This window comes from Narcine bancroftii, chromosome 5, assembly GCF_036971445.1.
Source record: "Narcine bancroftii isolate sNarBan1 chromosome 5, sNarBan1.hap1, whole genome shotgun sequence".
Taxonomy (NCBI): Eukaryota; Metazoa; Chordata; class Chondrichthyes; order Torpediniformes; family Narcinidae; genus Narcine; species Narcine bancroftii.
The window spans coordinates 245,867,286-245,924,606 of record NC_091473.1 but is presented as its reverse complement, the minus strand read 5'-3'; the positions used below and the strand labels follow the sequence as shown (position 1 = coordinate 245,924,606).

At 43.8% G+C, this 57,321-nt stretch overlaps 1 protein-coding gene across 6 annotated transcripts; it reads left to right on the top strand.

The window, feature by feature from the left end:
• Positions 1 to 12,266: 12,266 nt before the first annotated feature.
• Positions 12,267 to 35,540, top strand: inka2 (inka box actin regulator 2). 6 transcript variants are annotated; one of them, XM_069941958.1, is made up of 3 exons: positions 12,469 to 12,560; positions 14,722 to 15,561; positions 34,980 to 35,540. In XM_069941958.1, exons 1-3 carry the CDS (start codon positions 12,507 to 12,509, stop codon positions 35,007 to 35,009), a joined length of 924 nt encoding a protein of 307 aa, XP_069798059.1. In that variant the 5' UTR covers positions 12,469 to 12,506; the 3' UTR covers positions 35,010 to 35,540. The 6 variants fall into 6 exon arrangements, with proteins under 6 accessions (XP_069798055.1, XP_069798054.1, XP_069798059.1 ...); XM_069941956.1 differs by having other exon boundaries at positions 14,722 to 15,576; XM_069941954.1 differs by lacking the exons at positions 12,469 to 12,560; positions 34,980 to 35,540 and adding an exon at positions 12,267 to 12,457 and having other exon boundaries at positions 14,725 to 17,270.
• Positions 35,541 to 57,321: the final 21,781 nt, after the last annotated feature.

Genomic DNA, 57,321 nt, shown 5'->3' with positions numbered 1-57,321 from the left:
GTCGGCTTGGACTCCTCCCCTGGCCAGTCTTGTCTTTATTCTTTGCTTATTCCTTGAAGAAGGGCTCAGAACTGAAACATCGCTATGTTCGCTGCAAGACCAGCTGAGTTCCTCCAGCATTTCTGTGTGTTTTTCCTACAATCCCAGCATCTGTATGGCCTGAGCCCTCCTTCTAGGTATTTTCAGGCAGAAGAGTCAGTAAACTATCTTTACCTCCGAAGAATTCTGCGAGACGCACTGAGTTTCTCCAGCATTTCAATGAAATTTCCACACCACGCCCATCGTCTCTGTCATCATTGATTTCTTCCTTTTATAAAATCATCTCCCCACCTCCTTTCCCTTCTTATCCATCCTTCCCAACTACTGAATACCTCAGGACATTCAGTTCCCATCTTTGGCCAAACTCCATCAAAGCAACAATATTACAAATAGATATACAATATCCTGTTATGTGGATTGCAAGCAATTGTCAAAAAATTCGATGAAGATAAATAGGTAAAAAATACGGATGCTTATTTGGCATGTCTCAATGTTAGTTCGCCAAACATGCAACATGCTATCTCAAGCAACCAAAAAATACACTTATTCGGCATCTTCCAATCCTCACAGGTGCAAGATACCTTGGGTGTTACTGTATCTATTGACACTGTTAATTCTACCATAACGCTTCTGCTCTGAATTAAAACTCAATGCCTTCAGGCATCTTTCTAAAAATACTGGAGGAACTTAGCAAATCACATAAGCATCCATATATTTAACAAAAATATACATAGCCATCTTTTCGGGCCTAAGCACTTCCTCTAACATTATCAGCCTTCATTCCTTTTTTTGCACCATGGCCTTATTTGCCACTAATAATTACTTTCTCTGATATTTTTGCTTCTACCTTTTCTGCTCTTCATTTCTCTCCTTGTCCCCACCCTGTGCCCCCTGCTCAAGTTCTTCTCCCTGTGCTGTAGCAGTTTAAACCCCCTGATGCACCATCAATAACGCCAAAAGAATGGAAGTTGTGTAAAACTGATAGACTTTTATTCGCAATAAAATGGAGGTCCGTCCATGCTGGTCGACAGTCCTGGACTGGGGAGGGGGCTGTGGAACAGCCACCTTTATTCAGGAGTCTGTGGGAGAAGCCACGGGTACAATCAGCTAGTGGGTGTGCCCCGACAAAAATGGTTTACGACATCCTCTAGGAGAGTACCCCTCCCATCAACAATCCGTTTCCCAGCCCCATCCCAAGGACACTGGTCCTACCCTACCCAGAGGGAATTTCATATAGGCCCAATTTCTCAGGAAGCATAGTCCATCCCCTGCACCATCTCTCCAGAAACATATCCATCCAAAAAGACCCTCTATTTTACCCCTGTCTCGCACATGGCACTGAGAGTAATCGAGGATATCACCAACATTTTAATTGACTTCCTAACTCCCTCTATTCAGCTTCTTGGACCTCATCCCTTTTTTATCTAAGTTCTTGGCACCATTATGTACCACGACAGCTGGCTGTTCACCGTTGCCTTCAGAATACCCCTGAGACAATTTTGTCCCTCAGGAAGAAACATCCCATCCTGGACTCTCATTTGTGTCCAGCTTACAATTATATCTCTTATCACTTCTTTACCTCCCCTCCTGTTGCCTTCTGATAAGAAGTGATCTCCTCTTTCAGAGGTTGAAATAGCTGAAGGGTGGTTGTGGGGACAAGCTTCCCCACTGCATAAATACTCATCACAACGTGCATCTCAAACAGCCTCTGACAACAAAGTCCAACTCCTGGCCTTCACGTGTGGCATAGTTCTTATGCCCGGCAGAGCTGTTCTCACTGACGGGAGAAGGGGCAAAGATGGGCCACTGGCACCTTGAAACCAGTTGCTCTGGGCAGTTGGGGCTCGTCAGCTATGCATGGGCAACAGATGGATCTCCATATCAACTCTGCCCTTGCTTGTGCCCTGGAGAAGCCACTCCAGCTACTACCAGAGGCGCACTATCACCAGGCCACTTCTCCCTGAGAACCGCCCTGGTCCCAATGCACCAAAGAAGTCGTCTGTGTCCTACCTCAATGACAAATGTCCTGTCACACTCACGTCCATTATCATGAAGTGCTTCGAGAGGTTCGTCATGAGGCACATCAAGCTCCTGCTGCCCCTATCACTAGACCCTCTGCAGTTCACAGCTGGTCTATGGATGATGCCCTCAACCAACTGGAAAATAAGGACATATGTTCGAATGCTGTTTATTGACTTCAGCTCCGCATTCAACACATTCATCCCTCAGGACCTAATAAGGGAGTTAAGCCTGCTGGGTCTAAACACCTCCCACTGCTATTAGATTCTTGACTTCCTGTCGGGGGAGACCTCAGGCAATCCAGATCGGCAATTGCACCTCCAAGGCCATCACACTGAGCACAGGAGCCAGCCAGGGTTGCGTGCTTAGTCCACGACTGTTCACTCTACTAACCCACGACTGTGCAGCTAAACACAGCTCAAACCACATCATCAGGTTTGCTGACAACACGACCATGGTGGGCCTTATTAGTAAGAATGGGGAGTCAGTGTACAGATAAGAGATGCAGTTACTAACAGACTGGTGCACACCAACAACCTGTACCTGACTGGTAAATAAAAACTCAGGATCACTGTAGTGATCCACCACTAGCCGACTGCAGGGGGCGACCTGTGTACCTGCAGGAAGATCTCCGGAGGACAGACCACACCTGGCCGGCTGTCAATTAGCTGACCTGAATGGACCAAGCCCCACCCGGTCGGCTGCCAATCATCCCCCCTCCACTTTAAGTGGAATAAAGCCTGTTGCTATATTTAAATTTAAGAGTACGCCCTGAAATTGGTTGCCACCATACATTTTGCATCACTTCACAAGGCAGAGGAGCTTTGGACAAGGTTATGGGAATGGGCTCATGTTAGCTCTATCCATTGAGGGGATGATGGGAGGAATGGCCTTCTTGCTGTGGTAGGATTCTATTCGATGTCAAAGACATAGATTTTGCACAGCGAAGTATAGGGACGGCATCAAAGTTGGCATTGTAAACATATTAAGTACAAGGCAAGAAGTACTTATTGTAAACCCTTGGTTTACTGTATACTACGGTATATATAGTTGTCTTTTGTCACTTAAACAGTCTTTAAGTCTTGTGTCTACCTTCTCTATGACAGCGCACCACAATTATATTGAATGGTGGGATAAACGAGAGGCCTGATGGCCTGATCCTCCTACTCTTTCTTGTCCTCCCAGTCCTGCTCTCTCTCTCTCGTACATACTCCCTTCTTTGCCACCTTCTTCACTCTATCCCACCCGCCTCTGAATGACGCAAAGAACTGAAGTGTTAAACACACCAAAACATTGGGATTCCAGGCAGTTCATTTTGTCTCACACTCTCATGTGCTCAGCATAGATTATGATGCAGGTCAGAGGTCAATGAGAGGTGATGAGTGAAATAACAGGGTGCTTAAGCGATGCTACAATATCCATTATCTCATGATTAGGATGATTTATTGTACAATTTTCCGGTTCACGTAACTTCAACTTTAAACAAAGGATTCATCCGTGAGCTGTTAACTTGGTCTGTTATTATGTAAACAGAACAATCAATAGCCACCCAATCTGACATGAAATTCATTACCAAACCTAGCCTTTCTATAGCAGAAGATATGCTCTAATTTATTAATCATGGAATTAGATGACATATTAATCAAGTAAATACAGAGTCAAGGCTTACTGTGTCTTTTTGAGGAATCACATTATGCTTTGTTATCATCTGGGATTGGCTGAGTTTCTACTGTTTCTCTACAACAAACAAATCTTCAGGGCTTTAAATCTCAACTTTATGTCTGAGAATCACTCTATGTCATTTTCATCTCTGTGGCACACATTTCGGAGTTCCAGTGCCACTTCAGGATTTAGCTGTAACTCCAACACTTCCACCTCATCTGAAGAGTAAGAGCTGCTGCTAGACCATCTCCTTGTCAAGTCGATAACCAGGAGCTTGTCATACTGTATTGAAGAAGGACAGAGAAATTCCCCAATAAAACCCTGGTATCCAGATTCAAGCAGCTAGCAGCCTCAAGCAACCGGCAAAAAAAAATCAAGGAAAATAAATATTAAAAATTTAAATAAATAAGAATAAAATAATAGGTTAAAAAAATGTAAGTTTCAAACTGTAAAAGTAATGTGCTCTGAAGTAACAAATAAACCTTGGTCGTGCTTTGCTTGTAGCAGCTCTTTGAATAAAGTTGTGTGGAACAGCAATGGGTTCACCCAGGATGAAGAGCTGATCGATGCCACTCGCCGTTGGGGTGACTCGAGTCAAATCAAGTTTATTGTCATCTTATTGTACAACTACAATCTGACGAAACAGTGTTCTCCCATCCTCAGGGAGACACACAACCAGACATTACACACATTCAAACAACAACAGACAATACATATGCTAAAGGTTCTATCATTATCATTTAGAATGTAACGTACATGAAATTCTTTAACTTTGTCAGCGAGGAACGAACTCGCAACCCTTGGTTTAGAAGACCAGCGCTCTAACCACTGAGCTATTGGAGCCTATCTATACATATAAATAAATAAATATTGTTTTGTTACACATGTGTCTCAGTTGGTTAGAGTGAGCAGTTCCTTTGGTCGTTCAGCCTTTTCACTGCCCCCTGGAAGAAGCTGCTCCTCAGCCTAGTGGTGTTGGCTCTGATACTCCTGTCAGGAAGAGCTGAAAGAGGGTGGAAGGAGTCCTCAATGATTTTGTGCATCTTGTTCAGACAACAATCCCAGTACATCACATTGATGAGGGTGATCACCCTCTTAAAATGTCTCCTTATCCCTGCTTAGTAAGAGTCACACCAGTCGAAGGCTTTATCTGTAAACTTGGGGGAGGGAACTGGGAGTTAATTATCTATAATGTTATTGTTTGTCTTTCAGGTCTCTCCATGGAGGGGGGAGGAACCTGCAGATGCAGCGGTGGTTAAATGTTTTCAAAACATGTGACTGAAAATAAAGTAAAATGCTTGAAGGTCCATACATTTATGCAAGTAAAGTTTCAGTGCCAACTACAGTATATATTTGTTGTCTTTTGTCACTTCACCTGTTTATTCTTAATGCATGTTATTGTAGTTATTGTTCAATCCCTCTGTACTTTGTGAATTCCTGCCTTGTGTAACTATGCAACCATGCAGTGACTGGACTTCATTTTGAGATGGTTTTAGATTGTTAAATATATTACGGAAATAAGTACTTCTTGCCTTGTACTTAATTATGTTTACAATACCAACTTTGATGCTGTTCCTATACTTCGCTGTGCAAAATCTGTCTTTGACATCGAATAGAATCATACCACAGCAAGAAGGCCATTCCTCCCATCATCCCCTCAATGGATAGAGCTAACATGAGCCCATTCCCATAACCTTGTCCAATGCTCCTCTGCCTTGTGAAGTGATGCAAAATGTTTGGTGGCAACCAATTTCAGGCGTACTCTTAAATTTAAATTCAGAGACAAGTGAGAACTGTTATGTGGATAGTTTAAGCCAGCTGGAGTTTTTTTTGTATAATTGCAGCAAATCTAAGAAGAGATTTAATGGCAATGTTCAAAATCGTGAAAGGTTTATGAAAGGGATATCTGAGAGGTTAATAATCACAGATTTAAAATGACTAACAAAGGAATCACGTGCAAAGCAGGGGAAAAATATTTTATTCAATGAATGGCTAGAATTTGTAAGACGCTGGCTGAGAGAGCAGTGGCTACATTGTCAATAGAACAAGTACCTATAGATTAAATAGTTGGAGGAGCATGAAATAAGGGGGGAGGGAAAATGGGACTTACTGTATTAACATTAAAGGAGCTGGAACTGGCTGGAGTCAAATGTCCTCCCTCTGGCAATACTATTATAAAAATCTACATACAGATTGCTATTAGAATCTTTTTTTTTAATTCTAAAAAGTATTTAGCGTCATTTACCAGCTGTGATACATTGTTTTCCAGGAAAGAGGTTTTTTTTAATGTCGCTCAGAATTTGCTGCTCTTCCAGTGGGATTCACATCTCAGCCAGATACGATGTGGTCACTACCTCCTTGAATCTGGCAATGTTCACCTGTGGCCCTGCTCCACAAGAGCCACGTGTCTATTCGCCATGGGGACCTTCGCAGCTGTGCTGACAACAGGGTTGCTGAGTCAGCTGAATTTCAGGAGGACTCGGTACCTGGCCTCGTACTCCACCCATCAGTCTACTCTCTCACCTCTACGGGCACACGGCCATCCTCAAGGAACTTTGTATTCCTGCACTTCTTACACAAAAACTTTTAAAAATAGAAGCTGGAGTCAACCATTTGGCCCTTCGAACCTGATCCACTATTCAATAAAATCATGGCTTTGGATTCAGCTCTTTTAATTCCCCTACTATGCAAAAATCTATTGAACTGAGTCTTAAATATATTTATTGAGGCATCCTCCTTGCTCAGAGAATTCCACAGACTCACTATTATCTGGGAAAACTAGTCCCTCCTCATCTCTGTCCCAAATCTATTCCCCCAAATCTTGAGGCCACGTCCCCTAGTTCTAGACTCACCGACCAGGGGAAACACTTTTCTGCCTCTATTTGATCTATTCATTTCATAATTTTATGACTGTATTCTGCCTGGAGGTCAGTAACTGGTGGAGTTCCACTGGGACTCCTGCTCTTTGTGAATTTTATAAATGAACTGGACAAATAAGTAGAGGGATTCAGTTTGCAGTTGGCATGAAGGTTGGAGGTGTTGTGGATAGTGTAGAAGGTTGGCATAATTTGCAACAGGATGCAGAGTTGGTCAGTAAAGAGGCAGATGGAATTCAATCCACAAAAATATGGTGATGCATTTTGGAAGGTCAAATGAGGGTTGAGTACAGGGTTCACAGCAGGATTATTAATAGTGGAAACACAAAGGGGCCTTGCAGTCCAAATCCATAGATCTCTCAAGGTTTCTGCACAGCTTGATAGAGTAGTTAAGAAGGCTTATGGTATACTGACCTTTATTTGTTGGGGGATTGAGTTCAAGAGTCGAGAGGTAATGTTGCAGCTCTATAAAACTCTGGTTAGAACATTCTTGGAACAATGAGTTCAGTTCTGGTCATCTCATTATAGAAAGGATGTGGAGAGGGTTCAGAGGAGATTTACTAGGATGTTGCCTGGACTGGAAAACATGTCTTATGAGGCAAGGTTAACAGCTGGGATTTTTCTCTTTGGAGCAAAGAAGAATAAGAGGTGATTTAATAAAGGTCTGCAAGATTATGAGAGGCATAGATAGGGTGGACTGCCAACATCCTTCTCCCAGGATAACAGTAGCAAATACCAGAAGATATTTGTATAAGGTGAGGGGAGAAAGTTCAGGGAAGATGTCAGGGGTAATTTTTTTTACATAAAGAGTAGTGTTTGACTGGAATGCACTGCTAGGGATGGTGGTGGAGATTGATACAATCGGAACATTTAAAAGGCTTTTACACCGGCACATGGATGCAAGAAAAAATGGAGGGCTATGGGGTGAGGTAGGGAAGATTTAGATTGTTAAGTAGGGTTATATAGGTCAGCGCAGCATCAAGGGCTAAAGGGCCTGTACTGTGCTGAAATGTTCTATGTATATGTTTTTTTCTAAAATGGAAATGGTCTGACAGATAGTCATGTAGAAGTCTACAAGTACAAGGCATGTGCAATGAGACCAACTTTGTGTGTGGGTGCATCAGGCTGTTCATGGTACCAAAGTACGAGGTCACCAAGTGCCATTATGTGCTGAGGACCTCCTTGCCTCAGGTGTTACAAAGGATGGCCCTGGCTCTATTACCACACAACATTGCAGATAGTTGGATAATGCCACACTACCTATCCTTCATGGAGAAGCTTTTCCAGACAAACACATTTGACAATGTCCATCAGGCAGTGGTCATCATGGAATGTCCTGCAGATGCTGAGAGACAAGGACTTGATGGATACTGTGGGGTCTTTCCCTGAGTGGACTGTCCAGATTATCTGGCAGAGTGCCTCATTGCTAGAACTCTCAAACAAGCACCTGGCCTAGCTGGCAATGAGAGGTCCCATCCCGGACAGATCCTTCTGGTACAACTGGAATGTTGCACACAATATATGTTGCCCTCAAGATGATAGCAATGGGGTGGATTGGCTAAGAGTGTGTGATAAAGGGTGCAAGGATCCTTGTCATCGTTCATCTCAAGCAGTAGCTTGACAGAGAACTCATTGATTTACAGGCTGTTCCCAGGGATGCATGAAGTGTTGCTGGAATATCAACAACTCCATGAAAGACACTCTTTGGTTTGCCCAAATTTGTTGGTCTTCCTGCACAGTGAGATGCCAATGAGGGAATTCTTCCAGGCTGCAGGAGTATGTGCTGAGGGAAGCACTGGATTGTCCAAATAGCAGAAGAGATTAAGTGAAGATTCGTTTGAATTGATTAAAATTTATTTAGGATGAAATTATTCCCACTACCAGGCCAATAATGAAAGGTTGCAAATGTCAATACAATTGACATAAAAAAGACATGCTGAATTATTTCTGTGGAAAATATTGTTATCATTTGGCTGAAGCAGTGGAAGCAGATTAAATGGTTCCTTTCATAAAAAGATTGATAAATGAATGCAGCAGAAAACATTTTTTGTACGGTTGTGGGAATGTGGGAGGGACCGGCTGGAACTCTTTTCAACAGCTAACACAGAAATAATGAGCCAAATGGCCTCTTTCTTTGCTGCGTGATTCTTCATTTATTGTAAAAACGAACAAAATGATATCCATTTTCAAGGCCATTTTCTTTCTCATAGGTTCTCTGCTGAAGTTTATTTTTTTTAATCCTGGAGACTCAAGGGCGAACGCAGGGAGATGGAAACTTATCAACACACACAGGCAGAGTTTTGACTAGAGAGTGCTGGACCAAGATTAATACTTTAGTCCTAGACAATTCAGTGTCATTCTCAAAGAGCTGATAGCAGCCCAAAGTAAAACCGCATAATAAAAGTAAAAAACCAGACGTAAAGTGCGGCAAAAATTAACATTTTCTCATTGGAATTGTTAACTCGTTTCCAGTTTATGCACAATCTGCTTCTGACTTGTCAGGCAACATTTAGCAAAAGTATGAAGATAGAAATGTAAACAGAAATATAAATTAATGCTGCCTTTGCCTGGAGGGCAGATTGTTTTAACTTATTACTCAAGTTAAAAATCTTAACCCTTCGAGAACTAGACTGAGAAGTATAAAAATGAATACCTCTACTGTGCCTTTCTCAATCTCCCTGATGAAGAGGAAAATTGAGAACGGATTTTGGCTCTGTGAAAGGAGGCAGAGGGAAAAGGGAAGAGAGAGAGAGAGCATGAACTGGGGAAAGGCAACAGGGGGAAGAAGAAGGGGAGGAGTGATTTAAGGGAAACTGGAGAAGTCGATGGTTAATGCCACCCAGATGGAGGGTGCCCAGGTGGTATATGAAGTGTTGCTCCTCCACTTTGCAGGTGGTCTCAGTCTGGAAGCACATGAGACCAGGTCTCAAAATGTTACACTATGATCAATTGTAAATATTTATTATGATTTATAAATTTCCTTCTTTTCAGCTTCTTGTGTATAGTGTGCTTTATGTAGCTGGGAACACTTTCATTGCATCTGTACATATACTCGTGTATAATACAGTAATCTTCATTCATTCATTCTGTGTGTATCCTAAAATACATTGCAACAAATTTTCAAGGCTTCTTTGACAACATTGCAAACTCATGATGTCTGAAGGAACAATGTTAGCAGGCACATTAGAACACAGAAAAAGATGAGTGATAATGGAGTCACTTTCAGAGAAAAATTTAGATAGGAACCAGTATAACTTGAACCTGATAGCAAAGTTACGGTAGTGTAAAGTACCAGGAATATAAAGTCGTGTCTTCATCTTAATTACATCCAGTCAAACATTAAATATCCATATTGGTCCCCTAATCTGGAGTATCATCCTCTGGTAATCATTCCTTGATGTCAGCTCTGACATCGTGGGTAAGTGCACCAGGCATTTGTAACTTCGAGCTACAGTATTCAGATCTGAATAAATTCAAAGCTGGGACTCACACAGCAATGATGAGGGGCCTGCTGTCACATCCGAGGCTAATAAGTGCTTTGTGACTTCCTACGGTTTTGAAGAGCTTTTTCACTAATGCATCAATGACACTGAACCACACGCAGTAATAGTAAAGTTTGATGCAGATGCTTGGGACTCCACAACTGAAGGGTTTAATGGATGAAGAAAGATCTTCTGCCAAATGCACTCTGCACGATTCTATATGAACCAGACGTGCAAGGACAAAGTGGGAAATGCTAGCACCTCTCTCTGCACTTTTGTCAGCAGGCTCCTACCCACTTGACCTCTAATCTCCAAGCTTAGTTACAATGCGTACCCACTGGGAATTTGGCAGCATAGCAGAATCACTAGCCTCCTCTTTTTCCACTTGCACCGATATGACATGGCTGCCACCCACTTTTTGGTACAATTAGGCACCATTTTCATGCCTTCGTTCATGAAGATCCTTGTATTAATTAATTTATAGACCTTCACCACCTGGGTTCTACTTGGCAGACATGCAAGAAATCACATGTGAGGAGGCTTTTGGCTTATTTTGTCATTTTGTTAGATCCTGATTTGTAGACGACGGAGTTGTGAACTCGACCAGCGCCATCACGGACATTATTCTTCACTCCATTAAGGACATCTACAAGAGGTGGCATCTGAAGAAAGCAGCCTCCATCCTCAAGGATCCTCACCACCCAGGCCATGCCCTCTTCAGTCTGCTACCATCAGGAAGGAGGTACAGGAGCCTGAAGATGATCATCCAACAGCATAAAAACAGCTCCTTCCCCTCGGTTGCCATATTTCTCAAGGGACAATTAACCACAGACATTACCTCACTTTTTTCCTCTTCTTTTGCACTAATTAATTTATTTTTAATTAGAGTATTTATGGAAATTAATTTATAGCAATTTTGTACCTGTAATTCACACGAATACTGAATAAATTTCATAACACATTCATAGTGTGGTAATGCACCTTGGAGTAATGGGTTTAAATTTGCAATTTTGCACGTGCTGGGAGTACTGAACCAAGAATATCTTAAAAGATCTGACCCAGAGTTGGTTGGTTTGAGCTAGTGGAGTTGTTCTAGTGAACCGGTGTGGACTTGAAAGGCCGACATGGCCTGTTTCCACTCCGTAAATGGTTATATGGTTATATGGTTATAACAATAAATTCTGATTGATTCTGTGTCTTAACTCAACCTCCTCAGTAACTATTAATTCTCAGGATTATCAAGCACCCATCTGTGGCCGACATTTTGTTCATACATTAATAAAGAGCTCAAGCTCGAAACATTGGTTATGTATCCTTATCTTTGCTACACAAAGTACACCATTTGACCCTGTGAATTTATCCAGTAATGTATTTTTACAAAGCATCCATCTCAGCTTTACAATGGCATCCATAGTATCAAGATTTTATTTCTAATGCAGAGTCCAGTCCAAACCATTTGCAACCTGAGCTCCAGATCCAAACCTCCGACACAGCCAGGAACCCTTCAGAGCCTTCGGCACCCCCTCGCATCCAGGTTCCAATACCTGGAACCCCTTCAGCCAGTTTCGAGCCAGTCCCCAGCGGTCCACAGACGGCGCGGGTCTCCCGACAGCGATCTCCAGCAGTCCCCCCCCCCCCACCGCCTCCATGGGTTCCTTGCCTCCAGTCGCCAGCAGCCCGCTGCAGGCGTGGGTCTTTCAGCCCCAGTAATCCTCACTGCTCCGCCGCTGGGGTCGCCATCCCATGGGTTGCCTCCTGTTTGGTGGAGGAACTCAGCAGGCCGAGCACTGCCTGCATCTGATGCTGCTGTACCCCTTGAGATCCTCCAGCAGGCTGTGTTTCACAAAAGATGCCCACAGATATCCTGTTTCTGACTACGTGATTTTCTTTTCGCTAAGGAAGGACAAGAGTGCCAAAAGATAACTCCATTTCACTGGGACAAGAGATGGGGTGGTTTGGATAGTAGAGGAGGAGGGTTTTGATTCCGGGACTGACCTTGCATGAAAAATAATCAGAAGGTGAAGTCAGAAGGATAAAATGATAGAGGGAAAAGCTGAGGAAATGATCAATAGGTCAGTGCTGAGAGTAGGGAAATGTGACACCAAACACTTACACTGTACAGACTCGACCAAGCATAAGTGGGTCTATGAAAAGCCAGCCTCTCAGTTGCACAACAGCCCTCCCTCCTATTTAGTCTTATGTTACCTCACTGGCAGACAGAACACCGGAGGCTGCTCTCTCCCTCTCTCTTCCTAATGGACATGTGGAGTTCTTTGGGGCTCTGATTTTAACAATCTAACCCCCCCACCCCGTTAAACATCAGCTTCCTACAATAAAAGAACTATGGACAACAGCCTGCGACGTCTGAAGCAAGAATTGGTAAGGTGGATGACTGTAATTTAAGAGTTTTGTTTTGCATTCTCTGATCATGTGGACGGCGGCTGCTGGGAAGTTATTCACCGTGGGCAGAGGCGAGAATAAAGTGAGTGCCTATTTAGAAATCACATATTAGACCCCTGACAATTATTTCCAGGATAAGAAATTGTGTGGAGGTCTCAGAACTATTCCATCTGCCCCCGAATTAAACTGCGGATGAACTTGAATTCTGGTGCGTATCTGTGAATGTAATTTGAGTTAAAATGGAAATCGATGCGCTGAGCTCCTTCACACTTGTCCTTTTTATGAAGGAAAGCGCGATTCTTATCATGTATAAATTAACACCCCAGGATCGCATGTTCATTTGGTTGTTTGATTGATTGTGTGTGTGTGTTGTGTTATTTGTTTCAAGAGGCAAGCACCTCTCTCCTATAACCAGGCTCTGCCACCCCCACCCCTCTCAGTCTCCCACTTTTACAAGGTCAAGGGGGCCCGATGCACCGATAATGGATAAAGAGCCGCCCATAAACCGGGGGGCTGAACGTCGGGGCGCCAACCCCTGACTCTGGAGCTGGGTGGGTGGGGGAAGAGGCGCAGGTCAGTCTCCAGGCGATCCTCTTCTGACAAGACTTGGGAGAGAAGACGATGCTCAAGTACAAATAAGCGAGAATTCCAATCCCCCCCACGCCGCCGCCGCCCCGGGATTCCGCCACCCTCGTATGTAAACACCCCCTCCCCGCCTGCAAATTTCCCCGTCTTAAATCAGATGCACCGTCCCAATGAAAACAACGTTTCTAATGTTCACTTTCTTGCATTCGGAATGAAAGCGTTAGTGTGTAAAGATTTCAATGCCCCTCCATCTCGCCTCTGTTTGCATTTCCCTTTTGTGGCGAGTGTCCTCATTCAAATCACATCACACACGTACGTACATACATACAAAAATAAACCCCACCACAAAAACTTCCTGTCCGACCTCAACCCTCAATAGTTTTTTTTTAAATTGCCAGCGCCTCTTCGTTTTAATGTGTAGCCGAGGCGGTGGGAGGGGGGGGGGAGAAACTTTCCAATAAAGTGTGCGGACAACATAACCCAACACTGTCCAGTTCGACAGCCCCTTCCAAATGAACGGGGAGTTGCAGCCGAAGCTTTTAAAGGGAATATAATAAGACAAAATCGTTCACTTGACTGGGACGATGGCAGGCAATATAATGTGTGTGGTGTGACTACACATGTTACATTAATAAAAACCCAATGCCAGCACACCTTGATTAACTGGATTATCCAAGCGACATCCATTCAACATATGCCCCCCCCCCCCCTGATGGGCTTGTCTTTGTGAACAGGCTCCTTGTCAATCATCGGGTCTTATTAATAAAACACAGTCCCTTTTGTAAAGGGGCTTCCTTCGTCCCACTGAGTAGAGGATGTGCGGCTCCACGAAAAGGTAGTGTATTAAAACCAGACACCCTATGGTCAATTAAATAAGAGGTCGTGAAAGAGTTAGGCTTTGTTCTAGGGCTGTTTCCGCCTGTTCAACAGAGTGAGTGAAGTCTGCGTTGCAGGGTAATATCGCCTCCCACTACTGCGCGCTGCATGGAGTGACAGTGAGATGAAGGGCAAGTGCTGTAACACGTTATATTTATAGACGGGCATGTGTTTGAGCGGGGGGGGGGGGAGTTGAAATATTCAATTGTTGGAGGAAGAGCGTTGATTGCATTTTTTATATCTATAAAAATATATTTCAATGCAGGAATGTATTTGCATTTCTAATGTCGGTGGAATTGTACTAAAAGTGCTTTGTTTAAGGTCCGGGGGCACTTTTCAAACCACAAAAACTTTGAATCACATTTCAAAGCAATTCTATATTGAAGCGCTTCGTTGATAGCCTGCAGGAGTTCGGTGAAGACGCTCGCGTGTGGTCGCAAGTAGCAGTCAAAACCTCCCTGAAAGGCAAATCCTTGTACATTAAACTTGCCACCGCACTCGTCCCTCTCTTGATTCCTCATTCTATTCCCTTTTGCTGATGTGAAACAGAACTGCGAATAGTGAATGAGCTCTAATCGCGGATGTCCATTGTTAATCCTTGCATGCGTTCGAGACTAATATAAAATGATGATTTGTCCCTTCTGGACGTGCGTGAGAGCTGGGAGTTGATGCCTTAAGTAAGTGTGCGGTTCATGAATCAATGAGAATGATATTGAGTTGCTTTCAATGTCTGTGATGTTATAATACAGTGCAGTGCTAATGGTGTAAATGTGCTTTGACAGCAGTCTATGAAGGAGGCTGGAGATGGGCTTCAGGATCAGATGAATTGTATGATGGGTACCCTCCAGGAGCTGAAGCTTCTCCAAGTGCAGACAGCTTTGGAACAGCTGGAGATTTCGGGAGTGCAGAGCCAACCGCCATCCATCATTCCCCAACAGCCGCGCTTGAGAAATGGGAAAGAGGAATCCAAGATCAGGCAGTGTTGGCTGAGCACCAGACTGGAGGGGAAATCCAACAACCGCCCTAGCAGTGACACCATCTCTGCACCAAGTCTCGTGGCCTTACATGGGCTGACTAACCAACCCAAGAGCACGTCAGGGGGTTATCCAAAGGAGGCTCCCCATCAAGAAGGGCAGATGTTGGCAACATCATCCGTGGCTTTTGACCATCTCAAGGATGGGCCAGCATCACCCAGTGTGGTCTTCAGCCAACAGTGCTCAGGGTTTGCTCCAGCAGGGGCTCACCAGCATCCTGTGGCCAGTAATCCAGTTGGTCGGACAACCCAGGACAGCGAGGGCTCCGATGACTGGACCTCCTCCCTACTCTCCCAGAGCAGAAACAGACAGCCCCTCATCCTGGGGGACAACGTCTTCGCAGACTTGGTGGGCAACTGGCTGGACTTGCCTGAACTGGAGAAGATGTCGCAGGCTGCCCCAATGGAGGGCAGGGATCGACGCAACCATGTCCCCATTCTCAGCAAGTCTCAGGAGTTCCAGAAGAAGTTGACGCTGACAGCCAATATCTTTAAGAAGTTGCTGAGGAGTGTACGGCCGGACAAGGGCAAGCGAGCGCAGGCACCCACCAGTAACCCATCAGAAACCATCGCCAAGCGGTCCAGTAAGGTATCCAAGCAGAAGGTGACTTTTTACTTTGCTCTACGAGGCAATGGCACTCCAAATAGTCGGCCCCTGGATAGTTCTGGGAGTGGGACCATTGCACAAGAGGAATGCAAACACAGTTCTAATGCTTGCACCAGGAAGCTGATCCAACCCATGACAGGCAAACACTCTCAATTTGACTATAACACAGTGGTTTGGGTCTGAACTCAGATCTTGGCAGCAAAACAGAATTAATTTGCACTTAAGTTCTTTGCCATTTTTTTACAGTTTCCTTCTCCCAATTGTTTACAGAACATTTTTATCAAAACATCTTTTTTATGTTTGGGTGCCCCGCTTGAATTGTGTCAAGATTATTTAATGGGTTATTGGCAGATGAAGCTAAATACCTTCCCTGTTCTCTGAGGTGTTGCTCCTGCACTGTAACATTTCATCTTGTAACATTTCATTTCAGTTTTCTGAACCTATTACACCATTTCAGCCACTGGGCATTTGGTACGATACCCCAACTCTACAATGCAATGGGCCCTTAATGCCATCCTGAGTCAGGTGACCTATTTACAATTCAACAGTGGACAGATTCACGGGGTAGGTGGCCAGACATGAGACCCCAAGGCTTGTCACTGTCCCGTGTTGTGAACCTGTCCCACAAATGGAACCATCCCATGGAATAGCCCAGAGCACAGCGGTGCCAGACCAGATTGGAGTGATCCCCTAATGTTTCATTTCAGGGCTCCTGGATCCGAAGCAGAGGTGGGACTTGACATTTCTATGGTCCCGATGATTTAATAACCCAGTAACATATGGGGGCTTAGACTTCTAGCCTCTGTTTGCAGGGAGGCTTTCCTTTTCCTAACCTGCCAGTCCCTTTAACAGTGTAAGCAGTAGCAAAATGAGTGAGCACATTCCCAATGTGTTAATGATAGTACAAGTGCCCAATCTTTTATCCGAGATTCCAAACACCGGTAACATTAAAAAACCAGCACTTTTTTTGGTAGATGACATTACGCATAAGTAACGTTAATTTCCCGTAATAAATTCTCCATTTTCTGAGGGAGATCTGCTCCAATCCCCAACGACCCCATCCCCACCAATGTGGGTGCCCTCTCTTACCTTCAGTGGAAAGGCAACATTCGGCCCCCAGCACCGGGTGGGAGAGAAGCAGGCGGCGGCTGGCTCAATGCGGGAGCAATGGCCATCTTCCTTACCCATAATCCCCCACGCAGCTAGAACTGCTCTGGCACTATTAGAGCAGTTCCAGCTGTTTGGGGGATTATTGGTAACAAAGACAGATGGCAGGGTGGGGGGGGGGGGGGCGGGAGAGACGGCTCGAGGGAGGACAGATGGCGGGGGCTAGGAGCGAGGCATTTGCTTAACGGGACCAAAATCAAAATGATTCTGAAATCCAGAAGATTCCAAACAATGGCAGGTTTCCGGTGCCGACGATCTCAGATCAAAGGTTAGGCACCTGTATGACTATTTCATCTGACGAGTGTGAGTATTGTGTAGCATGTGAATGAGTGAGATGAAACATCAGATTTTTGGTTTTTACTAAGTCTGTTTATACTTGGATGTAGTGTGTAATGTGAGGTTTTATGCCAGATAATATCCTGGCCTGTACAGACCTTTTAGTTGAGCGTGTTCTCTACAGGTACATAGAAGATGTAATAAATGTTGACTGTGCCCATGCTTGAACAAGGCTGGCTGATCTTAAAGAGTTTTTGTGAATTGCTGAAGATAATGTCATGCCTCAATGACTGATGATCTTTTGCTCTTGTTCTCATTAACACACTGACATTTTATCCAATATGTTCCGATAATAAAAAAAAAAATTTCCTCATGCTGGAAACCCTCCTTTCTCTGGAACCTCCTCCTACTTTTACAACTCTCCTGTCTCTTGCATTCATCTGGTTTTCCATCTTAACAACTCCTGATTCTAACCCCTGCAATTCTCTCCAAAACCACCACTCATGGTCCTTAAAGATCTCAAGCCATTCCATTAGAGACGTGTTCCAATGACTTCTTTGGCGCTTTTAGGCTGGTGAGACATTTTGTGGTGTTAGAGCGTAGAAGGTTGAGAGGGGATTTGATAGAAGTATTTAAGATTATGAAAGGGATAGACAGAATGGATGTGGATAGACTATTTCCGTTAAGAGGAGGAAAGTTTAAAACAAGAGGACATGAGTTAAGAATTAAGGGGCAGAGGTTTAGAGGTAACATGAGGGGGAACTTCTTTACTCAGAGAGTGGTAGCTGTGTGGAATGATCTTCCGGGAGAAATAGTGGCGGCGGAGTCAATTGTATTATTTAAGAAAAGGTTGGACAGGTCTATGGATGAGAAGAAGATGGAGGGTTATGGGCATTGTGCAGGGAGGTGGGACTAGAAAGGGGTGTTTGGTTCGGTGCGGACTAGAAGGGCCTAATGGCCTGTTTCCGTGCTGTAATTGTTATGTTATGTTAAGTAAATGCAGGGATTGTTACATCAAAAATACAACTGCACTCACTAATCCTTTCGCTCTGCTGGTTACAACCCACTCTGCGCTGTTACTAAAATGGCTGTTACTAAAAATCCATTCACACTTCACTTAAAGCCAGTAAACTATTCGTAAATCCTACGATGTAAGATTGTGAAGTTATATCCAGGATTATTGGTGGCACAGCAGCTAGTGTGGCAGAAAGGCAAATCCAGGGTTGGGGAGAGACTGAAACCAGTGATTATTCCTGGAGCAAAGGGAAACAATACTGTAGGCATTCAACATTGAGGGGCATTGATAGATGGGAGAAATTGCTTCCGCAGGATGGTGTATCAGAAACCAAAGTTTAATGATAATTTTCTGCAAGGAATTAGATGCACATTTGGAAAAGAGAAACTTGAAGAGGGATTTGGGAAGAGCATTGGAAAACACTTCCAAAGTGCCTGTATAGCCACAATGGGTCAAATAGCCTCCTTTCATTTTGTCTGTTTATTTGTTGGAACTGTTAACTGCCCCACTCTTGTGCTAAAAATGAATGGCAGAATTTGCAAAGGCTTCAGATTTTGTAAAGAAAGAAAGGCTTGGGGTTCGGATGGGGTGGTTGTTTTGTGAATTTGTGAAAACTAATCCTGAGTGCTGTAAACTTGACATACAGTGTTCTCTGCCATGTTACACCAGTTGAATTTTGTGTGGACCCTCTGGTTTAGAAGAGGCTGTCTTTAAACCACTTAATCAAAGGCTGAATCCTCAATCAGAACAATGAGGAATCAGCCTTTCATTAAGTGAAATGCAAAGTCCCTCGACTCCATATTTACCTCCTGCTTCCTCAGGACGGTGGCCAATATATTAAAGGATGGTCCCACCCTGTCTTCATCCTCTTATACTCCATCCTGTCCAACAGAGGATATTTGAGCTTGAAAACGCCAACCTGCAGATTGAGGGTCAGTTTTTTTCCTACTCTTATCAGATTGACCTCTCTCTGGCAAAAGATGATGCCCCTGATCTGTTTAACCGAACCTTTTCTCTAAAATCAGCACATTGTCCTTTTAACACTATACCCTGCACTTTTTGACTTCCTGTAACACTGAACCCTGCACTTGGTTTTCATATGGCACCACCTACTATCCTGGGTTGACCTGGCTGGATAGCATGCAAAGGAAAGATTTTTCCACTCTCCCTTGGTGATTCATTGATCTACTATAGATTAACCTTCAATCCCTGAAGACTCCAGAACAAGCTGGGCAAGTTGGAAAGACTACGTACATGGTCTGGCCTTAAATTGTCACTCAGGTAACAGGTTAGATAACCTGGGCATATGAGAGAATATTGAAAGATAAGCTGCCTCTTGACTGGATGGCCTGGAGGTGCAGCGGTTAGTGCCATTGCCTCAGAGCTCCAGCAAACCAGGTTGTCCCGACCTCGTGTATGGAGTAGTAATGTTCGGAGTAGTAATGTTTTCACTCTGACTGTGTGTGTTTTGCCCAGATGTTCAGATTTAGTTCCCACATCCTAAAGTTAATTGGCTCCTGTAAACTACCCTCAGTGTTAGTGACGTGAGAATCTATGGATAGTTGATGGCATATGAGAGAGAATAGGTTGCAATGAAATAAGAGGGAGAATTGGACAGGTGGGAATATTCTGATTGCTGGCATAGACTTGATGGAATGAAATAACTCTTTCTTTGTCATGAAAATAAAATATGAAAAATATAAATATGATTCATGAAGGCCATACATACCATTGTAGTTGTAAAACCATGATTCGAGCAGTCTGTTTCCATGTATTATACTAGTCTCTGGGGCACAGCTGTTGACATAATTCAAGTTTCTGGTGAAGCCAATCACTCACACACGCCATCTGGCCCATTTCTTCATCACTGTGTTAAAAGTTGCAGCTTAGTCAGAACCTGTTCAGCAGAGGCTGAAAAAGCTTTGCGTACTGTGCCTAGAGGGGCCATCTCTGGACAAGTCAAGTCGATTGTCATCTGACTGCACAAGCACAACCCAAAGAAACAGCATTCTCTGGTCCTCAGTGCAAAGCATGCAGACACACACCCAGACATAACACACATACACAAATACATTGAGTTGCCATCCGGTTGGAGAATGCCCAAATGGAAAATTAAGTGTTTCTCCTCCAATTTATGCGTGGTCTTGGTGGGACAAGTATTTCAGTTTTACAAAATAAATAAATAGATATTCTTCCATGAATATGAGAGTCTCGGGGGGTTAGTGTGAGCAGTTCCTTTGGTTGTTCATCATTCTCGCAGTCCATGGGAAGAAGCTGTTCCTCAGCCTGGAGGTACTGGCTCTAATCCTCCTGTATCTCTTTCCCAACAGGAGCAGCTGAAAGATGCTTGTGCAGGGTGGAAGGGGTCTTCAAGGATTTTGCGTGCCCCCTTCAGACAACAATCCTGTTAATAGGGGGGGGTGGAGATTCCAGTGATCCTCTCTGCCATTCTTATGGTCCTGTGGTTGACCTCTAATCTATTTCTCTGAAGCAACCATACCACACTGTGATATAGGCAGCCAGAATACTCTCAATCAAGCTCATATAGAAGGTTGACATAATGGTGGCCACTTCAGTCTTCTCAGGAAGTGCAGTTACTTGCACCTTCCTGACAAGTGAGGAGAGGTTGAGTGTTCACAATAGGTCACTAGTTAAGTGAATTCCAAGGAACTTGGTGCTCTCCACTCTCTCTACTACTGTTGATGTAAGTTGGAGGGTGGTTATTCCTGATCCCCCTGAAGTCCACAATCATCTCCTTTGTCTTGTCCATGTTGAGAATCAGCTGTTACTCTCGCACCATTTTGTGAGATTTTCCACCTTGTTGTTGGTGATGAGGCTGGAGAATTCCTCCTATGGTCTCTCTATCCAATCTCCTATACGTGGGTCCCATCAGAGGTTTGGTCAAAGAAACCTACTCTTTCAATTATTTTTAAAACCAAGAAGCAAGTACATTGAAAAACAATATCTTTTTAATGTTCTCTCAAACCTCCCAACCACCTCATCCCCAACCTCCCCTCCCACCACTGCCCACCTCATTCCCCCTTGGCTTTTACACATTTGTGGTTCAGAGGTTACTCCCATGTGCTCGAGATTCCAAGGTAATCCTGGAGGCTTTGCATCTTTAGCTGCACACAATTGAATTCATGAGATCCTAGGAGGGGGATAATGGTTCTAAATTTTAAATTTAAACGTACAGCACAGTAAAAGACCCTTTCAGCCCACGAGCCCATTGTTGGGCACTACCAGTTGCCCCAATAATTACAAAGACAAAGACTGAGGGGAACAATTCATAAGACTTGAGCTGGCCCAGATCCAAGCTAGGGAAGTGCAGGGAAAGGAGAGGTGGCTCAACCTTTATGGCCTAAGCCACAGGGGAGGAGTCCAGGGAAGAGTGTCATCAGGGGGTGGGCCAGCCCGTGCCTTTACCGGCCAATGAGTACATGCAATCCATACCATTACACCCATGTCACCCAATTTACAGTCCCCAGTATGTTTTTTGAAGGGTGGTCTGAAACCCATGCAGACACATGGAAAACATACAAACTCCTTATAGACAGCGTCAGATTCAAATCCCGGTTGCTTGCGCTGTAATAACATTGTGTTAACCGATACCTTGATGAACAACTCAAGCCTGAAATGCTGGTTCTTTATCTTTGCTCTATAAAGGACATTGTCTGACCTGCTGAGTTTCTCCAGCATTGTGTTTTTGCTTCAATCACGGTGTCGACAGACTTTTGTGTTTTGCCTGTTGCACTAACCGTATCACCCTTCTGTTCCTTCTGTACCCACACCACCTCCTCTCCCCCAACCCCATAGTGACCCTCCTTGTCTCAGAAATGCACAAGGCATCACTGTGGAAGTAGACCATCGCAGCATTTTCCCAAGTAACACTTTTATTTCTAACTCTGAAGGTTATGACCTTTGCAAGTGTAGTCACCATTCTAATTCAAGGAAATCACTTTGCCAGTTTCTGCAAAACAAACTCACACAGATCAAGGTGAGTTAATCCGGGTGTGAGTGGGACATGATGGACTGAATGGACTCCTTCCCCGTTGGCATCATAATAGGTGATAGAGATAAATCATTTATATCCTAGACTTTTGATTGAAATATAAATGCTGGCCAGGATATGGTGGAGGTTTTCCTATTGATTTTTTTTTAAATGATGTGAAGGGAATGCTTATGTCTATAGCAGAGGGTAGATTCAGTAAAAACACAGTGCTGGATAAATCAGCAGGTCAAACAGGGTACTTTATACAGCAAAGATACATAACCAACGTTTTGGGCTTGAGCCCTTCATCTAGATATAAAAAAATGTCAGCACACACCCGAACAAAATGTTGGGGGGCGGAGGGGCAGGTAGAGGAGCACAGTCCCAAAGACAGGAGGTAATAGGGAAGGGTGGACACACCAGCAAGCAGGGGAGGAGGGATGGCTCTGTGAATGGAGAGCTACAAGGGAAGGGAGGAAGAACGGAGAGTAGGCTAGTAGAAATCAAAGACGTCGATGTTAATGCCATCCTGTTGGCGAGTGCCCAGATAGAAAATTAAGTGTTTCTCCTCCAGTTTATGGGTGGTCTTGGTGGGACCGTGCATGAGACCATGGACAGACATGTCAGCAAAGGAATGGGGCACAGATTTGGTACAGCCTCCAGCAGTGTAGTGTACTGCCCTGGCTGCATCTGCCTGCAACACTTGTTCTTGTCTTGGAGTAGGATTTGAACCTGTGACCTTTGGATTCAGAAGCAGCATTAATTATACAATAAACCCTGAATCACATGCAACTTTTAAAAAATATTACATAAATGGGCAGCATTATGGAGTTAGTGGACATACAGAGCAACTGCACATGAAATACCTGATGGTAAGTATATTGTGTGGACTTATCATTGATTCCCTGATGTCAATGTTATCTTGTAGGTCCTATGTATCTGCTTCTCAGCTGTTCACCCATGGCTTACTTCCCATTTTAACGACACTTGAGTTGGCAAACAAACCAGGTTCTTTCCAAGGAAACCTAATCTTCGAATCAGAATGCCACCAGCTGGCTCCTGTCGTAGCTCCAGTCCACATTTCACACAATATCCACTCAGCATCCTAGCCCCGATTTATCCCTTACTCAGCACCAATAGAAACCAGTGAAACATGAAAGTCAGCAGGTGCTGAGATTGTAGTAAAAACACAAAGAAATGATGGAGAAAAAGAAAAGCTCAGGGCTGAAACGTCAGTAATATATCTTTACCCCCCCCCCCCCCCCCCTCAAATGGATGCTGCCAGACTGGCCGAGGTCCTCCAGCATTTCTGTGTGCTTTTATCATTTAGAAATCAGGCTGTGTGTTCAGGTCATATCACTGCCCAGGGGAGCTTGCTGTGCACAAATTAATGGCACTTCTTGGGAAACTACAGTAAAATTAAAAAAACCCTTATTTGATTGTAAAGCTCTCTGGGACATCCTGAAGTTGTCAAAAGTTCATTATAAATGTAATTTTTCTTTCTTGCATTCCAAGCAAATAAGAAAAGAAAGATGTGTGTTTCCCAAAGTCATAGACATGCCAGGAGCAAAAGCATTGGGTGAGAATAGAAATAGCCCATCAGTTGGAATGGGTCTCCATTGTCCAGTAACCTGAGGTTATCTGATTGTGGTTGAACCTCTGACCTTTGGATTCAGAGGTAACTGTAATACACAATTTTTTTTTTACATTCCACGTTGATTCAAGATTCATCCAGAAAATGTAATATTACACAAAATTTCCTTTTCCATAAGGCAGACATTAAATTTCCTTTTCCATAAGGCAAAAATTGCCCAGCGCCCCTTACAGCCAGAGAAAGAAGCAAAAATAAGTTCCTCCAGGGTCACGGAATGTCCCGCAGCCTCTGCAGCCACACAGCCTTCAGTCCGAACCATCGGCAACCCTAGCTCCAGATGCACACCTCTGACACAGTCAGGAAGTCTCCAGCATGCCCTCGCACCCTGGTTTCGACACCAGGCCCCCCTTCAGCCTGTCTCAGCCCAATCTTCAGCCTTAGAGTCCCTTAGTGGTCTGCCACCAAGGTCACCGTCCCGTGGGTCATCTCCTCTGCTCATTTTCAAACTGGGGGGGGGGGGGGTTTGATCTCCCCGTTTTCTGGTGCCTTATGCCAGTCCTCCAGTAACTCCCCAAAGTCTGCAACCCCTTGTAAATGCTACTGATCATTGGTGCTGCCATCTTGGGCCAGACACCATGGGTCACAGGGTTTTAACATAAAAGAAGGTCAGATCCTTTAACAGGCTGTTTAAAGCCAGTACAGAGCAGATGGCAGTATCATGGAGTCAGTGCACTTGACTGAAACTTTCCCCTGCGGCAACAGGCAGTGCCACACTTGCACCCACACCTCCTCCATCACCACCGTTCCAGGCCCCAAACAATCCTCTCACTTGTGTATCCAAAGGAGTTATCTACTGCAACTGGTGCTCCCTTTGTGGCCTTCATTACATTGGAAAGATTGGGCACAGGCTGCCCACATTTTGCCCATACCTTGATGAAGGGGCCAAGCCAGGAACGCCAATTGTGTATCTTTATCTTTGCTACATAAAGTACACTGTTTGACCTGCTGAGTTACTCTTAGTATCGTGTTCTCAATTCAACCACAATGTCTGCAGAATTTTGGGTTTTACTCTGGACTGAAATTACCTTGTGGGGACCATACAAAACCAACAAGCTAGAAGAAACCATTTGGCCCAACCAGCTTGTCGCCAAACAACCTATTATCCAGGGCACTAGGATGTAATCTACCACACCTTACCCCTACGTTCACATCACAGACCTCCTCCCACTAATTATGTAATCAGTTTGGGGGGGGGGGGGTGGAATAAAATATGACCAAAAGAAAAATGTTATAATTTGCAGATTATTGACAGCCAAAAGGAGCTAAAAGTGGATTATTTTTAAATAGATATTATAATCAGCCAAGAGTCTGCTCTCTGTTTAAAATTACTGCATTCATAAGATGTGAAAATTCAAACTCTCGATCTCTTGTTTTGTTTCTCTTATTTATAATCCTCAATTCCAAAGATTGAAACATTGAAACATTCCCTATTTTCTTGACACTGCATTACCTCGCGTGATCACAGCCAGGATGTTCTGACCTATTGTCCAAAATCAAAGATGGGGGCAGTTTAAAAGCCAATGAATCTACTGTGTGCAGAAGTTCCTTTCCTCCGATGGCTCCCTTTGCTCTCAATGTAAAATAATGTGTGCGTTTATTAGAGAAATGTAATGTGAGCCTTTGTCATCTGTTCAGAGAGATCTCTTGAGTTTCTGCCTGAGTAACTGCAGGAGGTTAATATAATCAACTGTGCATTTGTTACAAAGGAGAGACAGAGCTCCTTATATCACGCTGCCTGATAATTCAGAGCTGTCAGAGCCCAGTCATTAAACACCCAATTAATATTACAGTGACACCATGGTAATTATTTGCTTTTAATGGAATGAGTTACAGAGTCAGAAAGGGATTTCCCAAGAGGGCAGTAACCTGGCCAATGTGAAGGCAAGCAAGGGGAGAGGCAGTCCACTGATTACGTCAAACCTTATTAAAGCACAACCTCTGAACCTGTATTTCTCACAATTATTGAAGCAAAAGCAGTCATGTTTGATCTTAGTTCCCAGGCTTCAGATGTATCCACCCAAGCACCCTATACTCAAAACACAATTTGGAGCATCAGTCCTTATTACCTGTAGTCAAAATCTGGAATCCTGCAAATGTGATTTAACAATTGCACGTACCATATGTACTTGTGTAGTAGTCAATCTCGAGTTAATGTCAAACTCCCCCCCAATTTTAGGCTCCAACCGCCCACCTATCCGAGCTCCCGGTGCCTCGAACGCGGACTTACCACCCAGTCCCAGCCATCCTCGCATCCACACATTACCTCCTGCCTTTGGGACTGTGTTCCTCCCCCTGCATCCCTCCCCGCAAATTTGTTCAAACGCCTGCCCACTTTTGTCCATGCTGTGATGAAGGGCTTGAGCCCAAAAATTTGGCTATGTATCTTTATCTTTGCAACATAAAGTGCATTGTTTGGCCTGCTTAGTTTCTCCAACTTTGTGTTTTGACCTCGTGCACAACGTGGCACATTTTAAACTGAGTTACTGACACCATACAGGAAACACTGCAGCCACTTTGCTTGGAGTAACCTTGAACAAGCAGCACTAATTACTGCTGCATATGGTGGAAACCCTCAGCAGGTGAGAGAGAAGCAGAGTTAACATTCCAGCAATGAAGGGTCAGGTCAGTGAATCCTCAGACAGAGACTTTGTTTTCTCTCCACGGATGCTGAGTGTTTCCAGCTTTTTCTGCATTGTTTCAGATTTCCAGCATCTGCCGTTGTTTTTTCTTCTTTGGTAGTTGGTTCAAGACAATTTTGATGCCATCTTCCACTCCATCAGAGGGAGAACACAAAATGTAATATCTTCCAAAATAAAGTGGAGGACTGAAGTTGGAACGGCCTGGAATTTAGTGCCTATTTCTCAACAATGTACTTGACTCAGAGGGAAGAACAGAACCTTTAATAAGCTGAACCATGACAAAGAAGGAACCCACTGTTAGGAAGTTCAAGTTAATTGTCATCTGAATTATACCACCCGACGAAACAGCGCATCTCCAGACCACAGTGTATGTGCCCAGACGCAGAGTTCACTCTACACACATAGCAATCCAAATACAGAAAATATACACAGTATCAACATAATTGTCGGGTTTCTCAGATTGTTCGACAGTCTCGCCACCTGCAGGAAGGAGCTATTTCCCAGCCTGGCAGTCCTGGACTTTATGCTCCTGTAGCACTTCCTTGTAGATTGTGTTTCAAAGATGGATGGTAAGGGTCATCAGTGAATCTCTGAGCCCTCTTTAAGCACTGCTCCCTGTAAATATCGACCACAGAGGGAAGGAAGACCTCAGTGATCTTTTCATTACTTTTACTCATCTATGCTCTCAGGATACCTTGAATAAATAACTTGGCACATGGATATCAGAAAAATAGAGGGTTATGGGTGTGAGGGTGGGAAAAATTAGAATGCTGTGGAGTAGGTTTACATAGGTGAACAGAACATCATGGGCTGAAGGGCCGGCACTGTGTTGTAATTTTTTATGTTCTAAAGCACTTTTAAAGCATAGTTATTGCAATGTGAAGCTAATATGTACAAAGCAAGATTCCATAATAAATGGGAATGTAAGGGAGGAAATATAGATGGCCTGGTCATCAATGTTCAAATGTATATTGATTCAGGATGGTTTCTGAGGATGAAATAGCATTAATCTTAAACTCTTACTTAAAAAATGCAAGAGGGATAAATCCTCTAACTACAGTTGGATATGGATAGGCTAGTGGAATGGGCTGATGGACGGCAGATGAAACTTCATACTGTACAAGGCGAAGTTTTACGTTTTAGTAAACAGAATGAAAATTGGCAATCAGCCACTTCAGTGTCTTGCTGAAGAAACTTGCCCCATCAGGGTTTTCCAGATGATAACCTCTTTCCTCCAGGTCACCACAGAATTCCTTTTTGTTTCCCTTATTTCAAGTGAAACATAATACTGCCAGCCATCATCTCTTGTATAGACCACAAGGATTCTCAACAGAGTGAATTTAGAACTCACAATCCGCTTTCAAAATGTGGTTTCAAAAAAGCTTCCAAAACCCAATGCAGAAAACCAGTAGTCTCTCTCTCTCTCTCTCTCTCTCTCTCTCTCTCTGTCAAACTTAAAGGAAAAGCCTGTTTGACTCTCTCTGCTTGCAAAACTACATGGCCTTCCTAAAAACAGCAAACTGCCTTCAGACAGACTGTGGCTCCGGATCCAATCTTCTGAGTTTGTTCATCTGTTGCTTTCCAAAACAATAATCTATTACTCCACAGCATGTCCAATTAACACCTACTTGTGAATTCCTTCAGCAAAGCAGTTTCCATTGTCTTTACAAAGGCACTGGGAGCCTGGACTGTCTGGCTTGAGCAGAGATCTGGCATTTTTAATGAGATCTGTGTTGTGAAGTGTTTGTGTTTGTTTGTGACCTACACTTTAAAAAAACCCACGCTATCGCCTTTAAAATTTATCTATATACAATATAAAATATAAAAATCCATCACAACTGCTTCAAGAGGTCTGCCAGAAGAAACCCATGTGAATCCAGGAGGATGGTTGGTGTGGCACATTTTAAATCTGGGGACATTTTAAATCTGGGGACGGTGATGCAAATTAATTAGGTCAAGACCAAGTTCATGATGAACGGCTCAGGCCAGAAAGGTTGACAATTCTTTATCTCCCATTGGCACTGCTTGTCCTGCTGTGTTGCTCCAGCAGATTGTGTTTTTAATTTTTAAAATTTAGACATACAGCATGGTAATATGCCCTTGCCACCCAATTACACCCACTTGATCTACAATCCCTGTATGTTTAGAAGGGTGGGAAGAAATCGGAGCACACGAGGAAAAGCCACGCAGACACAGGAAGAATGTAAAAACTCCTTACCGACAGCGCCGGATTCAAACTCGGGTTTCTGGCATTGGAATACATCATGCTCTTTATTGACTACAGTTTGGCATTTAACACCATCACCCCCTCAAAACTAATAGGAAAACTCCATGACCTGGGTCTCAACACCCTACCGTGTAATTAGATCCTTGATTTCCTCACCTTCAGACCACAATCAGTGAGGATTGGCAAGAACATCTCCTCCAAAATCTCCATCAGTACCAGAGCCCCATAGGGCTGTGATGTTAGCCCCCTGGCTCTACTTGCTTTACAAGATTACTGTACAGCTCAGTATGACAACAACACCACGTACGAATTTGCTGTTGATACCACGATAGTGGGTTGTATAAAAAGGGGCAATGAGTCAGCTTATAGGAGGGAGACTGAAAACTTCACCAAATGGTACACCAATAATAACCTTGTACTCTCTGTCATCAAAACAAGGAGAATAATATGACTTCAGGAAGGGTAAAACAAGAGGTGTACGATCCAGTGATCACTGAGGGATTGGAGGTGGGGAGGATGAGAAAATTTAAGTTCTTGGGAGCCACTATCTCGGAAGATATTTCCTGGACCTGACACACTTATGGCGTTGTGAAGAAAGCACGTCAGCGGCTCTACTTCCTCGGGAGTTTGCAATAGTTTGGCATGACATCGGAAACTCTGGCAAATTTCTACAGATGTATGGTAGAAAGTCTGTTGACCAGCTGCAGCAAGGTCTGGTGTGGTGACACCGATGCCCCTGAGTGGAAAGCCCTGCAAAAGCTAGTGGACACAGCCCAGGACATCGCAGCCAAAACCCTCCCCACTATCGATCACATCTACGGGGAACGTTACTGTTGGAGAGCAGCAGCAATCATCAAGGATCCACACCATCCAGCACACACTCTGTTCTAGCTGCTACCATCAGGAATGAGGTATCGGTGCCACAAGGATCACACCAACACCAGGTTCAGGAATAGCTGCTCCCATCAGGCTCCTCAACGACAAACTCAATCAGGGACTCATTTAAGGACTCTTACTTGGCACTTCATTGTTTTTTTTTCTCTCTCTCTGTATTACGTTTCTTTATTTGTTTACATGTACATCCTGTACAATTGTTTTTTGCACCCCCGATAATTAATAATTCTGCCTCGCCTGCAGGAAAAAGAATATCAGGGTTGTATTTGACGTCATGTATGTACATTGATAATAAATCTCAATCTGAATCTCTCTTGCTACAACTTCTAGAGTCTGCATTCTCTCTTGTATACCTAACTGGCTATCAATACTGCCGATCCGATCAGTTGAATCACATGGATAAAAGGCATGTGATGAATTATCAGTGTAAGGGTCACAGGGCTTTGAGTCTGGAAAGTGATTGGGATAATTCCCTGGATCCTATACCTTTTATGTCTGTTGTATCATGGCATTGGGTTATATTATTCACAAGCATGGATCTTTCTGTTAAAATATAGAACACTACAGCACAGCACAGCCACTTTGGGTCTTGATGTTGTGCCGACCTATATATTCCTAACAAAAATAAACCCTTCCTACCTCATATCCCTCTATTTTTCTTTCATCCACGTGCCTGTCTCTTCAATGTCCCTAATGATTCAACCTCCACCACCAGGAAGTGCAAGACATACCAGGCAACCAGAACTCTCTACGTTAAAAAAACTTATCCCTGATTCTCCCCCAAACTTTACTCCCTTCAACACCCTCTGGTGTTTGCTACTCACATCCTGGGAAAAAGGTGCTGACTGTTTTCCTTATCCATGCTTCTCAGAATCTTGTAACCCTCTACTAAGTCACCTCTCATCCTTCTTCACTCCCAACAGAAAAAGTCCTAGCTCTGATAACCTTGCCTCATAAGACTTACTTTCCAATCCAGGAAACATCATGGTAAATCACCTCTGCACCCTCTCCATAGCTTCTACATCTTTCTTGTAACGAGGTGAGCAGAAGTGAACGCAATACTCATGATCTCATCAGAGATTTGTAGTGTTGCAACATGTCCTCTCGATTCTTGAACTCAATCTTCCGACTCATGAAGCCCAGCGTCCTATAGGCCTGTTTAACTATCCTATCAACCTGTGCAGCAACGTTGTGAGATGTATGGATATGGATCCAACTGTTAAGTATCTGAACTCTAACCCCATACTCAGCCTTCAGGTTTGGCCTTCCAAAATGCATCTCCTCGCACTGATCTAGATTGAAATCTCTCTGCTACTTTTCCTCCCAACTCTGCATCCTGTCTATATCTTTTTGTAATCTACGTCAACCTTCAGCACCATCCACAACTCTTCCAATCTTTGTATCATCTGAAAACTGACTGACCCATCCTTCTGCCTCTTCACACAGTTCATTTATATAAATCAGGAAGACCAGGGGTCCCAGAACAGACCCCTTGGAACTCCACTAGTCACTGACGTTCAGGCAGATTACTTTCCATCCATTACTACTCTGATTTCAAAAGACAAACCAATTCCGAATCCACAGTGCCAAGACTCCATGGATCCCATGCCTCGTGACTTTCTGAATGAATCTCTCCTGGGGGACCTTGTCAAATGTCTTACTACAATCCATATAGAGCACATCTACCACCCTACCTTCATCAATTTCTTTTGTTTCCTCCTCAAAAAATTCAATTAGATTCATGAGGCACGATCTTCCCCGCACGAAGCCATGTTGACCTATCCCCGACTAGACTGTCATTCTTCCTCCAACGTTTATAAAGCCAGTCCTTCAGAATCCTCTCCGATAGTTTGCTCACTACTGTCGCAAGACTCAATGGTCTATAATTACCATGATTCTCACCATTACCTTTCTCAAGCAAGGAGAACTACATTTTACATTCTCCAATCCTCTGACACTTCCCCTGTGGCAAATATCATCGCCAATGCTCCAGCTATATCTTCCCACAGAAACTTTGGGGTATAACTCATCTGGGCCTGGGAATTTATCAATCTTAATGCTTGCATGAACATCAAGCACTTCCTCTTTCCTAATCTCAACATAGTCCAGCATACAAGCTTGTTCTATTTTGACCTCACCCTGACCAAGGTCCTTTTCTCTGGTGAATACTAAAGCAAATTATTCATTTAGGACCTCCTCAACCTCCTCTGCCTCCAGGCACATTATCTTCTTTATCCTTAAGCAGCCCTTCCTTCACTCTCATTATTCTTCATTATCCTATGCATAGAACCCCATGCCAAGGCCTTCTCATGCCCTCTTCAAGCTCTCCTAAGTTGCATCCTGGCTGTGAAATAATTCTCATGAGCCTTTCCTGTTTCCTCCTTCCTAAATCTAATGGATGTTTCCTTCTTCCTCGTAACTAGCTGCTTCACCTATTTTGTCAACCATGGTTCCCTTTTCCTACCATCTTCTTCTGGTCTCATTGGGACATACCTCTCCAGAACCCTGTGCAAGTGGACCTAAACATCCTCAACATTACTTCTTTGCTTTCTCCCATGAACATTTGTTCCCAATAGATTTTCCCTAGATCCTTCCTCATCCCATCATAATTATCCCTTCCCCAATTAAACGCTTTCCCATTTTGACTATTTTTATCCTTGTCCAAAACAATAATAAAGCTTAGGGAGTTGTGGTCACTATCACCGAAATGCTCCCCTAATGAGTGGCCTATTACCTGACCAGGTTCATTACTGAGTGGCCTATTACCTGACCAGGTTCATTACTGAGTGGCCTATTACCTGACCAGGTTCATTACTGAGTTGTGGTCACTAACACTGAAATGCTCCCCCACTGAGTGGCCTATTACCTGACCAGGTTCATTACTGCGTTGTGGTCACTATCACCAAAATGCTCCCCCACTGAGTGGTCTATTACCTGACCAGGTTCATTACTGAGTACGTCCTCTCTTCTAGTCAGCTGGTCCACATACTGTGTCAGGCATCCTTCTTGGAGGCTCCTGACAAATTCTGCCCTCTTGCAGTCAGGAGGTGCCAGTCAATATTAGGGAAGTTGAAGTCTCCCATAACAACAACCCAGTAATTTTTGCACCATTCCAAAATCTGCTTGCTTATTTGTTCCTCAGTGTCCCAAGGGCTACTTGAGGGCCTATAGACCTCTCCCCACTACAGTGATTTCTTCCTTCCTATTTCTTACTTCCACCTACACTGGCTCAGTATACACTCCCTTTATATTGTCTTCCTTTTCTACAGTCATGATATTATCCCTGACCAGTAATGCTAACCCCCTCCCCATTTTATTCCCATCCTGTCCTTTTTAAAACACCTAAACCCCAGTACACGCATCAACCAATCCTGTCCTTCCACCAGCCTCTATAACAGGCACAACATCACATTTCCACATCCTGATCCATGCTCTAAATTCATCTCCTTTATTCCTAATACTTGCATTGAAATAGAAACATTTCAAATCCTCCAGCTGACTACATTTATGCTTCCTCCACTGTCTGTCCTTCCTCGCAAACCCACAACATATTGCATAGTTCTTTCCAACTTCTGCCCTATTCACTGCACTCACATTTGGTCCCCAGCCCCCCCCCCCCCTTCAAACTAGTTAAACCCTCCCCAACAGCTCTAGTGAACCAGCCTGCCAGGATATTGGTCCCTCTCCAGTCCATCCTTTTTGTAGTCAGATCTTCCCCAGAAGAGATCCCATTGATCCACCAATCTGAACCCCTGCCCCTGGCACCAAATCTTCAGCCATGAATTCATCTGCCATATCTTCCTATACCTGCATATACTGATGCATGGCACAGGGAGCAATCCCGAGATTACCACCTTCGAGCTCCTGCTTTTCATTTAAATTTAAATTTAAATGCACAGTAACAGTTCATGAATCCATGCCGCCTAATTACACCCACAACCCCCAGAACATTTTGAACAGTGGGAGGAAACTGGAGCCCCTCGGGGAAAACCAACACTGACATGGGTAGAATGTACAAACTCCTGACAGAGAGCGCGGGATTCGAACCCCTGTCCTGATCACTGGCGCTTTAACGGTGTTGTGCTAACTGCTGCGCCCCGCATTTATGTTATCTTTTTGTTCCTGTTACATCTTTAGGGAAGGAAATTCAGCAGTCATTTTTAGGGGAAAATTAGAGATCTATTCCGAAAAGAAAGTAAAGGAGCAGGAGTAAGTGAATAGTTCTTTCTAAAAGCCAACATTGACTCAATGTGGTGTTCATTTTTGAGACCTCTGTTTCACACAGAATGCCCAAGACATTCCCAGTCCCTAGTGCTCCACTTGGTTTCCTGTGGAACGCTGTATCTATTTGAGTGCAGAATAGATGGAACAATTAGCACATTCTTTAACCGTCTCATATCCGCAGAGGCAAACTGATCATCTTATACTGCAATGATTAATGCTCTGTAAAATGAATGTATTAAAAGACATTAGTAAGCAATTATTTATTCATAGCTAAATGATGTCATCGACTTTAGCTTCTCATCACAAAAATATTAATTGAAGTTATTAATATAAAATATCCAGTCTGTTTCTTAAAATATTACTGGAACAGTCGTGGAGACCCTCTCCCATCCATGCTCCTGTCAAGATAGCTTTTAAATGCTGCAATTGCACCTACTTCCACCACTTTCTCTAACAGCTCATGTTCACATTCCTAATACCCATTGTGTTACTCCTTTTTTAAATCTTTCTCTTCTCATCATAAATCTATGGCCTGAGAAAGTACTTCTGAGATTCCCTTGGGAAAGAAACAGTGACTGTTTCCCTTATCAATGATTTTATGTACCTCTATCAACATCACGTCTCAGTCTCTGGGAGAAGAGTCCCAGCCTATCCAGACTCTCCTTGCAACTGAAGCAGTCCATCCCCCGGTAACATCCTCCTGAATCTTCAGCACAGTGCAGCCTGCATTGCTAATGAGCTGGGAGTTCTCAGGAATATGAAGAAAATGCTGTAAATATTCAGTCAGATCGAGAAAGTCTGTAGAAAGAGAAAATGAGTTAGGAGTCAAACACAAAAGTCTGCAGACGCCGTGATTAAAGTAAAAACACGATTCTGGAGAAACCCAGCAGGTCAAATAGTGTCCTTTATGCAGCAAACACCTTGATCCCTTCATCCTGAAACATTGGCTATGAATCTTTATTGGGACCGGACTGGGGTTCGAGTAACGAGTTTGAACGTTCTCCCCTGTGGCTGTGCAGGTTTTATGTGGGGGCATCAATTTCCTACCACTGTTTAAAAACATACCGGGGGCGCAGGTTAATGGAATGTAAATTGGGCAGCACAAACTTGTGGGCCAAAATGGCCAGTTACTGTGCTGTATGTCTACATTTTTTAAAATTGTATTTTTACTAAAATGAGTTCATGTTTTTGGTCAAAGACTCCTTATTAGATCAAACAAATGGTCTTCAACTTAAATTAGTAACCCTATATTCTATCCACAGATGCTCTCTGACCTGCTGGATATTTTCAGCAATTTCTGTTTTTCATTTCAGAATTCAAGCATCTGCATTGTTTTGATTTAGGGCTTGGTTGTGGTTCTCCAAGAATGGTCTGGTATGGGGACACCAATACCCCTGAGCCTAGAGCCCTCCCAATCGACACAGCCCAGGATATCACAGGAAAAATCTTCCCCACTATCGAGAACATCTACAAGGAACGCTGCCGTCGGAGAGCAGCAGCTATCAACAAGGATCCGCACCACCCAGCACAAGCTCTGTTCTCACTGTTGCCATCAGGAAAGAGGTCTCGGTGCCACAAGACTTGCACCACCAGGTTCAGGAACAGCTGCTCCCCCTCCACCCTCAGACTCCTCAACAACAAACTCAATCGGACTCATTTAAGGACTCTTACCTGTTCACTTCATTGATTTTTTTGGATTCTTTCTACATTGTAGAAAGCTTACTTATATTCATTATCTGTTTACATTTCTTTATTTGTTTACATATGTACTTTTTTTGCACAACCAATAAGTGGAAATTCTGCCTTGCCCGCAGGAAAAAGAATCTCAGGATTGTACGTGATGTTGTCTATGTACTCTGACAATAAATGTGAAATATCTCAAATCTGAATGGAATAGCTTCACGGCTCTCTCTGTCTAAGAAGAGTAGGTATTTGAATAAAGGGTTGTTAACACCTTTTGGCGGTACTTCAGGCTGGAAAGGGTCCTTGAGAGAAATTGTGTTGAGTGTAACACGAAAGTCTGCAGACACTAAGATTGTGGGGAAAACTCACAGAAATGCCTGTTTTTCACCATCCATAGGAGGTAAAGATATATTACCGACTTTTCATGCCTGGGCCCTTCTGCAAGGTATAAGTGAAAAGCAGGCAGGCGTCCTAACTAAAAGACGTGAGAAAAAAGGGGGAAGAATGGGAGGGGGAGGGTGTCCAAACTAACAGACAAAATGTGTTAATTGGGTATGATAAAAGGAAAGATGAAAATTGATTTTGGCTCTGTGAAAGGAGACAGAAGGAAAAGGGGGGAGGGTGTGAGTGAGAGAGAGAGAGAGAGAGAGAGAGAGAGAGAGAGAGAGAGAGAGAGTGAGAGAGAGAGCTAGAGGGAAAGACCCATGGAAGCAAAAAGGGGGTTCCTGAATGGAAATTGGAGAAGTTGAATGCCATCCAGTTGGAGAGTGGCCTGACTGAAGGTGAAGTGTTGTTCTTCCAATTTGCAAGTGCTCTCAGTCTGGCAGTGCATTAGACAGTGGACAGACACATCAGGAAGAGATTGGGATGGGGGAAAATGAAATGGGAGGCCGGAAACTGAAGGGACAAGACATTGAGAGCAATGCACAAGGGATTTCCTTGAGGAGGAAGAGGTGAGGCAGGCTGCCAGCAGCAGGGGATGTGTTCAATGCCTCCACAGGGGATGGGTGCTGCAGCTGCTCCACTTTGGCTTGTGTTGATCCTGAATGCTTTCCCAGCAGAATCCGCCTTTCGAAAGAGCAGCTGCAATGTAATTGACTCTTTGCAATCACCCAGGGCACAGTGCCAAACCTTCCCCTGCATGCCGAGTCCTTGGGAGTCATTTGTCTTTTAACACAGGGCTGAAAATTACTTGTTTCCCACAAATGCTTTTACTTCAGTGTTATTCCCCTTCACTCCCAACACAGTTAACTCTATCGGTCCCAGAAGTGCATTGAACATGACATGGAATTCACAGAATGGTACGCCACAGAAGAAGCATATTGAGTCCACACTGCTCTGCATAAGAGGAATCCACCCTCCCCACTCCCCATAGCCCTTCAAATCCTTTCCTTTCTGATCCAAACTTGCCCCTTTTAATGCTACAATTTAAGGGAGCCTCCAATACCTCCCCTGGTAACAGATCCAACATGACATCCTCACTAAATGAAGAAGATTTCCTCTTGTGGAAGGGAACGGTTAGCACAATACAGCGCCGGAGACCCAGGTTAGAATCCGCCACTGCCTGCAAGGAGTTTGTACATTTTTCCCATGGGTTTTGCCCAGGTGCCCCGGTTCTCTCCCACATTCCAAAGACATATGGGGTTGGTAGGTTTATTGGTCATATGGATGCATTTAGGTGGGCACAGTTAGAGTAGCAGTTAGCCCAAAGCTATTACAGTGCCAGCGATTCGGGTTTGTATCCGGCGCTGTCTATAACGAGTTTGTGCATTCTCCCCATGTCTGTGTGGGTTTCCTCTGAGCTCTCCAGTTTCCTCCCATCCTTCAAAACATATGGGGTTGTAGGTTAGTTGGGGTATTTGGGCAACATGCACCCATGGGCCTGAAGAGCCTGCTACTCAGAAGCAAAATTTATTATTATGAACATGTCACCAAATTCGTTGCTTTGCGTCACAGTACAAACATTTCTATAAACCACCTTACAAAATAAATAAAAAATAGTGCATGAAAAGTCAAAGTCAGGGAGTGTTTGTCGTTCATTGTTCATTTGGGAATCTAATGGCAGCGGGGAAGAAGCTGTCCTTGTGCCGCTGAGTGCTCGTCTTCATGCTCCTGTACCTTTTCCCAATGGTAGCAGAGAGAAGAGGACATAGCCTGGGTGGTGGGGGTCTTTGATGATAGAGATTGCTTTTTTAAGACACCGCCTCTTGTAGATGTCCTCGATGGAGTGAAGTCTGGTGCCCGTGATGTCGCAGGCCAAGTTAACAGCACGTAAGTTTTTATTGTTCTGAGAGTAGGTACCTCCGTACCAGACAGTGATAAAACCAGACAGAATGCTCTCCACAATACACAAGTAGAAGTTGTGGAGAGTCTTCGGTGATATATCAAATCTCCTCAAACTCCTCATAACGTGTCGCCTCTGGTGAGCCTTCTTCATAATTGCGTCAACAAGGAGGATCCAAGACAGATCCTCAGACATATTGACACCCAGGAATTTGAAGACCTTGACCTCTACTGAGCCCTCAATAAGGACTGGTCCACAACTAGCACTCAACTAGCTGATCTATCTCCCGCTGTACGTTTCCTCATTAACATACTGTGCTGTATGTCTAAATTTAAAAAATAAAATAATTTATTTAGAATCCTCAGCACCCCCAGGCCACTAAAACAGTCATATTAAAATGGCAATGGGACAAGGGAAGTTGGGTTCCAATGCTTGGTTTCACATAATATGGCAAAATATCGAAAGGATCTGATCCCCAGAATGATTATGTACAACAATCTATTCACTTCTTACATGGAATATGCTTTGTAACTAGGTCTGCTTCCAAATAATAGTAGATCTTTGAAACCATAGAAGGGGACATGCGAGGAGTGTGGCCTGAGGGGTGAGCACTTCTCCCCTGCAACCCCACCCCCCCCCCCACCTCCCAGAATACAAACCTCTCTCTCTTTTACCTGAGGCTATAGGTAGATCCCTAACAGGACAGCAATCCACTTCTCAAGCCAAAATAACTGGATGGAAAAGGGAAAAATAGAGATCGTGTCAGATAAAGAGGAAGTGAGACAGGCTGTATCCGAAGGGAGGAGACAGAATTATTGTCCCAACAGCGAATCAGAGAAGTGAATATATTTAGACAGACATGCGTTGCCAGAGACATCTATAAAGATTGAAAAGCCAGATAAATAATATGGACGTACAGTAGATGCTGCGTGCAACCTGAGAATAGAATAGTCACATTGCGAAGAGAAAACATGCATCAACATGCAGCAGAAACTTCCACCTTCCCAGGGCTTGTCTAACTCAACTCTTTCGGTGACATTGTGGAATAAATGGGTGGTTAGGAGATAGTTGGCGTGAATGTGCTCGGTTGTGCCCCCCCCCCACCCCCCACTTCAGGATGGATAGACTTGTTCTGGAGGATTTAGCAGAAACACTGATGATAGAAAGAGTTAAACTTTAAATACGTTTTATAGACCAGAGTTGTACTCCCTTTATGGCTGTTCTAAATAAACCAATTCATATGAACATGAGTAATAGGAGCAGGAGTAGGACATCTGAGCAGGAGTAGGACATCTGAGCAGGAGTAGGACATCTGAGCAGGAGTAGGACATCTGAACAGGAGTAGGACATCTGAGCAGGAGTAGGACATCTGAGCAGGAGTAGGACATCTGAGCAGGAGTAGGACATCTGAGCAGGAGTAGGACATCTGAGCAGGAGTAGGACATCTGAGCAGGAGTAGGACATCTGAGCAGGAGTAGGACATCTGAGCAGGAGTAGGACATCTGAGCAGGAGTAGGACATCTGAGCAGGAGTAGGACATCTGAGCAGGAGTAGGACATCTGAGCAGGAGTAGGACATCTGAGCAGGAGTAGGACATCTGAGCAGGAGTAGGACATCTGAGCAGGAGTAGGACATCTGAGCAGGAGTAGGACATCTGAGCAGGAGTAGGACATCTGAGCAGGAGTAGGACATCTGAGCAGGAGTAGGACATCTGAGCAGGAGTAGGACATCTGAGCAAGCTCCATCATTCAATAAAGTCATGGTCCAGCTGTGGGCTCAGCTCCACCTACTGGTCTTTTCCCCATAACCTTTAATTCCCCCAAAATGCAAAAATCTATCAATAAAATATAATTATTGATCCAACCTATAGAGAAAATATAGACCCAGGTGACTCCTCATGGGCTAACTCTAGAATCAACATGGTGATCCTCCTCTGAATCCCCTCTAAAACAATGAAAGAATTTTAGAATGTAAAAGGAGAGAAATGATTGCTTATCGTCAAGTGAATCATAACCTTAATATTAAAGTCAGGCTGGACAGGGATCCCTTCACTAGGAACATTCTGGAAATCTCAATCCACTTCCTCAGCTCAAAATGGATTGCGCTTTGTCAGACAGGGTTATCCAGAGCAATAGGGTAAGTGGAGTCTTATGTAGCTTCCAGCCTTGCAAGGTTCAGGTTCTTCAACACGCACTGATTTAGACAGACTGGAATTTAATCTCACCAGTTTCCAATGGATGGAGGTCCGAAATCTCTTTCTTGAATCACTGCTGTTTGTGCGGTGATTTTTAAACTAGGAATAAATAAAAGAACAGCCAATATTTGTCCAAATTTGGCTCATGTTTTTTTTAGACATACAGCACACTAACAGGCCCTTCTAGCCCACAAACCTGTGCCCCCAAATACCCCAATTAAACTTCAACTCCTTATACATTTCAAAGGGTGGAAGGAAACTGGAGCATCTGGAGAAAACCCATGCAGACAAGGAGAGAATGTACAAACTCATTACAGACAGTTCCGGATTTGAACCCAAGTGTCACTGGCACTGTAACAATGTTGCACTAACCACTACACTAACCATGGGGGGAGGGGGGAGATTAGGAGATGGTGGGATTCCCTTGTTCTGCTTCCTTTTTCCCTTTTACCTGTTGGGTGTGTTACAACCTAGACCAGCAGGAATAGAAATTCACCAAGACAATGGTACCTTCAAAACAATAATTTTATTTTGTTAATAACTCTTAATAATATAAAATATTACTTAACTCTAAACTTAAACCCATTATGCACAAATATATCTATATAGATATTTATATATCTATATATATATGTGTGTGTGTGTGTGTGTGTGTGTGTGTGTGTGTGTGTGTGTGTGTGTGTGTGTGTAGGGGTGGGGGGCGCAGATCCAAAACCATTACAGTTCAGGTCTTAGAAATCTTCCATGTTGAAACTCAGTCTTCAAAGTGTTGTTCAAAAGTGATTATGAAGTATTCAGTATTACCAAGTATTCAGACTTCTCAAAACTCACAAATTTTTGTAGACTTTCTCTTAAAGAAATGTTTCATCATACGAATGATTTTTCACAAATTGTCCTCTTTACGTGGAGGTTTCAAAACTTGTGTTACACACAATGATTTAACTAACCCAGGCAAGGGTTAAATGAAGTGACCATTACAAATGGACATGCAGAACTGCCCTCTCTTGACAGAGACAGTTGAAGTGGCCCTTTCCTTTGAAGTCACTGATTCTGTGTTCCTTCACTGTTGGAGGGACAATGCACAAAAGTACCTCTCTCATTGAAGCATGGTTCAATATTAAAGATGCCTTCTTGAAGTGTCTCAATCACATGATATAACATCACCACTGACTCTTACATTTCATTTTCTTCAAAAAGATGAGTTAATGAGCAATTGTCTCTGGCTTGTCTATGCAGGCCATCAAACAAATGGTTGTTGTTTGACCAGGTGTTTCTGTAACAAACATTAATTTTTCAAACTTTCAATAGAACAATCCCTTTTGCTTTTATGTCTGTGACAATTTCAGCCAAGCAGTCTCCAAATGACCTCTCTTATCTGATAACACAAACGTGTGATGTTCCTTTGTGTGTGTTCTTCTCCTGTTTCCAAACCTACAAAACAACTTTACTAAAAATAATATATTGATAAACTTACAAATAATAATAACATGATTCTGTAACAGATGTCATGGGTGTGACAATCGGGTCCAGCATTTGTAAAGATACGGAGAGTGAACAGGACTTCTTAATTGTAGAGGGGGTTCAGAATTATGGGTTGAGGAGGGTAACTCGGACACCTCAGGATCACTGCTGGACCAGACAGGAGGCTGTGTGACAACAGAAGTTACAGGAACTCAGGAGGCAGTGGCAACAGAGGAGATGGAAAGATCATGTCTCTGCCGACCCTCTCTATTGCTTCTCTTTGACTTGATAGTGGAGCCCCTGTGTGCCTTCACCAGGCAAACAAATTCTGTGTACACAGCAATAAAGGAATCTTGAATCTTATTAATTGGTCGATGGAGATATAATTTTAGATTGTACACAATGCAGCGAAAATGAACAATTTAGAATTTTTGTATTGTACCATTTTTTTTAAAAAAGGTGTATTTGGCATCTGGTTGACAAATGTGGAAAATTGCCAAAGTATGTCCTGTTTACAAAAAGGAAGAAAAATCCAAACTAATTGACAATGGCCATTTAAATTATCAATTCATTCAGATGTGGAAGGAAACCAGAGGAAATCCATACAGTCTCAGGAGTGCAAACTCCAGATAGACAGCACCTGGTGGTCAGAATCGGACGGAGAGCTGTGAGAAAGTAATTCCACCAGCTGTCATCCACAGATCTGCTGCATCAGCAAAATCCAAGGTATATTCCAATTGTCTTACGTCCTGTTCAAGCTTTACGAATAATGCAGACCTGTGAAGTTGTATCAGCCTCCAGCTTCAAGCAACAGTGAAAGTACGCAAAGCTGCATTATTCTGCTTCGCAGAGATGTGATGAAACATGGAAGTCTGTAGTCAGAACACAGAGATGCTGGAGGAACTCAGCTGGTCTTGTAGTGTCCACAGGAGGTAAAGATAATGCAACCGACATTTTGGGCCTGAGCCCTTCTTCAAGGTATAAGTGAAAAGAAATTGGCTGGGGAAGAATGGGAGGGGGCGCAGAAGAGACCAACGGAAGAAAGAGGTGTTAATTAAATATATAAGAGAAAAGGTGAAGATTGATTCTGGCTCTGTGAAAAGAGAGAGAGGGAAAAGGGAAGAGAGAAAGAGACCGCTCCAGGAAAGGAAGAAGATGGTGAAGGGGAAGGGATATAATCCCCAGTGAACCTAAAATCCCAACATATTCTTTGATCATGGCCTCGTTCCATTGAAAGTGTCCTTTTGTCCTTCTATTACTAGGGATTCAGTTCTCTACTCCATTCCAAATTCTCTGAATTCCTCCAATTTTGGCCCTTTGTGCATGCCTAGTTTTCTTCTTTTCACCAATAGCAGCTGGCTAGGCCATATCCTCTGGAATCCCCTTCCCAGGCCTCTCCACCTCTCTCTCCTCACCTTTCTACCAATCTGTTGGTCCTAATATCTCTTTATTTTGCCCGACATCTGAGAACACTCCCTCACAGCGCTTTGGAGGATTCTGTCAACCTTAACAAGGCAAAGGAGCAGAAATGGGCTATTCAGCCCATTGAATCTGCCCCACCATCTAATCAAGAGCTGATCTATTTTCCCACTCAGCCCCACTTTCTCCCATGAACCTTTGATGCCTTAAATGTGCCCAATGATCTACCCTCCACAACTGCCTGCAGCAACAAATTCCAGATTTACCAACCTTTAGCTGAATAAATGGCACTACATAAATGAAAGCTATTGTTGGAATATATAGTATGTGATCTTGCTCTGGATTCTGGAGTGCTCTATGTCACTGTATGAAGCAAGCAGAAGCATTAGGAGCAGGTCTTCGAGTGCCCCTGGACACATTCTTGCATTCAATCAGCATGAATGCTTTCAGTCAATTTCAATTTCCTGCCTTTGGCCCCTATTCCATGACTCTATCCCCAGCTGAACTCACTCATCCTTTTTTTTTGGATGTGCAAGTGGACACAAGGGTGCCATATGTTCTGGCTTAGAAATGCATAGTTCTCTGTATTTGGTCTTTCCCCAAGCTCACATCTCTTGTTTCACTGCCCTCACATTGCGGGTGGGGTAGGTTGTGGGACTGGTAAAGATCTAAGAGGTGAGGAAGGTCAAGACCATAAAGGCGAGGTAATTTGGACATTCTGAACAAAACACTGGTTTGCCCAGCAATGCCCAGCATTGTTAGCTGAGAGGAACAAGATTAGATGAGACCACAGCACTTGTGGATGAGCTCTCTACGTTCTTTTCCCCACAACCTCATTCCATTGAGATCAAGGGTTCTCACTCCATTTCCTGCCATATGTTACCTTCCCATCGGTAGTTGTGAAAATCCCAACCTTGGAATCTCCCAACAAAATTCCAACAATTCAATGCCCTCAGAACCAGCAGACCTTCCAGACGATTGGATATTACCTGCTAATATCATATATACATGTGCAATAGTCTAGTTTATCAATCAATTTTTAGGGTAAAATTTAGGGGGTCCATTATTACATGCATACTACTTTCGACCATGGTAAGTACTGTACCTGCATTGTTTGAGGCACTATGGGCTCAGATAGGTGGGCAGTCAGCCAGGTCCAGGTTAGAGTCTGTTGTTGTGGCATCAGAAGCTTGAATGGGCAGGCAGCCGAAGCATCAGATGTGCTGGTGGACAGGTAGCCGGAGACAAAATTTCACATGATATATGGGAAGTACCAGATTTTTGGACCAAAAATGGGGCAGGGAGTGGAATTGACTTTTACATGGTATTGATTATTAACCCCCTCCCCCCAACACACACACACACACACACCCACTCACATACACACGCACACACACACACACACACACACACACACACACACACACACACACACACACACACACACACACACACACACACACACACACACTTACTCCACTCCTTTTAGATGTTATACAACAGTTTAATACATACATGTTATGCAATAATAAAGTTTCCTGTGAATGCAGTGAATTTATAAACAGAATGTGGGAAATGGGGCCCAGTTGATCTACTGGAGGAATTCGAGCAATATCAGTGAGAGTAGAAAATTGCCAGTATTGTGGACCGGAGCCCTTCATCAGGCCTAGTGACTGGCCGTCCTGAGGAAGGGATTTGGGCTAAAATGTTGAATGATTTTTACTCCCACTGATGTTACTCGAACCATTGAGTTTCTCCAGCAGATAGTGCATTGCTCCAGATTCCAGTATCTGCAGTCTCTCTCATTTCTCCAGGATAAAGGGAGTGCGGGAACAGGACCTGGTGAGTAAGATGCCAAACCATCTGGATTTCCAAACAAAGCAACTGTGGATTACTGGAGTTTTACTGTACTTTCACCATACCTACCCTTCCCGAGAAACTTTCTCCGGGCCAATTTCTCCTCATTTGTCTTCCTCCTTTGAAACATTTTGTTCCTTCATTTTAATGCTCTCTAGAAAAGCCACATCTCATTTCCTGAATTATTTTAGCCAATAATAAATCCACATCCTCAGGTCACTAACCCTAATTGGGTGGCACAGTTAGCGCAGCAGTTAACGTAATTCTATTACAGCGCCAGCAACCTGGGTTCGAATTCGGCGCTGTCTGTAAGGAGTTTTACATTCTCTCCATGTCTACGTGTGTTGCCTCTGGGTGCTTCGGTTTCCTCCCACCATTCAAAGCATAATGGGATTGCTCATTAATTGGGTGTAATTGGGCGGCACAGGCTCATGGTCTAAATGGCCCGTTGCCATGCTGAATGTCTAAAAAAAAGACACAATAGAAACAGTTTCCTCAACATGACTGGATAAAAATTCTCCTTATTTTGACGCCTCCACTAAATCTTCGGTGAAGCCTTATCTTTCGAAGAAGTGCAATCCCAGCTTTTCCTGCACAAGCACTGTCCACTAGAGGAGCTAGGAGGCCACGCAGCATCAGCGGGAGAAGAATGGGCAACATTTCAGGACAAAGCTCTTCATCAAGATGTCTTCATGAAGAGTTGCAACCTGAAACACCGGCCATTCTTCTCCCACTGATGCCGCTTGACCTGCTGAGTTCCTCCAGGAGACTGTGTTTGGTTCCAAATCCAGCGTTTGGAGGTTACCACGTTGCCCTGGCTTCTCCAGTTTCCCTACCTAATTGAAGACTTCATCCTAGCATTTCTCCAACAACTTCCGCCCCCCCCCCCCCAACCACATCCTCTCTAAGGAAACCCCCCCATCAAATCTCAACACTTCCCACTGGTGGAAAAGGAAGTCACCGAAGAAATTAGACTGGAAGTGATCAGTAAAGGAAGCCATGAAGAACATAAATGTGACCTAATGTAATACCTGAGAGGGGATTACCAAAATCATACCAAAAGAGGGAGGAACAGTTGGCCTAGCGGTTAGTGCAATGGTTTTACAGCACCAGCGAACAGGGTTCGAATCCTGCACTGTCTTTAAGGAGTTTGGATCTGCGTGGGTTTTCTCCGGGGGCTTCGGTTCCCCCCCCCCCACCACCATTCAAAACATACTGGGGATGTTGGTTAATGGGGTGTAAGTTTGATGGCACGGACTCATGGGCCGAAATGGCCTGTTAATTTGCTGTACGTGTAAATTTTTAAATAAAAATTAAAAAATGTAAATAATTTCAAAGTGAATTGGCTGGATATTTGAAGTTTTGCAGGGCTGTGGGACTCTGGGATTAATTGGAGACCTCTGCAAATAGATAGCACAGACGTAATGGTCTGAGTGCCTTCCTGAGTGTAGCACAGGAACAGACCCTTCAGCCCAATATGACTGCAGCAAACATGATGCCAAATGAAACTAAAACTCTCCTGCCTGCAAATGATCTCTATTCCACCATTCCCTGCAGATTCATATGTCATCTTAAATGCTATTATCAGCTTACATCACTACCCCTGACAGCCTGTTCCAGACACCCCACCACCCTCTTTGTGAAAAAATTTTCCCCTCATATATTCTGTAAACTTCCCCCCAACCCCATCACCTTAAAGGCATGCCCTCAAGTATTTCACATCAATACCCTGAAAAAGGCCTTGAGAGAAAACCAGCCAAGTTTGGGCAACTTCAACACAAAGCTCCTGCCTTCTCATTTGGGCCACATCCTGGTAAATCTCTTTCGTGCCCCATCTAAAGCCTCCACATCTTTCCCGACAATTCACTGATTGCTCCAAGTCTCATCATCATCAAGTCAACTGACAACATGACCGTGGTGGGCTTTATCAGTAACATTGAGGAGTCAGCGTACAGAGATGTGGAGGCAGTCTGTGCACGCCCAACAACCTGTATTCAGATGTTGTTAATAAAAGAAAAGAGATGGTTGTCAACTTCAGGCGGGCCCGGGGGGACCACACTCCGCTGACCATTGACGGCTCGACGGTTGAGGTTGTCAAGAGTATCAAGTTCCCTGGAGTCATTTGGCAGAGAATCTCATCTGGACCCTTAACACCAGCTCCATAGCCAAGAAAGCCCAGCTGTCCCTCTACTTCCTGTGAAGGCTGAGATACGTTCATCACCCATCCTCCATCCTCACTACATTCTACAGAGGATGTATTGAGAGCATTCTGTGCAACTGCATCACCGCCTGGGTTGGAAGCTGTACCACCTCGGACCACAAGACCCTTCAGAGGATAGTGAAGTCAGTGGAAAAGATCATTGGGGGCTCTTTTCCTACCATGACGGACATCTACAATACTCAATGCAGGTGAAAAGCAATAAGCATTATGAAGGGCTCCACACATCCCTCACATAAACCGTTACCCCTTCTGCCATCTGGTAGGAGGTACTGTAGCACTTGAGGCTTATGTCCAGATTGAGCAACAATTTTTTTTCCACCAAGGCATCAGGTTCCTGAATTCCCAAAACATATGTGGACAGTGTACCATAGACATTTACATCTTAATATTTTAATATTTCAATGTGTTTAACTTCCATTCTAATTTATATTTATGTAAATATGCTCCATGGTCCTGGAGAATCGCTATCTCAGCTTTACTGTAGGAGCATGGTATGAACGATAAACAAAGGTGACGACAATTTACCAAGGACAGTCTAAACAAGGTTTTATACCTCTGGAAGCCTTCCTTCACTCAGAGACTCAGTGCCCCAGCTAATGAAGACAGGCATTATTAATCACCTTATTAATCACCCTGTCCAGTTGCTGGGCCAAATGAATTCTTTGCAAATTTGGATTTTCATCAGCTTTTCCTTGTTCCTTCAACTTGGCGGCAAGCATTGCCTTGGGTTGTCAACATCGATGTATCCCTGGAGATCAAGATCCACCACATGACCTGCAACCTATCTTAGTATATTCCCCCTCATCCCACATTTCAGCATGAACACCATTCTCCCAATATTTTCACTATTTCTTACATTTAATAAATAAGCATCTTTTCTGATAATGAGACCAATAGAACACCTTCCACAATCTACTTGCTATGTTTTAAACATGAACAGAGAACAGTACAGCACAGTATAGGCCCTTCGACCCTCTTTGTTGTGCCGATCTATATATTCCTACCAAAAAAAAACAAAATCCTTCCTACCTCGCAATTCCCTATTATCCTTTCATCCTGTCTAAGAGCCTCCACCACTACCCCTGGCAAGGCATTCCAGGCACCCACAACTCTCTGTGTAATAAACTTACCCCTGATGCCTCCCTTTGTACTGATGTCCTCTGGTTTTTTTTCTACTTCTGCCCTTTGAAAAAGGCACTGGCTGTCCATCCTATCTATGCCTCTCAGAATCTTGTAGACCTCTATTAAGTCACCTCTCATCCTTCTGCACTCCAAACAGAAAAGCCCTAGCTCTGCTAACCTTGCCTCAACGGACTTTTTTTTCCAATTCAAGCAACATCCTAATAAATCTCCTCTGCACCATCCCCATAACTTCCACATCCTTCCTATCATGAGATGACCAGAAATGAACGCAATACTTTGTCTCACCAGAGATTTGTAGAGTCACAAGATGACCTCTTGACACTTGAACCCAAACCCCCAACAAATGGAACCCAGCATCCCATAAGCCTTCGTAACTCTCCTATGAACCTGTCCTGAAGTTGTGTGCACCATCTAGCAGAGGCGCTGAATCACAGTGCAAAAGGCCATGGTTCAATCCTGCCCTCAGGCACCACCTGCGTGACATTTGCCTGCTTTTCCCTCAGGTAAAGGTAAAGGTTCCATTATTGTCATGTAATGCTACATTTTAGAATGCAACATCCATGAAATTTTTAAACTTTCTACTGTAATGCAGACAGAGAGTCGCCACTTTGTCCAACGCCCCTCACCTGGTGTTCCTGGGCAGACTCCCCAGGAGACCAGTCCTGAGCCTGCTTAGCTTCTGTGATCAGACAATGTCAGGTATACTCAGACTATAAGATACACCAGTCCCCTCCTGCATTCCAGAGTCATGTGGGTGGGTTGGTTAATTGGTCACCATATATTGCCCCAAGTAAGTGGTAGAAATTGGCATGGGTGGGAGAGTTGACAACAATGAAAATTAAAATAGGATTAATAAAGGATTTGTGTAAACGGGTGCTTGTTGTGGGATTGGGCTCAGTGGGCTGAAGACCCTGTTTCTAGGCTATAATGGCTGAGTTGGCAACCCTTCTCCAGAGCCAAAAGCAATCCAAAATTGGCAGGCACTCATGGTGGTGGAAGAGAGAGAGCACTTCCATAGTGTGGATGTGTAACGCACACCTGCCTGTTTCAGTTGAATTTCTGGGTATTATTTTGCAACATTGTGCAGTGCTCTTTCTAATGAGGCTTAATTAAAGAGCACAAGCCCCTCAGAAGCAGATGCTAAGTCTGGCAGGCAGAATCTAAAGCAACCCTTGTACTGCCTGCACGGCAGCCTCTGGGAGCAGTCTCCTGTCTGTCACCATCCTGCACCAGATGGCTGGCATTTTCCAGCATATCGAGGCCTGATTTTGCCAATTGTCTCATTGCTCCAATTTGTCAGACTGAGTCGTCATTATTTTCTTTTATATTTTGGGGAGGAATTTTCCCAGAGCACAGCTGTATTTTTGGTCATGTTTGACCTTCACTGCCAGCTAATCTAACAGCTCATTTGCCTTGTTTTCCAATTCGCCTGCGCCCCAGCAGGAGGTTCACACCATCTGACGATTACACAGGTGGACGTCGTTTCCTAATTTTTCACCCTGGAGGTGCCTTCATGTCGGAGCCCAAACACTGAGAGGACCCGACAATGAATGACCTTGGCCATTTTGCTGAGTTACCTTATTTACATACAAACATGTATATATATATATATATATATATATATATATATACACTGCTTTATAGTAACATCACATTTTATTGCACGAACTGCAACTGTGAATATTAATCTGTCCTTTTATTGTTATTATTTTTCGATTTTCTAGTGTGGTAAATCAATTTATACCAATTATTTGAGTGTATTCCATGTACCTGTGTAGCTGCAGCAGGCAAGAATTTCAGTGCATGGTACTTCTGCATATGACAATAAGCTCATCATAATGTGTATTGACAACAAACTTATCATTATACAAATGATCTCACACACACTTAAACTCACAGACATGCACACAATCTACTTTTCCTTCTTGGGCAAAACGTCACGGTGAGGAATGACTTGCTTCCATTACAGGTCCCTGGGTTCTGAGGTGTGGCAGAAGTCAGGATGGGACTCACAGCTTCCAGCAGGGGGAGTGGCGATTGGGGGAAGGAGGTCCTTAATGGGTCAACGATAAATGACCAGGGAAATTAGACTTCCTTTATGTTCCACTAAACCCACCCCCCACCACCTCCAACACCATCCACCAGACTTGGACTCAAAGTTCTCCATGCCATCCTGAATATTCTGTACTACATTTAATGGGCAAAGGAGTTCCGAGTTCAGTGAGAACATTGCACATTTCAAGGAAGAGTTGAGAACATCCTTGAATCAGTTCCTCTGTGCACCCTGCCATCTCACTACAGGATAGACCCAAGAATTTAAAGACCGACGGGCAGAGATGACAGAGGAAGATGGCGAGTGATGTTAACTTGAGAGGAGATGCTGGTTTTCTCAGTCCACTTGAGGGATTTAATGGAGAAATGCTAGTACTATCTTGGCCATGCTTTGAGGTGTCCACCAGCACAGAGGCCGACACACAAGAACTGTAGCAGTTCAAGAAGGAAGTTATGCACTTAAATTCCTAGACTCCCCTGCATATAGATGCTCCAAAGGATCCTGCCAGGCATATTTTCTCCAGGTAGGATGTCCAACAAAGAAGGGTTGGAATAAAGAAGGGAGATAAAGGAACAAGTGGCTTGGTACCAGGAAAACAACCTCTCTCTCAAAGTCAGCAAGACTAAGGAGCTGATCATAGATGGTCAAAAGACACCAATGGTACTGTGGAGATAGTTGACAGCTTTAAGTTCCTAGAAACTCCATCAATATGCCCATATCAACGTAATGGCCAAGGAAGCACATCAGCATCTGAAACTCCTCAGAAGCCGGAGTTAATATTCCCTCAACAGCTTCTACAGAAGCACTAATGAATGTTTCCAGGTAAGGTACACAAGTCTAAGACAGGAGAAACTGCAGATCATTGTGAACACAGCTCAGACCAACACACACACACACACACCCATACACACCCACAGACACACACACACAGACACACACACACACACACACACATACCCACACCCACACACACACACACCCACACACACCCACATATACACACACACACACCCACACACACACCCACACACACCCACAGACACACACACACAGACACACACACACAGACACACACACACATACCCATACCCACACACACAAACACACCCACACCCACACCCACACCCACACACACACACAGCCCTTCCCTTCATCCACTTATGAAAAACAGCCAACGTAATGAAAGACTCATCACACCCGGGACACCCTTCACCCTCCTCCTGTCAGGTAAAAGATCCCCACGCTCCAGAAGACTAAAGGATCATTTCTTTCCTGCCATCATCATACCCCTGAATGAACTTCACACAAGTAAAATAACATTGCTTTTGCTCGGTACTAATTGATCTCTCTGTAACTGTATTGTATTTCACTTGCTGCACCACCCATAGGTCCACTAGCCGGACTGCTTGCAAAACAAATTTTCTCATTGTACCTCAGAACAAGTGACAATAAATTTGAATTTTGACCCTCCAAAGTGCAACACATCAGTTGTCTTGTCTAAACCCCGTCTCCAATTTCTCTGTCAGTATTCTCTGTATCTTATGACAACAGCCCTTGCTATACGTAACTCCAGTGATCAAACTGTTATTGTGCCCTCATTCACAAAGATTCACACATGTACTGACATGCATAAATAGGGAAACACAGATAAACATTTACATGCAGAGGAGGTGGGGAATATCCAGTGGATGGGAACTGAGCTGTTATTTATGGATCCATTATATTTTTAAAAAATCAAATGACCTTTTGCAGTTTTTTTTTCTAAACAGTCCTACCGAGCCCAGCGTGGTGATATTACTGATCCAGAATTGGTATGTTTAGTTACAATTGTGGAAGGCGTCGGTAACTGTGTGCAGTTCTGATCATCCAGCCATAGGAAAGATATTATTGAGGTGGAAAAGATTCAGAAGGGTGTAACTGGGATCAGAGAGCCTGAATTATAAGTAGAGGTAGAATAGGCATGGAAAAATTACATTTAAAAGACATTTAGACAGATACTTGAATAGAAAAGGTTTGGAGGGATATTGGCTGAACACAGGTAAATGGGACTAGCTCTGGTGGGTAATTCGGATGGATGGACAGGTTGGGCAGAAGGGCCTGTTTCTATTGGATCAGTTACTATTAAATGTCATGTAACATTGCACAAAATTGCAATCAGAGAAAGAGAACGAAAGGGCAATCTATTCAGAGTCACTGAGTGTCCATGGATTCACATCCAGTGCTTCTGCACTGTCTTTCCACGAAGACTTCAGTCCAAACTGTCGGCAACCCGAGCTCCAGATCCAAACCTCTGACACGATCAGGGAGCCCTCGGCACCCTCGCACATCCCAAGTCCGATACCTGCCACAATTCCCCCGACTGCAATTGCCAGCAGCCCGCAGCTCGCAAGGGTTCCTAGCCCCTCTCTGTCCCTTACAGTCGTCACCTCTGCTTCTTCCTTTCAAACATTTTCTGATGTCCTGCACCAGTCCTCTGTTTCTTCAGAGTCTGTAATCCCTCATGATTGCTACTGAACACAGCCACCGTCATCTTGGCCCTAGTGCCTGTGGTCACAAGATGTTAAAATTAACCTCTATCAGCTCCTTTTATAGGCTGTTTAAAGCTGCACGGAGCCATTGGTAGTTGGAATGGGATGTAGAACCCCACCGAGGGGTGCTGTGTCTCCACTCTCCACAGGTCTACACTAGTGACAGCATTGCTGTGACCACAGCACAGCTACGATTCTATGAATCTGCAGGGATCGGAATGAACATTGCATTTGGATCCCAAAGACATTGTTGGGACTTGCCATGAATTCATTCCACTCACTTTGGATAATGATTGTTCACACGAGCAGGTAAAAGTCACAGGCATTCCTATCACGGAGACTTTCTTCCACATAAGTAACCTGTCCATACATCTGTCTTCCACCAAGGTGATGTGGAGAGGTGTACAACTCGACATGAGCCCCTCAGAAGCTCTTCCAAAGACCTACGTGACAAGCGCTCCAGAATTCAGGAGGAACAGCAAGACACTGTTGATTGAATGCAAAGTCATGAAATGCATGTTTGAATTCAAGCACCACTTTCCCACAGCTCAAATGTCTCACAAAGTCTGGAAAATGTAATTCTATCTGCCAATTTACTGTGAACTTTGACATGGTATTTCTTTGTTTCCAAAAATGGAAAATAAAGAACGTGTGTTTTCGGTTTAAAATTCTCACAATCTTAAGCTGTCAAAATATTAATTGGCTCAGTTGATAGAACTGGAAACAGAAAGATGCCTCTCAGCTGCTATTGGCCGATTATTTCAACCAGAAGACATTAGGGCCAATCCTGACTCAGAATTGTATAGTTGTTAGCCAACGTAAATTGTGCAATAATCGGGAAAGGGTCAACAGAAGGGGACCATTTAGCTCATGGTGTGTTTGCAAGACAAATTAAAACTATGACTAGCTCTCATTGCTCTTTATCTCTCCTGGTATGAAAACAGTCAAGACAAACTCTTCTTCTCTCTGCAAAGAAGCAACTCTTGAACTTTCATTCCCTCTAAATTGTCATTCAAAAATTAATAGAGAATTTCTAACTGGAAGAATTAATCTTTCCTTATTCCCTATTAATGCAAACCTTCATTTTAAATAAAGAGAAACTCTAATAATTCTCCTCTGAAACTGTCGTAAATGAGGACACACAACTGTTCCCTTTCCTAGCCTGCAACTGAAAACCTTTCCCCATTCTGATAAGGATCATGGACCGGAAAACCCTATCTCTGTTTACCCCCTCCACAAAAACTGTTGGCCTGTAGAGCACCAGACGAAGGTGAGATGTGTGGGTATTTCAAGGGGGATTACAGAGGAAGAAGCCAAAGCAGATTGAAAAGGGGCATTGGTAGGGAAAACGGCAGAGCAGCAATAGATGGAGTTTCTACAAGAAGCGGGGAAGGTGCAGGATAAATATCAAAAAAAGAGGAAATATTTGAATGGAAAAATGTCACAACTGTGGCTGACAAGGGAAGTCAAAACCAACGTAAACGCAAAAGGGAGGTCACGCAAGGAAACAAAAATTAGTGGGAAGATGGAGGATTGGGAATTATTTTTAAACTTGCAGAATGTAACAAAACATCATAAGAAGGGAAAAGATGAAGCATTGAAACAAATAAGATCAAAGAAGGATAGAAATGCTTCAAGTATATGAGGAGTAAAAGAGTGGTGAGAGTAGAAAATGTCACGAGAAATAATAATGGCGGATGAAGAGATGGCAGAGGAACTAAATGGGTATTTGGCATCAGTCATCACTGTGGAAGACATTTGCAGTGTGCCAAATGTTGAAGGGTATCAGGGAAGGGAAGTGAGTGCAGTTATTCTTTCAAGGGAAAAGGTGCTCAGAAAGCTGGATGGTCTAAGAGTTGGAAAGTCTCCTAAGCCAGATGGATTGAATCCTTCGGTTTTGTAAGGAGGAGCAGTCGAGATTGTGGAGATATTGGTAATGATCTTTCAGGAATCAATAGATTCTGGTCTAGTCCTGGTGGACTGGGAAAATTGTAAATCCCACCCCACTATTCAAGAAGGAAAAGAAGCAGCAGAACAGAAATTAGCCTGATGTCAGTGGTTGTGAAGATGTTGGGGTCAATTGGCAAATGACAAGATAAGCCAAAGCTTTCAAGGTTTTCTTAAGGGAAAATCTTGATTGACAACCCTATTGGAATTCTCTGAAGTGACAAGTAGGCTAGGTAAGGGAGATAAAGTAGATGTTGTGTATTTGGATTTTCAGATTTGACAAGGTGCCACACACGAGGCTGCTTAACAAGATAAGAGCTGGAGATATAACAGGAAATATACTAGGGTGGGTAGAGCCTTGGCTGTTTAACAGGAAGCAGAAACAGAATACACAGATCATATTCTGGTTGGCTGCCAGTTGCTAGTGGTCAGTGTTGGGGCCGGTTCTCTTCATGCTGTCTGTTAATGATTTGGAATTAATGAATGGCTTTGTGGCCAAGTTTGCAGATGATATGAAGGTAGGTGGAGGAGCAGATAGTGTTGAGGAACCAGGGAGGCTGCAGAAGGAGAATGCACCAATGACCTGGCTTCCACAATGGCCTGTGGCAACAAATTCCACAGATTCACCACCCTCTGACTGATGATGTATCTTTATCTCAACTTCACATCCCAAATGGAAAGGGACCTGGAAGTTTGTCATGCAGAATAGCCTGAAGGTAAACTTGCAAGATGAGTCGCTGTTGAAGAAGGCAAATGTGCAATTATGGCATTTATTTCAAGAGGAATAGAATAAGCAGGGATGTGACGTTGAGATAAAGATATATCATCAACGTTTTGGGATTGAGTCCTTTATCAAGTGATCAAGGCTTATCTTGATGAAGGGCTCAAGGCTGAAACATCGGTGACATATCTTGGTCTTTGCTATACAAAGTGCTCTGTTTGACCTGCTGAGTTTCTCCAGCATTGTGTTGTAACTTCAACCACAGTGTCTGCTGACTTTCGTATTTTACTTCCATGCGCTGTTGAGGCTTCATAAGGCACTGGTGAGACCTCACGGGATATTGTGAGCAGTTTTGAGCTCCTCACTTAAGAAAGGATGTGCTGACATTGGAGAGGGCTCAGCGAAGAATGTTTGACAGCTCTCGGCCTGTACTCATTGGAATTTAGGAGATTGAGGGGGAAATCGCATTGAAACATTTCAAATGTTGAAAGGCATGGAGAGAGTAGATATAAAAGGATTGTTTTCCACAGAGCAAGAGTATAGGCCAAGAGTGAACACCTTCAGAATTGTAGGGCATCTGCTTTGAACAGCAGAGGAATTTCTTCAGTCAGAGGGTGGTGAATCTGTGGAATTTGTTGCCACAGGCCATTGTGGAAGCCAGGTCATCGGGTGCATTTAAGGCAGAGATTGATCTGCTCTTGATTAGCCAGGGCATTAAAGTTTATGGGGAGAAGGCCGGGCAGAGGGGCTGAGTGGGAAAATGGATCAACTTATGATTGAATGGAGGGGCAGACTCGATGGGCCGAGTAACCTACTTGTGCTCCTGGTCTTCTTTAATTTAGATACGCAGCACGGTAACAAGCCCTTTCAGCCCACGAGCCCGAGGGCACTTTACTACTGATCATCTTAAGCTCCAGTTCTCAAATTTCCCTTCACTTTTGGGGGAGTCATGCAAGCTCAGGCTCCCATCTGCTATTCCAAGACCTCAGGGGTCATGGGGTGAGGAATAGCAAAAGGGAGTATTTGCTGGCCAATGCCATTCATCAGATTTGTAAGATCTCTCACTGCTTCCAAAATAATCAGTCCTGAATGAGAGAGGATGAGAGAAAGGATTTTAGAATTTGAAGCTGTTCTTTCTTGGCAAATGATCCCAGAGAATCTAAATGAAGTAGAAGTATTGATTTTTTTTCTATCCTTACTGTATTTACACGTGACATTGCTCCAGGAGTCCAGCATCTCTGTCTAAAGCAGGTCATACTAGATGTGAAGGGGTGGGGCAAGCAGGGATACTGCGACCATCCTCACTGCACATCAATAACTCTTCCTAGAGAGCGTGGAGAGCACCAAGTTCCTTGGAGTTCACTTAACTTAACTAGTGACCTATCCTGAGACACACAACATCTCATCAGGAAGGTGCAATAGCCACTACACTGATTCAAGGATGTTCTCAACTCTTCCTTGAAATAAAGTGTTCAAGGCCACCAGCCACCATCCTGTCGACTTTCTACAGGAGCTCTAGCCAGCTGCATCACAGTGTGGTACAGTTGCTGTAGACAGACCTTTGGATCGGAGGTCAATCCACAGAACCATAATGTAGCTAGGTTGGGGGGATGTCACAAGGGGAGCAACCGCTCTCCTTGAGCACATTCATCAAGAGTGGTGCCTTTTTGAACTGTGAGCAGGGTGTAGTGTTACATCCAATACATCTGCCAATTTTTGTTAATACCATGAGAAAAATTAAAAGAGAACACTTCGTAAAACATCTTTCCAGCATTAGAACAACCCACATTACCTCAGCATTAAATGAAATGGTATTTTAGATGCCATATAAGAAAGGTACCAGCCAATAGGCACACAGGAAACATACAATGTAGGACCACGCTGACTAGGTTTTGTGGCATTTTTAACCTCCAGGAGAGCATTCCTCCTTTTCTTCCAAACAAGCACCATGGGATCCTCCACCAGGAGAGGACAGATTCAGATTCATTTTAGGGACATTCAAAAGACAGCACCAATGACCACGCAACACTCGTTCTGTTCTGTGCTGGGAGAGTCACCCTAAATGCTTTGCCTCTCTAGCCTGATGTCCTTCCGTGGCCTTGATGTCAGATCACTCAAAGCAAGGTGGGTGGGCTTGCTTGTTC

What these genes read in the sequence shown, in the direction of transcription:
- inka2 (XM_069941952.1), top strand. Translation starts at nt 12,507, where the DNA reads ATGTGGACGGCGGCTGCTGGGAAGTTATTCACCGTGGGCAGAGGCGAG. An exon ending in TGGGCAGAGGCGAGAATAAA is followed by an intron (nt 12,561 to 14,721) that starts GTGAGTGCCTAT and finishes GTGCTTTGACAG; the next exon opens with CAGTCTATGAAGGAGGCTGG.